Raw genomic sequence first — 70,588 nt, 5'->3', positions numbered from 1 at the left:
AAGTCATGAGGTAATTATAATATTTAATTCAACTTTCTTAATTAGCAGATGATGTAATTGTATATTAATGTCAACAAGATTCAATTTTTAATGACTAATTAATAGCAGTGAAATTCATGTGGCTGGCTGCATATGTTTTCTGACAATATTATAATATAAAAAATTAAGTTGATTTACAATCTTATGTGGATTTGTATATCTTGCTGATTATACAAACATATTTTATGAAAGAAGATTGAAGATTATGGGTAATTTGAACGTAATTTTATTATAATTAGTCTTGATCAATGACACAACCTATAAGTTATAGCAATATGCAACCTGAGCTTTCACATAGAGTTATTAAAATGGCTGCTAATTTTCAGTAAATCAATATAAGAAATTAAAATCAAATATTATCTGCTTATAATCAACATTTCTTTTAAATGGGAATTTACAAGTTCAAATCAAAGTATGAGTTGTTAATGAGATAAATTAATTAGTATTAACAAAATATTAACATTGATTAATCCAAAATAGACAAGCACAACTACCTTTAATTGGTCGAGTAGTTCGATAGGGATTCTTGAGTATATTACTCAAGAGGTTTGAGTTCAAGTCCCTCTTCAATCTCTTTTTAGGATCATTAAAAATTAGTTAAGATATACGTAAATTAGCTCAGATACCCGATAAAAAAAAAAAAGTAGATAAGCACGTGTAACCGGGACTTTAAATAAAGGAAAATCAAAATTTTGGTAAACAGATACATTCAAAAACAAGACAAACTAGCGTGGATGAATTGTTTCCTTGTCAAACTCCAAAAAATATTTTTCCTTTCAAGTTCTGTGCACCTTCTATTAGTATTTATAAAATTCAAAGGTTATTGTCAGCCGGATTTCGTCACATCTGATTGTATAAGGAGTGTTTATGATATGAATGCTTACGTATATTTTTATGGACTGAAAATTTTAATATTTAATCAATAACTGTGACGCAATAGCTTTAATTTTGACCGTTGAAGTGAGATTTCCTAAGAAGGTGGAATGATTAATTAATTAATTGATATTTCAATGTCAAGTTGCCTATCAAAATATTAATTAATTTATTAAATTGTTAAGCATTAACCACAAACACGCTATTCACACATTATCGTACTTTTCCTTTAGCTTTTTTTCCCGCATGAGGTTTAGTTTCATAATAGACCAGTTACACCGATAGAAACGTAATATTATGTATACAATATCATATGATAAAAGATGATTGATTAATTGATTTTAAATCAAAAATAAACTTTTATCTAATCATTTTTTGTCATATTATATTATATGAAAAATATTATATGAAAATATTGTATGTATAATATTATAGAAACTTTATAAAAAGTTAATTCAGACACAAAATTTTGATACAACGATTAATATATCCTTATTTTGTCTTTTCACGTACAATAAAAAAAGATAATATTTAATATTTGTCACATGATTAAAATGTTAAATATATTAAATGATTTTAAAATATTAAATATTGATAATTTGATAAGACATTTGAGAAATAAACAATTTGTTTTTTTTATTATGCCGTCTATTTTGTCCTTCATAAGTAGGGTGAACATGGATAAAGGGTAAAACCCGAACTGTTATCGGGTCCATTAGGGTTCGGTTTCGGTTCTAGAAAATTAGAACCAAAATTTTTTGAGTTCGGTTTCGATTCCTATAATACTGGATCGAGAACCAAAATCGGAATCAGAACCGAGATCCGGGTATCCTTGTAGAAATTGAGATTGAATTATAATTTTTATAAACTATTGGGGTGTATTATAATTTTTGGGGGTGTATTTGTCATTTTTAAAAAATAGGGGGTAATTAAAATAATTCTAATACTCAAACTGAAACCGAAACCTATGTTATAGGTTTCGATTCCAAGTTTCTAGGAACTGACCGGTTTCAAATCTTAGGAACCGACCGATTATGATTCCTTAAAAAAATACAGGGTACTTGGAACGATCACCTTTAATTCATAAGCATCATTTAATTATAAGAGTGAAGTATTTCATCTAGAAGGTACCAGTGTTTATTTATGAAATCTATGGGTCTATTTTTCTTTCACTAAACTTGGGGTATGCCTTGGGTTTACCTTCTCTTCTTAACGTGCTCCAATTTTTTTTTTATTTTTTCCGATTTTCACATTGACATGCGATGCGAGCGTTTGTTTTTTTCAGGACACTGAAAGATAAATTTTGAATATTTTGAAAATGATAGAAATTATGTGAATTTTAGAGAATTTTTTTTTTTTTTTTTTTTTGGTAGAATGAATGTTACAAAAGAGAATCAATCATATATGTATTTCCAAAAAATTGAATCTTCTTGTATGGTTATTGGCAATGTTTTAATAATTCTTTCCGGGAAACATTGAGTAACGAAACGAGTATCCTTTCTTATTATTTTTACTATTTCTGTACGCTGGACTTTGTCGTGTTGTCATGCTATTAAGGTAATAGTAATACACGTGTACCGCGTAAAGAGGATTCTATGACTTTAAAAGTCAAAAGTCTACCCTATACACCCTGCTTCCTCATCAAGCAACGGCGGCGTGCTTCCACCCTTTCGTCTATAAATATCCCTTCAAAGTCCAACACTTCCATAGATTGGCGACTGCAGAGAAGAAACGTACCTCTGTTCTCTTTTTCATCATCATCCACCAACAATAATTTCCTATTTTTTCCTCGCAAACTACCAGAAAATTCTATTGATAATATTTCTGATAAAAAAATGCCGAGAAAGGGAATGAGAAGCATTTGCTTTAACCCCAGAACGACGTCGGTGATTTCTCTCCCTCGCCATTCAAGAGCTTCTCCCGCTCGAATAACACATCTTCCCAGCTTTTCTGAATCTACGACAATGGAGCAAATCATTGAATTCGCAACGGCAATGATCACGAAATGGGATCCGGACTCATCAACGTTTGCTAGAGTCACTTCTCTCTTTTACGAGGATAAGGGAGAAGCCATGCAGTTCTTGAAGTGCGTTAACGATCTGCAGAAAGCCATGCAGTTGTTAGTTTCAGAGAATTCAGCTTCTGAAAAACTCATCCAAGCCCAAAACTTGATGCAAATTGCCATGAAGAGACTACAAAAGGAATTTTATCAAATTCTCTCCATGAACCGGGCACACTTAGACCCGGAATCAGTATCCACAAGATCATCAAGATCAGCCAGATCCAGCATTTCAGATTTCGAGGACGATGGCTCACCGGAAGACGATGATGTTCGAGTAGCAGGCGATTCCATCTCCGAAGTAGAAGAGGTATCTTCAATCGCCATGTCGGATTTGAAATCTATTGCAGATTGCATGATTTCTGCAGGCTATGCTAAAGAATGTATAAGAATATACAAAATCATACGCAAATCCATTATCGATGAAGGCATTTACCGTCTCGGAGTGGAACGATTCAGCAATTCTCAAATCAACAAAATGGCCTGGGAAACTCTTGAAGTGAAAATCAAGAACTGGTTAGACGCCGTGAAGATCGCCATGAGAACACTCTTCAACGGAGAAAGAATCCTCTGCGACCACGTCTTCGCTTCCTCGGACTCCATTAAAGAGTCGTGCTTTAGCGATATCTCCAAAGAAGGAGCCTTAATTCTCTTTAGTTTCCCTGAACTCGTCGCCAAAACGAAGAAATCACCTCCAGAGAAAATGTTTCGTGTACTTGGTATGTACACCGCCATAGCCGAAAACTGGCCGGAGATTGAATCAATCTTCTCCCACGAATCAAACTCCACCGTCCGATTACAGGCTCTCAATTCACTCGTCAAACTCAGCGAGACAGTGCGTGCAATGGTTTCCGATTTCGAGTCTTCAATACAGAAAGACTCATCGAAATTCCACGTCCCCGGCGGTGGAATTCATCCCTTAACTGACCAAGCAATGAAATATCTCTCTCTCCTTGCCGATTACAGTAACGTTCTAACCGATATTCTCGCCGACTTGCCTCCGCCGGCGAAATCATCCTTGCCGGAATCCTACTTCGACAGTCCAGACTCCACCGACGCTCCGGCGCCGGCCATCACCTTACACGTGGCGTGGCTCATTCTCGTTCTTCTCTGCAAACTTGATAGCAAAGCGAAGCTTTACAAGGACGTTTCTTTGTCTTACCTATTCTTGGCAAACAATCTTCAACACGTCGTATCAAAAGTCCGTACATCAAATCTCCAATACCTCCTCGGTGACGAATGGATTAACCAGAACGAAGCAAAAGTGAGACAGTTCGCCGCCAACTACGAGCGGGTAGCATGGGAACAAGTCTTCAAATCATTACCGGAGAATCCGACGGCCGCGATTACACCGGGTCAAGCCAAAGACTACTTTAGAAATTTTCAGTCGAGTTTTGAGCAAGTGTATAACCAACAGAGTTCGTGTATCGTGCCGGACCCGAAATTGCGGGACGAGATTAAAGTGTCGATTGGGAGAAAGCTGGTGACGAAATATCGGGAGTTGTATGATAAGCATAGATTAACATTGGGAGGAGAAAGAAATGCCCGGATGGTGGTGAGATTTTCCACTGAAGATGTGGGAAATTACTTGTCGGACCTGTTCTTTGGAACGATTGAAGGTTCCGGAAGTACGGGTTCGTCTTCTACTTCGTCTTCTCTCCATCGGCGGCATTCGCGGTTGAAAGCTTAGAGTTTCAAATTGATGCATTATTATTTTAAGGATTAGTATACCATTTTTCTGGGATATGTATATATTTTATGTATTATTGATTAGATAGATTATTAGAGAATAATACAAGTGAATTTATGAATCTTCTCTATTTCTTCCTCCGAATATCTCTCGTTTGTGTCTGTAAAATGCATGCAGTGCATGGACATTTCCACACTGTTCGGATCCAAATTATTTTGGACTCTGCACAATCCTTTCACCTCAATAATTGATTTCTACTTTCACACTTGATATTTCCAGCCGTTTAAAAAAAAAAAAAAAAAAAAACAAGAGTATTAAACTATCTCTAGGTGGCCGAGTAGTTCGATAGAAACTCTTGAATGTATTACTCAAGAAGTCTTGAGTTCGGTCCCTCCTCGTTCGCTAATAGAGATAACCACTAGAGCTTTTACCCGATCGATAGTTCTAAGGTCTCAGAGGATTAGTTAAGGTATGTGAAAACTGACTTGAACACCTGGTTATAAAAAAAAAAGTATTAAATACAATTAATAATATTATTTATACTGTTGCGAAATGGTATTCTTTTATGTCACCATAGACTTTTAACAAAGGCGGATGTGGCATTTCTGAAGGCCTTTTCAATTGTGTATTGCACCTGAAATATCAGTGGAAATTTTCAAGAGAATATCTAGAAAATTCACAGTATGAACTAAAACAAAAGAAAATTCTAGGAGATTATCATGGTGGAACTATTAGACATATGAATGATAAAGACATTTCAAGTTTCCGAAGGAGACGTGAAAAGACTGTCATTTCTCAATCTCATACGCCAAACTTGAAACCTATAAGTCAAATGATACAGCTGTTTTCATGGTAAAACGGAAGAATCTTAAATAGTTTTTTTAGAAGATAATTTATTTACAATTAAAAAAAAAAAATTGATTGATTTCAAATTTGTCATTCATAAATATTAAATACAGTATACATTATACAATATTTCAGTTTGTAATTGAATTTCAATTTAATTCTCAACTTGCACGCTTTTGAATGCTGGGCCGCAAGCAACATTAATTTGGTGCTAAGTTTTGAGCCATTTCGTGGGGAATTACAAATTTCAACGCCAATTGTTTGTGCCCTTTGTAACATCATGTTCAACTTGGCGGTGGCCCTTTCAAGAACTATTGGCTGATTCTGGCACCGAAATTCAATGAAAACGATGGAAAATAAGTGCAACTTTGGCCATGTGAAAAGTCGAAACAATTAATAATCTGTGTAATGGATACGGAATTACGGACCCAGATCAATCAATTTACAGTATTATGATATTGACTATTAAGTAAAACGTCCCTCGTATAGTTCAAGTCCACCATATGGATTAAGACAAAAATGGCTAAAATAAAAATAAAAGCCCAACCCCACATGACCAAATTACCATTAACTAATCTAATGTAGCGTTTAAAATACAATATGGATCAATTCCTGAACCTGCCATTTTCAACGATCAATAGTGTAGAGGCTCACCAAGGGACACATATCATGATTTTGGGTCCATTTGTCTTGTTATTTTGGATAAGATTTTAGAAATAGTATTGAATAATTAAGTACGGTGATTATTATGAGGCAAAATTTAAAAATTAACAAAAAAAAAAACCTTCGGTTTGCTAATTTAACTAAACACCCCAATATATAAAATTTTTATAAAATAACAAAAACACCCCCACCTGAAATCTAGTTGGCATCTGACGTTACGACATAGACCAATCAGATCTGACTGTTCGTACATCGATCTAGCCTTTTTCAGTCATATCCACCACGGATCCGGTGGAAAAGACCAGATCTACGACCAGATATGGCTGTAGGCGGCCGCAAAAGGCCAAATCTGGCCGTCAACAACGACCAAAGATATGGCTATTGTTGTCGGTCAACGACGGCTAAATCTAGCCTTTTCTGGCCAGATTGGCGAATCACCAGCCAGTTCTGGTCGTTTGTACGCCGTTGTGATAGATTTCGACTACTTTCGATGATAGTTGCCAGAATTTGGCAACTATGGATGGGTGGATAAAGGTGTTTTTGTTAATTTTAAACTTTTTTTTCCTAAGGGTGTTTAATTAAATTAATAAACTTAAGGGATCAAAAAGTAATTAAATAAAATATAATAATATTTCATAAATAATAGAACAAACAGTTATTTTGATAATATGATTGAGAATAGGGTATGGAATAATAAACTAAACGGACCTTATTATTTCATTTTTGTTATCCTTAAGAACTTCAAAGATAGGCTGCAATATACAAGCAGCAAATACATTTACATTGCACATAGAAAGGCAATAAGATCATAGAAGAAATCCAAGCAAAAAACAAAACGAAGGAACAGAAATTGAAGCATAGATGTTTATAGATATTTATAGTAAGGCTACTCAGCAGCTAACACTTGATCGGCTGGCCGGTGGACATTCTGCCATCCCGTACAGTGATGGAGCACCTGTTTGAGAGCATCGGTAGGAGGCTCAACTGTCCATACTGGGTAGAATTCACTTGGGTGAAAGATGCTATGTTCACTAATCCCGGTCATCAACCCTGCTTGAGTTCCAGCAATGAACAAATCCCCATCTGACTTTATGCAGCCAGTCCTTCCCTCTTCACTGTCAGCTGCCTGGAACCAAAAGAACAGTTAACAAATTCATTTCTCATCAATCAAGTAACATGTTAAGCCACAAGCGAGATTATATCTCATTGATGAGCAATATTCAAGCATTTCAGTAAGATAAAGAATTACCATAATACAAGTTAAATGTTAAGTAATAAGCAAAACGATCATATTCTATGGTTCCAAACTAAAATTGTCACATTGGCACCTTTTTGGTAGAAACAGAAGCACAATTATGAGGCATATTTTGGTTGCGTATATGTGGGTTAACAGCCCAGAAAAATAAAAAATGCACAAACGCAATTGGAATTTTCTATCATTTTTAGAGCCAGATTCAACGAAAATAGTCTTGTGTTTGAATACACTGTTACATTTGTTAAATTATAATTTAGGTTTGTGTTCAAGGTTGTCATTGCATCCAATTCACATAAGGTAGTGTGTTAGAGTTAACATGCTATTATTGGATTTTTACCCAGCTCTAGCTTTTGGGTTTGTGTTTACTTAACATTATAAATGAAGTTTCCAAATATATAATGATTCTTTTTTTTTTTATCTAGTGTGAGACAAAGCAGATAGCATGAGAAGGTAAAATTTGGCAGAGGTTCATGGGCTTCAACTTGGTTTCTGCACAAACTATCAACAATTAGGATGAATCTATTTTTGAGTTTCAATCTATTTCCAGTCCTTGCTAAGTCAGGATGATGGCCTTTACACCCATCACATGATATAAACAATTCTCCTAACATCATATTACACACCTGACCATGCCAAGATCTAACACAGTTAAGATCGATGATATCCAAAGATCCTGAAGTGTTTCAAATGCAGTCTAATCTAGTTACCATTATAAATTGTATTAACATTCAGAACTTTTAAAAAAAAAAAAAAAAATTCTTTAGAGGTTGACATCATAAGAAATAAAATTTGTGGAGAGGAATATTGTTTTCAACATCCTAAAACTTGGGGCAGTTTTGATGGTGTTGAGCTCCTGAAGTCTCTTTCACCATAATTTTAGAAAGATACTTCAGGCCACAAGCTTATGGAAAAGAAAGCACAAAGTTTACTGCCCTCGGGGAATTATGTGCAAAAAAGCCATTTGCCAACTATTTGTATCCCCCCACTGAGAGATGGGATCATTCATTTTTCTCTCCAAAGTTGACGAGCATTGGCGGCAGTCACTAGGGTGGACCGATTGCTTTTGATACTTTATTAACCAACTAGTTAAAAGTTCTGGAATAATACTATACCAACAATCCTCTTTCACAAATTTTCTCTCACAACCCTGACGTAACAGCTCGCAATTGGTCAGTTCACAATGATCCCACATGGGTTTCGCATGGGTCCCACTAATTAATTGCGAGCTGACCAATTACGAGCTGTCACGTCAGGATTGTGAAAGAAAGTTTGTGAGTAAGGATTGTTGGTGTAATATTACTCAAAGTTCTGGGACTTCTACTCGACACAACTTAGATATTTATCTATAAATGAATAAAAGGTCCTCCAGAGCACACACTTGAACTGAATTCTGACTACGTTCTACTCCAGAAAATTTTCACCATTTTTCAATGGCATCAGTCTTTTAAGCCCATACATGGTTGAAGCCTAAAAATCAATATGGTAATGCAGATAAACAATTGAAGGGGAAAAAAAACTCACCTTCTCAGTAAGATACTTAAATGCTACCTTCTTTTGTCCCCTTCATATATATTACATTGGGAGTATATCTGATGTCAAAAGCAAATATCAAGATATTAGGGAACAAAACCATAATTCAGTTATGCCCTCAAAAGTTCAAAAAGAGTCTGAACCAAAAGCTCATTTCAAATTGTTGGAAGTATTATCACCTGTGTTCCACACTGGCAAAAACAGCAAATCCCCAGTTTCTGGTGTAATTATTGTAAGATGTACTTTTGCAAATCTAACAGAGGATGTCGCTGTCGAGTCCCATCAAAAACAGTGGTGAATGGTCACTCTAATACATCTATCACCAATGTGAGAGGGGTCTCCTCCGATGAGCATTGTCTTGTCATGGGAGAAAGTACACCTGCATAAAATGCTTAAAGATATCAAGAAGTACAATCTTATTACTACACAAAATCTTAAAGAGTGAGACAAACCCACCTAGATATTGTAATACTGTGCTTCCACGGGTCATATCTATCAGCCCATCCTCGTAATCACGGAGGCTACAACGGTCTATCCATATATGTTTTGAGTTGGGTTTTATTTGAATGCCTCCACATCATGTCCTCTGCCACCTTCAAACTCTAGATTACATATTATAACATGTTCACATTCACTCAGCCTCAAGCCCTTCCCTGTAAGTTTTATCCTTTGGCCGCGGCCATCTTGTTTTATAAGACGAGACACTCAAGTAAGAGTAAGCTGGATGGTGCCTGACACTTCAAACACACCAAAGTGGTTCTTTTCTTCGACATCCTTCGCGAAGTGATCCTGGCCCATCTACAACCCCACACACACAAATGCAGAAAAAAGGAATGATTAATATCAAAAGCCACTACAAAACAGATGGTTCTAACTAATTTACTATCACCAAAAGTTCGTCTAAACCCAACAGTATAATCTCCAATTAGAGTAAAGATAATGCTTCTTTCCCAAATACTAGTGTGAGAGACAATTATAAAACACTTGCTAAAATTAAATAATTTTAATAACTAGAGCACATACACAAAATAAAAAACACAAGATAAAACTTAATTAAATGGAACCATTCGTTTTCATCAATTCCTAAACAAGAATTTTCCCATAATCGTAACAATTGCAAAGCAAAGTATTACCTAGTAAAGAGGTGACATGATAGAGGGCACCGTGGAGCCCACCACGGCGAGCGGCCGAACCCTTCGGCTTGGCCGGCGAGCGCTCGTACGCAGGAGTCAACTTGAGCATAGCAAGGACATTGAGGTTGGGTGGGGTTCTGTGATGGGAATGATGATGGTGATCAGAGGAGCATGTTTGAAGGGAGGAACAGGAGTGGCCATTTTATCTCCGAGAGAAGGCTTCGATCCGTTACCGTTACGTTCTTGCGATGATGGTGATGACCATGGGGAGTGGGAGTTGCCCATTCTAATGGTAGAAACGTTTCTTTCAAACATTAATGCTGTTAACTCAACTGAAAACGATCCCTTCAATAAATGGATTTTAAAGAAGATATGTCACAGTTTCTTAACGAGTAGCTTCTCTGTTGCAAGTAACTCTGCGAAGACGACTGCGTTTCATTGCTCAAAGCGTAAGCGACTGCCGACATTCCCTCGCTATAGTATTTTGATTTTCTGCTCATGCTTGATTTCTTTGCTTTAGTCTCGAGGATTTCTTTCTACGAAAATATTTAACTTAATTTCTTCTATAATTATAATAAAATGAATATTTTAAACCATATCCTATCCATATTCCAAATACAAATGCAAATCTGTTTCCTTATTTTCAAAATCATATCCTAAATTAGAAAACTTTTTAAACTCTTAAGTTTGTTAATTGATAAAAACACTCTCAACAATTTTTTTTTTTTTTTAATAATTAACAAAAGCACTCCCATCTATCCATAGTTGCCAGATTCCGGTAACCATCATCGGTAGTGGTCGGAATCTATCAAAACGAACGACTAACTAGATCTGGCCGGTCATACACCGTAATGCCATATCTAGTAGTGGTGCCAAAATCTGGCCACTGTGGGTGGGAGGAGGTGTTTTTGTCATTTTACAAAATTTTTATATATTGAGTATTTAGTTAAATTAGCAAACTTAAGTTTTTTTTGTTAATTTTTAAATTCTATCTCGTAATAATCACCCAACTCTATTTATCAATAATATTTAAAAATACTACTCAAATAATAAACAAACACATTTAGTTAAAGATTTAAATAACAAACAGAACCCCTTTAAAAATCGTTGAAATACTATTAATTATTTTGTCATTATTATGTATAAATTAAAATATTTAGATAAATATAATAAAATATAACTTTAAATTTAAATTTAAATTTTATAATAGAAATTCTGAGCTATTGATCCGAAGTAATTTAATAGACTTAAAAGGGAAGTTAGATGAAGTTCATTTTATTGCAAAATTAATAACTTTTAAACCCTTAAATTGTAATTGATTAAAGATCATGAATTTGACCAAAAGAATTTCGGGTTACACTAATATAACTCTTTATATGAATCACATTTGCGCACCATAATTATATTTCAATTCGACATTAATACTATAAAAACATAATAAATGACAAAAAAATCAAGTGAATAATATGAAAACAATTAATGGTTGATAGTTGTGTTACCGAAAATTATGTCCTATTGGCTATTCGTAATTCATCAGTACTTGTCACGTTCAGCAAAAGGATTCCTTTGAAACCTCTACATTGTTAAGATTTAAATGTTTTATTTCATATTTATTAATATTTATTAGTAGCTCTAGGCATTGGTAGATTTGTCCAAGTCTTTAGCAATTTGTTTATTTGATTTCGTGAGTGAGAAAGTGTCTCATATGTGATCCTATTTTATAGGAGTTATGGTTAGTGCTAGGATGAGGTGTTATGATGTAAAGCCTATTTATAGGCCTTTTTCTTTATCATAAAATAGACAGAGCTTTACCATTCCAACAAGTCTCTTTTGTTTTTTCTTCACTTTGTATCAGTGGTATCTAGGAGTGGGATAAATAATCTAAAAACCGGACTGAACCGATAACTGATCTAAAACCAAACAAAAAATTAGGTTTTTTTACAAACCAGTTCGGTTTGAAAAATATTCCAAACCGGTTTTTAAACCGGTTTTACCCTAACTATACAAGCGAATTTTTTTTTTCACTCTTCTCTATTTCTCTTCAGACTCTTCTCTGCCTCCAAATCTCCACACTTCCAGTCTTCCACAGTGCACAGTGCACACTCCATCCATCCACACCGTGAGCTAACTCCAGTACTCCACTCTTCAATCTTCATCAATCACTCCATTATCCAGTCATCACTCCATCTTCATTCTTCATTTCTTCACAGTTCACACCTTCGCCAGCACCCAGCTGGTCCCAGCAGACTCCACTCTCCAGTCAGGCAGTCACGCCATTGTCCCACCGTGAGCAGACTCCACTCTCCAAGCTTTGATCTTCACAGTCCACACTTCACAGTCTCCGATCATCGCACATTCGCCAGCACCCAGCAGACTCCACTCTCCAGTCACGCCACTGTCCCACTGTGAGCAGACTCCACTCTCGAAGCTCCGATCTTCACAGACTCTACCATTCGTTCGCGTTGTGCTTTTTTTGGCGAGATTAGAGTTTTGTTTGCTGAGATTTTGAAAGGAGATCGTTTGTGTGTTGTTTGGAGGTTGTTTGGGATCGGTTAAGAAGTGTTTTGAGTTTGTTTTCTGGGATTGATGGAATTCGTGGGAGGATGATCGAAGCTTTATAAATTTTTGCACTCCACCTGTTTGTAAAAATTCCCAAGCAACTCCCATATGAACGGTGGATTTCTCTTTTTTTCCTTTCCTCCCCATTTTTCTTTTCTCTCTTTTTTCTTTAATGATTGATTGATAGTATGTATTTTGTATTATGTGATTAAATTGTTTAATAGATTATTGATTTGGATTGGAAGTGTTCGTAATTAGTGGTGGTTTGTGGCGGTGATGATGGCTGCATGGGGTGGTTCTGGTGGCTGGTCATTTTCAGTTTGAATATTTAATTTGGAAGGACCATTCTACATTTTACTGTTATATTAATCAATTGTCTGTTAATTTAAGGGTGGAAATTAGAATTTATTAAACAAGGTGGGAACTTGCCATTTCAGAGTTGAAGCAGTGGAAGAGAAAGTTTTCAATGATCAAGGTAGTGCTCAATGATGCCGAGGAGAAGCAACTAAAGAACGAGGCTGTGAAAATGTGGTTGAATTTATGTTTGTATTTGAGTTTATTAATGAGTATTGATAATTGAGTAATGTGTAATTGAAAATGTGGTTAAATTTATGTTATGTATTTGAGTTTATTAATGAGTATTGACTATTGAGTGATGTGTATTTGAGTTTATTAATAAGTAATTTAATGTATTTTTCATACAAAGAATACAACAATAATACCAAAATAAAAGGGAAAAATAGTATGAAATTATATATAAAACAATAAATATTTGAATTTAGGGACTTAAATAAAACATTGAAGATTTTTAGGGATTAATTTAAAAACCGGTTAACCAGTAACTGAACCGAATATTCAGTTTGGTTTACAACCGGTTTATAACCGAAACCGGTCCGGTTTTCGGTTTGCATTTTCTATAAACCGAATAACCGATTTGGTTTTGCTAATCCGGTTCGGTTAACCGGATTATCCCACACCTAGTGGTATCAGAGTAGAAAATGTGTGAGAGAAAGCAAGATAGAAAGAGTTCCTAAACAGAAACGATGGCTTCAGATTCAAATTTTGTGTAGGCAATGATCCCACATTTTGATGGTCACTATGACCATTGGAGTATGCTAATGGAGAATTTTCTACAGTCAAAAGAGTATTGGCCGATTGTTGAATATGGAATTGAAGAACCAGCAACAAATGCAGTCCTGACGGATGCCCAAAAAACAGAGTTGGAAGGGAGAAAGCTAAAAGATTTGAAAGCAAAAAATTACCTTTTTCAGGCAATTGATCATCCCATTTTGGAAACAATTCTTAGCAAAGAAACTTCCAAGGATATTTTGGATTTCATGAAGAAAAAATATCAAGGCTCTACTAGAGTGAAGTGTGCATAGCTTCAAGCCTTGAGAAGAGATTTTGAGACTCTACAAATGAAGAATGGGGAATCTGTCATCAGCTACTGTGCCAGGACTATGGAGATAAGCAACAAAATGTGATTTCATGGTGAGAAGATGGTAGATGTCACCATTGTGGAGAAGATATTGCGTTCCCTGACACCAAAGTTTGATTATGTCGTGTGTTCAATTAAAGAATCGAATGACATAGATGCACTATCTCTTGATGAACTACAGAGCTCCTTGCTGGTCCATGAATAGAAGATGAACTGAAGTATAACTATAGAGGAGCAAGCTTTGAAGGCTTCTACCGTTACTCATTTCTCAAACACTAGAGGAAGAGGTAGAGGTAGAGATAGAGGTAGAGGAAGGGGAGATCAAGACACTAAAGATGGCAGCAGGCATTTCAGAGCAAATGATGATCAATTTCAGGGCAAAGGTAGAGGACGAGATCAACATTTTGACAAATCCAAGGTAGAGTGCTTCAGATGTCATAAATTTGGACATTATCGTTCTGAATGTTATACTAGGCTGCCTAATGACAAAGAAAAGGGAGAGCAATCGAATTTTGTCGAAAAGAAGGAAGTGGAAACTTTGTTGATGGCTGTTCAAGCTAATCAGGAACCTGAGTCTAATGTTTGGTATGTGGATATGGGATGCAATAACCACATGTGTGGAAGTAAGTCTTCTTTTTCTTATTTAAATGAAGGCTTTCATTTTACAGTAAGTTTTGGTGATTGTTCCACTGTGAAGGTGATTAGAAATGGTGATATTGAGATAAGAACCAAGAATGGTTTTGTAGAAACAATTTCTAATGTTCTTTATGTTCCTGACTTGAAAAACAATTTGTTAAGTGCTGGTCAATTGCAAGAAAAGGGTTATATAATCACTATTTAGAAGGGTGTTTGTGAGATTTATGATCCTACTAGAGGAGCTATTGTTGTTGTGCAAATGAGTTCAAACAGATTGTTTCCATTGAAGATTGAAAGTGTGCAATCTTGTTTGGTAGCTGAAGTAAAAGATCCTTCTTGGTTGTGGCATTTTCATTATGGCAACTTGAGTTTTGGTGGATTGAAGACCCTCCAACAGAAAAATATGGTGACAGGTCTTCCTCAGATTAGTATTCCTTCCCAAGTTTGTGAAGAATGTATTGTTGGCAAACAACATCATTCTCAATTCCCCCATGGGAAGTCATGGAGAGCAAAAAATGTCTTGGAGCTGGTTTATTCAGACATTTGTGGGCCAATAAATCCATCTTCAAATGGGGGTAAAAGATATTTAATTACTTTCATTGATGATTATACTTGAAAAACTTGGGTTTATTTTTTGCAGGAGAAATCATAAGCTTTTAGTGCATTTAAAAGCTTCAAGGCACGTGTGGAGAATGAAGTAGAAAGAGTCATTAAAACTCTTCGCACTAATCGTGGAGGAGAATATTGCTCAAAGGAATTTGATGCTTTTTGTGATGAGCAGGGTATTCAAAGGAAACTTACAGCCGCCTACACACCATAACAAAATGGTGTATCGAAGAGGAAAAATAGAACCATCCTCAATATGGTGAGAAGCTTGCTAACAAGAGGAAAAATTTCAAAAAGTTTCTGGCCTGAAGCAGTAAATTGGAGTATTCACATCTTGAACAGAAGTCCTATATTTGTTGTTCAAAATATGACACCAGAGGAAGCTTGGAGTGGAAGGAGACCAGCTGTAAATCATTTTAAAATTTTTGGCTGCATCGCTTATGCACATATCCCGGATGAGAAAAGGAAGAAACTTGATGATAAGGGGGAAAAGTGTGTTTTTCTTAGTGTTAGTAAAGCATCCAAAGCGTATAAATTGTTTAATCCACTAACCAAGAAGATTGTGACCAGCCGAGACGTTATCTTTGATGAGGAAAACATTTGGGATTGGAATAGGCAGTAGCCTACCCAAGTTCTTTTTGACAATAATTCTGAAAGGGAGTCAACCCAAGCAGTCTCTATGCCCGAAAATTCATCTAAAGCAACTCCAACAGTTGTTAAAATTTTGCCAACAGCAGCAGAAGCTACTGATGCAGCAGCTCAATCTCTTCGTCGTATTCGAAAAAGGCCTGCATGGATGGAAGACTATGAGGTAACTAAAATTGAAGATCCAATCACTCATTTTGCTTTATTTTCAGATTGTGATCCTTCAACTTTTGAAAGTGCCGTCAAAGAAGCAAAATGGCGGAAGTCGATGGATGATGAAATTGACGCCATTGAAAGAAATGAACTTAGGAGCTGACTGATCTTCCGAAAGGGCACAAAACCATTGGTGTAAAGTGGGTCTTCAAAACAAAACTAAAGGAAAATGGTGACGTTGATAAGTATAAGGCGCGTTTGGTGGCTAAGGGATATAAGCAGGAATATGGGATTGATTATACAAAAGTTTTTGCTCCCGTTGCAAGACATGATACAATCAGATTGGTGATCGCATTGGCAGCACATAACTCGTGACCTATTTTTCAGCTAAATGTCAAATTGGCGTTCTTACATGGAAACTTGGAGGAATAGGTATTTGTAGAACAACCCATTGGTTATATTAAGATCGGAAATGAGCATAGAGTGTATAGTTTAAAGAAAGCTCTTTATGGATTAAAACAAGCTCCATGAGCTTGGTATAGTTGCATTGAGGCTTATTTTTTGAAAGAAGGCTTTCACAAATGTCCATATAAGCACACACTTTTTGTTAAAATTGGAGATAAGGGGAAATTGCTCATTGTTTGCTTATATGTAGATGATCTTATATTTAATGGAAATGATGATGTCATGTTTAAAGAATTCAAGAAATCTATGATGGTTGAATTTGAAATGTCTGTCCTTGGTATGATGCATTACTTCCTTGGCACATAAGTAGTGCAATCAGCTAATGGGATCTTTATTTTTCAAAAGAAGTATGTGCGAGATATTTTGGACAGGTTTTTGCAATCCTGTAAGCACTCCAACTGAGTTTGGCTTAAAACTAAACAAAGATCATGAAGGGAAGAAGGTGGACAACACACTTTACAAGCAAATTGTTGGCAGTTTGATGTACTTTATTGCAACAAGACCAGACATAATGTATTCTGTGAGTTTAATAAGTAGATATATGGAGAATCCAATAGAAATGCATTTGTTAGTTGCCAAGAGAATCCTTCGTTAATTGCAAGGAACTAGAGATTTTGGGTTGTTCTACAAGAAGGGTGAAAAGTTAGAGTTGTTCGGGTTTACTGACAGTGATTATGCAAGAGATCAAGATGATAGAATGAGCACTTTGGGTTATGTTTTTATGTTGGGCACAGGGGCCATTTTGTGGTCTTCTAAGAAGCAACCAATTGTCACCTTTTCAACTACAGAAGCTGAATTTATTGCTGCAATAGTTGTGCTTGTCAAGCTATTTGGTTGAGGAGAATTCTTGAAGAGCTACAGTTCAAGCAAGTTGGAGCTACTATGGTTTTTTGTGACAACAACTCAACAATCAAACTCTCCAAAAATCCTATGCTACACGGAAGAAGCAAACATATCGATGTGAGGTATTATTTTTTAAGAGATCTTAGCAATGATAGAACAATCAACTTGGTTTGTTGTCGAAGTGAAGACCAAGTTGCAGATATATAGACCAAGCCTCTCAAGTTGGCTACACTTGTGAAGTTGCGTGGTCTACTTGGAGTTTGTTCACGTGCTGCTGTAAAGGAGGACTTTGTAGATGGTTGATTTTCTTTTAAACTGATTTCTGCAGATTTCAATTTAAGGGAGGGTATTAAGATTTAAATGTTTTATTTCATATTTATTAATATATATTAGAAGCTCTAGTCATTGGTAGGTTTGTCCAAGTCCTTAGCAATTTGTTTATTTGATTTCGTGGGTGAGAAAGTGTCTCATGTGTGATCCTATTTTATAAAAGTTATGGTTAGTGTTAGGATGAAGTGTTATGATGTAAAGCCTATTTATAGGCCTTTTTCTTTATCAATAAAGTATACAGAGCTTTACTAGAGGTGGAAAAGCAACCCGCCCAGCCCGACCCTACCCGGCCCGCGACGGGTTGCTGTTACTGGCGGGTCGGTCCTGACTCACCCGGTACATTGGCTGGCCCAACCCAGACCGCCAACCCTAACCCACCAGGTTAGGCCGCGGGTTGGGCCGGGTTAACCTGCTTTTTATTTTATTTTTTAATTTTGTTTAAGTTTAAATGTTTAATTAACTTTCAAATGAATAATTAACAATTTATAAATGAATAAATGTAATTGTTTTTAGTTAATTGTTAATTTCTTTTCAAATATCCATAATTAAATTAAATTAATTTTTTTTTTGTTAACATTCCAAATATTAATTCAATTTTAATACATTAAAATTGTAATATAAGAATAATTAAATTTATTCATTTATTAAAAAATAAAATAAGAAATTACAATAATTATTGCCTCGTTAAAAACCTCACCAAGAAAAACCCAATGGGACAAAAACTTGGTAAGGAAAAAAGAGTGCAATAATTGACAATTAATTTACAAGTTACAATTTACAAAACAACTAATTTTGGGGTTCACTAGGACCTCCCTCATCCGTATCATCTATATTACAAAATTGAAATGATTCTATTAAAGTATCGTCGACAACCTCGTATTGATCTTGATGGCGCGACCGTTCCCAATCTCGAAGACATGTGAGGACTTCAATCATTTTTTGTGAAAGTTTAGTCCTCCTTTCATTTAAAATTCTTCCACTTGCACTAAATGTTTGTTCGGATGAGACGGTTGAGACAGGAATAGCGAAAACATCCAAGGCAAGTCTTGATAATACCGGAAAAATACATTTTCTGGCTCTCCAATAGTCTAAGAGATCAATGTTGGCTCTCTGTTGTGGATCTACTGGTAACATTTCAGGGGTTGCCAAATATTGTTGAAGCTCATTACTCTGCGACTACATGGAAGACAGTACATTAGTTGTTGTTGTTGGTGGAGCTTCTGAAGAGGAGGCTGTGCTTCGGATTCGGGTCCTCTTCGGCCTATTCAGTGCACCCCAAGAGTAGAAGTCTTCATTTGTTTCTTCTGATGCAGCTTCCCTGGATGTTTCGCCTCTTTGCGGGTTCCCATACCTGTTTTCATACTGGAAATATACTTCGAAAAGTGTATTTTTTACCTCTCCTATTTGATTGGCATATACTTCGGTTTGTAAATTTTCACATAAATTGTCAAAACCATTTTCTAAACCTGCTAATTTAATTCTATGATCAAATATAGCACCTAAACAATAAATAAAAGGAATGGGTTCCTAATATTTTTTTTAAAAAAAAAAAATTCCATTGCCTTTATTGGTGCATTTAAAATTACATTGTCTTTATTTTTTATAAATAACTCGAAAATTTTTATAATTGTATGTATTACCAATGGACTAGTAGGATAATACACACCAGAAAGTTGTAAAGTGGATTGGTAAAAAGTTTTAAGAAAAGAATGAAATACTTTAGCTATTTGCCAATCATTTTCTACCAAATAATGAGGACCTCTATTATTTGCTACAAAATAACTAATTATATTAGCATAAGGTAAACATGAATCAAGCATTAAATAAGTACTATTCCATCTAACAGGCATGTCTAATGCAAAAGTTCTAGGAGACATATTTGATTTTATACAAGCGTCTTGAAATTCAACATTTCTTTTATTACTACTAGTAATCCAAGCTAAACAATCTCTAATTCTATTAATATTTTCTTTAATTGTTTTCATACCACTTTTCACAATTAAATTAATAACATGGCATGCACAACGTTGGTGAAAAAACTTCAAATTGTTATATAAAGGATAATTACTTTGAAAATAATCTATAGCTTTACTATTAGAACTTGCATTATCTAAAGTTAAACTTATCACTTTACTAACAACATCATAATCTTCTAAAACTTCAACAATTTTATTATAAATTTGTTCACCACTATGATCAACATCCATTAATCTAAATCCTAATAAAGATTTATTTAATTTACATTCATTATCAAAATAATGACTAGTCACACAAATATAATCTTGTTTAGCTCTACCACTCCAAATATCGGCAGTTAGAGCCACACTAACATGACAAGTATGTATTTTATTTTTTAATTCTAATTTCATTTTTTAAAACAATTTTATTAAATCATTTCTAGTTGCAGTTTTAGAATAACTTTTAAATCCTGGAAAAAATGAATTTTGAATAAATCTTGCAAAATATTTATCTTCAGCCATATTAATAGGTTGATCAGTTGCAGCAATATATAAAGCTAACTGTTCCCTATATACATCAGAATTATAACGCCAATTAGTACCCATATTAGTTATTTGAGTTTGATTACTTTCTCTATTTCTATGTTGATTAATATGTTTATTAGCATGCCTTTTTAAATTACTAGTACCATTACCTGAATCAACTTTATAAATATTTCCATAGTATTTGCATCTCGCTTTCTTGACTTGAATGCCATTTTCTGTCTAGTAAAACTTGTCGAAATGGGCCGAAACGTCTGATGTGTGTCTGTCTTCGCTTTCGACGGTAGTTGATGATCCTGCCTCAGCTTGAGATGAAGTTGGACAAGCACGACGATTATGAGAACGACTTCTAGAACCACCAGGAGCTGTTGGAATCAGGGACATATTTTAAGGTGTATCGGATTCTGAGAATGGGAAAGTGGAACTATTTGAATCTCTTCCTGCATTTATGTTAGTAAAATCAGCGGGATTAGGACTAGGATAGTAGTTTCCTTCATCATTGTAATTGATGGGAGAGAAATATCTATCTATTGTAGTTGAAAAAAAAATTGATGTAGAAGAAATAAAAATTAAAGAAACAGAATTAGAATTTGGAAATTGGAATTTGGAAAATTGGAAATATGAATTAAAATTGCAAAAACTAATAAAAATTAAAATACGAGCAAATTGATAACAAAGAGATTAAGAGAATAAATGAATTATTGAGAGATTAGAGATTAGAGAATATGAGAGAATGAGAGAATTTGAGTTGTGAGAAAAATGTGAGAGTTTAGGGCAAATTTATAGGAAAAATGGGAAAGAAAAATGACGAAAAAGACTATTCCAATGGTTATAAAGCGACTATATTTCAAGGGTAAAAGGGTAATTTGAAAAATAAAATAATTTTTTTATTTATTTTTATTTTTTTACAGCGAACCCGACGGGTTGGCCGTTATTCCATAACAGTCAACCTGCCGGGTTGACAACAGCCAACCCGGCGGGTCTTTCAAAAGAGACAAAACAGCAACCCACCGGGTTGCGGGTTGCCATCTTGCAACCCGGCCCGCCCGGGGGTTGCTGCCGGGTTAGGGTCAACCCGGACCGCCAAGAGTTCAGCCCGCTTCGTTACGGGCCGGGTTAGGGTTGACCCGCCTAACCCAGCCCAAATGTTCCACCTCTAAGCTTTACCATTCCAACAAGTCTCTTTTGTTTTTTCTTTACTTTGTATCATACATTGTTACTAATTAATTACTAAGTCAACAATTTATTATAAGTAAATGATCGAAAATTGAAGAATTTTAACCAAGGGGTTAGTCTAGCGGTAAAAAATGTTTGTTACTTTCATTGACTTTCTGAGTTCGAATTACCTTTGGGCCACCTATAATATTTGTGACTTACTTGAAACTAGAACTGGCCATAAGTCGTGCTGTGTCTAAAAATTCAAGGCTCGTCATGCCGTGCCGTGCCAAGGCCCGTAGAAATTCATACATTGTCGTGTCGTATCGACCCACCAAATCTGAAGGCCCATAGCACGGCTAGATATAAATCAAGATGTGCTGTGGGTCAGCCCACATGCTTTGTGGGCCGACCTACAATTTTTTTTAATATTTGTAAATTATGGTAATTTTGATTTATTATTAGTAATTATTATAAAAATGTTTATATGTTATATTTAGTGACATTTTGTAGTGTATTATTAATTAAAAAAATATATAATCACTATAAAATATAATAAAATAACGAGACATTGAAATATTAATTGAATTTCAACACTTTTTATTACTTATAATTATAAATTACAAATACAAACTCATAAATTAAAAATCATCATACATCTTCATTTTCATAAAAAAATATATAATCACTATAAAATATAATAAAATAACGAGACATTGAAATATTAATTGAATTTCAACACTTTTTATTACTTATAATTATAAATTACAAATACAAACTCATAAATTAAAAATCATCATACATCTTCATTTTCATTAATTTCTAAACTCATTATCAAAATAATCAAAATGATTAAATTCATTTGAATTTGGATTCATTTTGAAATTTGACTAAAAATTAAATTAAATTTGACAAAAAAAATAATGGAGAATTTGAGAGAGATTATGAGAGCTTGAGAGTTGAGAGAGAAAGGAGAATGAAGAATGGAGATTTGGAACTAGAGTGTGAAAAAATAAGACAAATAATGGGGCATTTATAGGAAAAAATTAAAAAATAATTTGAATGGAAATAGTCGTTACCCCCTTGTGTAGGGGGGTAACAACTATTTCATTTTTTTATTTTTTTATTTTATTTTGTATCTTGTCATGTCATGCTGGCCCACGTGCCTTTTTTAAGACCCACGACACAACCTGCATGATTGTGGACTGGGCTGGGTCGTGCTTTTGTCGTGTCGTGCCTTATAGTGCCATGGGCCGACATGGCCCACTGTCGACTTTTCTTAGAACATTATGTTTATAGGGTGTTTAATGAGCATCGGTTCAAACTACCTTGGAGCCACCTTCCACATTTGTGGCTTACCTCGAATATTGGGTTTGTAGGGTGTTCGATCTGAAACATTGGACTTGTAAGATGTTCAATGGGTTTTAAGGATTAGTTGAAGGGTACGTAAGCTGACCCGAACACCCAGATCGGAAAAAGAAAAATTGAAGAGCGCAAGCTGACGTAACACTCCAATCATAAAAAAAAAAGACCCAATCATAAAAAAAAAGAAAAAGAAAAAAAAAAGTGAAGAAATATATATATTAAAAACTTATGCTGATAATGACGTGGCAAATAACGAACCATAATATACCAAATTTAACGAGGAACGGTCTTTCCAATTCAAATAAAGAACCTGGAGAAGTACACATCGGCTGCCCCAGTGGCAAATTGCTAAACCCACCCGGCGGTATTCCCTTTTCATTTCTCTGTTTCTCATCATCTTCAACACAACAAAACCATCAACATGAAAACGCAGAAATATAACCCGTTTTGAACATCTTCAAATGGGGTTCGAGGACAAAGAAAAAGGTATCCTCCTTTGTAATATATTGAATGTTCATGTAAAAATTTCAGGATTTTAGATTCCAGAACGTAAAATTTGTAATAAAACTCTACATGATTTGTTACGTGAGATGTGAAAATTGTAATGAATAGTAATATAGAATATATAAGATTTGTTGCGTAATATAAAAACGTAACACTTATAGAAGAATTTTGTCATGTAATTATAGTTGTAATAGATATGAATGATGAAGGCAAGGAGAGGGATTTGGAGAGAGGGCCAAGTCTTCCGGCTCTTAGCCGTGTTCATTCAGAATTACCAGCTTCTCCATATTCTCCAAGAGCATCGACAACGCCAAGAGGGGCCCTTGTGATGTCCAATTCTGGCAAGGCATTGTTGGTGTCCAATTCAAGTAAACGTTTGTTGGCATCCCAATCAAGTAAGTCCTTGGTTGTGTCGAACTCCGGTAAGCGATTTGATCAGAAAACCAAGTATGTGAGACAGGTCACAGGCCGCCACAACGACACCGAGCTGCATTTGGCTGCACAGCGTGGAGATTTGGAGGGTGTTAAGAAAATTTTGGATGAAATTGATGCACAAATGATGGGGACGTTTGGTGAGGCTGATTTTGATGCTGAGGTAAGCTTTTCATTAATCTTTTAATTACTGTTTCAATTTGTTGAGAAATTTTAATCCTAATTTTGATTAGGTGATGTTGGTTAGGTGGGGGAGATAAAGGCAGCTATTGTGAATGAGGTGAATGACTTGGGAGAGACGGCATTGTTTATTGCAGCTGAAAAGGGGCATTTGGATGTTGTAAAGGAGTTGTTGCAGTATACAACTGAGGAGGCTATTTTGTTGAAGAACCACTCTGGCTTTGATCCGTTGCATATTGCTGCCAGTCAAGGGCATGAAGGTAATGGTTTGATTTATATTTTTAACTTCACCCTTATGGTGTTTCTTAGCAAGGTCATATGTTGATATCAACGATATGAAGCATATATTCTGAGTTTATACATTTCTGTTGTTGATTTATCATGTTAGAGGGAGGTAATTAAAGTTGTAATTGTGGTGGAACACTTTGAATGTGCTGTTTGCAGAGGATGTTCAATTATTAACAGTCAATATAGCCGTGAATTTTGATAGTTTAGTTGCAAAGATGAAATTTTGAAGATTTATTTTACACCATCAACACATAGTTGAAAACAAAAAATATTAATCCTAAGTACTACTCCGTAGATGAGAAGTATGATGGCAAACAATACTATAAATAACATGTGAGGCTGTACCCATTGATCTTAAAAGCTACACAGGCTCTTCTGAAGCATTTTCCTTCTATATCTTTCAAAAAGGTCTATTGTCAGTTATTGCCATTCCATCGCTGTTGTTAGAATGAATGCGTCTTAATTCTTGTATGCTTTCTGGTTGCTAGGACAAAATATATATTTAAACTGGGCAACCTCAATTCAGTAACAATCTTTATGCAGCCATTGTCCAGGTGCTGTTGGACTATGATCCTAGCCTTATCAAAACAGTTGGCCAATCAAATGCGACTCCACTTATATCTGCAGCTACTAAAGGACATGCAGCAGTAGTAAATGTATTGCTCTCCAGAGATCTTAGCTTGTTAGAAATACCTAAATCCAACGGAAAGAATGCATTACATTTAGCTGCCAGGCAGGGGCATATAGGTATTGTAAAAACATTGCTCGACAAGGATCTACTACTGGCAAGAAGGACTGATAAGAAAAGTCAGACTGCATTGCATATGGCTGTAAAAGGTGTTAACCGTGAAGTCGTGAGGTTGATTCTTGCAGCAGATGCAACCATTGTCATGCTTCCAGATAAGTTTGGTAATACAGCGTTACATATAGCTGCCAGGAAAAAGCGGGTAGAGGTATTAATCACTGCTGAGCCTTTGTAATTGGTTATATTCCTTTATTAAGAATGAGGTCAGTTTTTACAATTATGTGTGCTTGGTAGTTGGTTAATGTTTCTGAGAAATTGATGTTTATGCTTGCTCAGCCTCGAGCTTTAGTGGCACAAGTTCTGTGTGCATGTGATTTTAGATTTACCAAGTTGTAGTATGTCAAAAGAATTGGATGCGGTAATTATAATCTTAAGACTTGAAATTTTATTATCATTAACCATTTCTGGATTAGCATGTATATTTTATATTGTAATTCCTAAACTAGGGATCTGTTGTTTATTATGGCTCTATCTTAGTCCTTAGCAGTTTACCTCCACTGGTCTCATACTCACCAGATTGAACCCAGTTATGGGACAGTGATTTCTGAAGTTCTGATTAGATGCTTCAGAATTGAGTTGGATGCTCACATCTCTTCCAAGGTTTCAAAAATATAATTGTTCCTTGAATCATAATTTTGAAGTTGTATGGTTAGAAAATCATCTCTTTTTCTATAGCTTCATGTAAAATTTGATGAAATACCGGAATACAATTTAGGGAAATTATTAGATGTAGTTGCTGTTATTTGCATGAACTTTAAGTTATTTTGCTCTGTCAATAGTGTATAATGCCATGTTAAATTCTTTGATAGGATTATTTCTTTATAGTATAATTTCTCTTCCTACTACTTTAAGAATGTGATTTCAATTTAAGCTTCATGATCTTATATGTAAGTGAAATTTTTATCATACTAGCAGTGTACAACATATAATGGAATGTTCTGAAGAGCCAAAATCATGTAGAGCGTTGTTATCTTTTGCAGATAGTGAATGAGTTGATACAACTTCCTGAGACTGACGTGAATGTACTAACAAGGGACAAAAGAACAGCCATTGACATAGTTGAAGGGCTTCCACTCTCTGAAGAAACTGCTGAGATAAAGGACTGTTTAGCTCGTTATGGTGGCGTGAGAGCAAAAGAATTAAACCAGCTCCCACGAGATGAGCTTCGTAAAACTGTAACAGCAATCAAGAAAGATGTGCATTCACAGCTCGAACAAGCCCGCAAAACCAACAGGAATGTAACTGGAATTGCCCAAGATCTCCGCAGGCTCCATAGATTAGGATTGTATAGCACTACTAACTCGGTCACAGTGGTTGCTGTGCTTTTTGCATCAGTTGCATTTGCTGCTATTTTCACACTTCCTGGTGGAGATAGGGATGATGGGTCAGCTGTGGGCGTAGGCTCTGCGTCATTTAAGATCTTCTTCATCTTTAATGCCATTGCACTTTTCACTTCATTGTCTGTTGTGGTGGTACAAATCACAATTGTGAGGGGAGAATTAAAGTCAGAGAAGCAGGTTGTGAAGGTGATCAATAAGTTGATGTGGTTGGCTTCTGTATGCACTACTGTGTCATTTTTAGCTGCTTCATTTATAGTGCTTGGTCAGCGTAACATGTGGGCTGCAATTCTTGTTACTTGCATAGGAGGAGTTATAATAGCAGGAGTTCTAATTGCATTGATCTATCACATATTGAAGAGAAAGCGGAAGCGAAAAGTGAGGAAGAGAGAAAAGAAAAGATCGAATGCATGGCGTCACTTAGATACTGATTCAGAAGTCCCAATTTATGCCATTTAATGAACCTGTATACCAAATTGGCCTTTACTGGTGAGGAGTTTCTTTTTTCTTAGTATGAAGGCAAGAATCAAAATCAAAAAGTGGCCTTTACAAATCTCAAGCTTTCTTTGAGTGAATGGATTCTTTTCCTTTCTGGTCTTCTGAGGATGAATCATGAATTTTCACAGGCACCATATGAAAATATCTCATGGTTATGATACAACCCTTAATAGCCTAGGATTCCTATTTTCCCTTATTTGCTAGAATCCCTATTTTTTCTTATATTTTCATATTTTAATTTGCTTTCTATATTCTGTTAAGAGGGTAGTAATGCCCTGTGGGTTAGGCATTTCCTTTGACAAATTGGAGGAAGATCCTCTCGAAGAGATCAATTTATTTTCATTAAATTTCTTGGTTTTTATTGTTAGAACCCTAGGTTCCTAACAGGTTATTGTAAGTTATGCACACATTAGGTTTAATTAGAATTGATACGCTATCACAACATTTTTAAGTATAGGTTATGGTCCTCTTACAGGTGACCAAAAATTTTTCAATGTCAATTTGTGATTTACATACTGGTTGAACATAGAGTAAACGACATGTACCCACCCAAGGTTTGGCAAATCTGCCAGGTCCCACCCTTAAATTGACACTGTCCATTTTATCTCAAAATAACCCTCACATCTCAAATTTCTCTCAAATAACCCCCACAAGAGATCCCGACAAGCCAAAAATCGGGTCTGATTCTGATACCACCATCAGCATCCCCTTATCCTCCTCACCCAAAACCTTTACTTTTCCACCTGAGTGCACCTCGGCGAGGTGCTGAAATTTGGCTGGAAAGGCACGACAACAACCGAAAACCTAAGGGAGAGGCAACGGCGATCGGCGAGCAATTGCGATCGGCGATATTGGGGGTTTTGGTGAGGGGAAGCCAATGATGCTATTGGTGGTGTCAAAGGGTGGTTTTCGGTGTCGGGACCTGTCGAAATTTGGATGAAACACGCGACTGAAACTAAGAGCGATGACTAGCGATTGGGGAGTTCAATTAGGCAGAGAGGTTAGGGGTTTTGGTGTGGGGGTTGAAGGGATTGTAATGGTGGTGTCGGGAGGGGTTGACTACGTTGGGAACAAGCCATAATGACTTAAAATCACTGGTGGGATGAATTTGAGAAGTAAAGGGTTATTTTAAAAATTTTATCTTTTGAAATGACAATTTTACTCTTTTAATCATTAGATTAAATAATTTTTTGTTAATTTAATGGTGAGGATCTTAAATTTATCAAAACAAGGGTGGAAACTCATAGATTCGCCAAACCTTGGGTGGGAAAATGTCGTTTACTCGTTGAACATATTCGGTTTTATTGGCTTCCCAAAAGGTTTACAAAGAGCTGATGGCAATGGAATCCAGACTTCTTAAAGCTGTAGTGCCTTTTAGGCTAATAAAATCTCATTAAAATTGAGGCTTTACAAACAATATGTGAATGTGAACAGGATGTCAGGCCAATGGTTAAACAAGAAAGTCTCTATAAAAATGCAAAAATGTATTAGTTTAGCAGTCCACATCATGAAACAGAGAGAGAGATTGTGCAATTGTATTTGTTGGGCCTTTCCGTGTTTAGCGCAGAAATAAAAAGTTCCCACTTTGATTTCAGGCATCAGCCACCACTTCTTAATTGCTTACGTCTTTGTAATTGTGATGATGATCACTAATCAAAGAGTGAAGCACAAGCAAGTACATACGTACACGCGGCCAGCATTTATTCCACATGCAGCAGCAGCAATATCAAAACAAAACGCAAAGAGTCAAACCGAAGACACCTGTGCTAAAGTTAAAGGCAGACATGTGAGGGTGAGGTCCGTGAGGATGAAAAGGGAGAAGCCAATGTGGGCGACCTTGACCCAAATTTTGGCTTTCAGTCAACGGCCCTACTCTCTGTGTCACATCAACCTTTGATTGCTTCTTCCAATAACACCCATTGCCTTAATTTCATCGTCTACTAACAACCCCAAACTAAATATTTTTTAACCAAATATTGGATACAAAATAATGGCTTTGCCTTTGGCAAAAACACTACATAAAAAACAATTAAAACCTCTTTAATACGGTTGCTGCCGCTATCCACTATACAGTTCTGGAACATTAGACTTGCCAATGACCTGAGACAGAGTTGCAGGATTTCTGGGTCACAGCCAATATTTTTGTGGTGAAATGGTGAGAACCGAGTGAAAATAGTGGATTGGCTCATCTTCTAATAAACGTGTGGGGTTTTAAGAAGAGTGAAATGATAAACTGCACGTTTTCTTACAAGTGTAGTTCACTGGTCACTCCCTTCTCGCTACAGACAAAACCCACTAGCAATAACTTAAACGCCTCTGGTTCTGCTCCACTTTAAGTCTCAACAAGCGTGCTTTAACTACAGACTTACGCGTTTCATGCCACATCATCCTCTCTTGCTTCTTCTTCGGTTACTTGAACGCGCAGAGACTCATAAAGCTCTGGTTTTCAAAGCCAAAGTCAGATAAGAAGGTAACTAGTATTTATTTTAATAGTTTTTTACCTTAAAGAAGTGGAATTTGACTACAAGGATTTCAAATTTTTGTTCAGTATGTTTCAAACTTAACTGTTCCTATCGTTAGTTTACTTTTCTTTTTCTTTTTTCTTTTTTTTCTTTTTTTGAGTTTTTGGCTATGTTGGTGATTGTTGATAATGATGATTGAAATAGAAAATAGAAATATGCTAGTAATAATGGTTGATTGAAAGACAAGTGGGTATTAATTTAATGCTAAAATTTGGTTGCAGAACATGTCAGAGATATGATTTTTGTATCAAGGAATCAAACTCTCCAGTTTCCCACGTGCATCCTCTTATCTTATTCCAATTTACAAATTCCTAATTTGGTCTGATCTTGGCTGATCATCGATAATTGAAATTCTGATACAAAATAAATAAGATTCTTTATTTGTTTTGCCTGGGAATGATATTAATGGAACCTCCTTCGGGGCAACAACAAAGCTTTAGCCGGAAAAAGATGACCAAACAGTTGACGGCAAAAAGGGATGACACACCGTTGCAGGCTTTGGTGAGAGCAGGGAGCTTGGAATTGGTGTTGGAAATGATTTCTAGTAGTGGGGATCTAGAGTTGAAGGAGTTGTTGTCTAAACAGAATCAATCCGGTGAAACAACACTCTATGTTGCTGCTGAGTATGGTTGTGCTGATCTGGTTAAGGAAATGATGAAGTATCATGATATTGGTTTGGCTGGCAGCAAAGCAAAGAATGGCTATGATGCATTCCACATTGCTGCAAAGCAAGGGAACTTGGGTAAGTTTTCAATGGGAATTATGTTTTCTCCTAAACAGTTTGTTATAATAGTAAGTAATACATCATATCCAGTTTGTACAAATTTATAGCCAGTTAGCTTCAAGTTATTGCATAAAATTCATCTGATGTTATCAATTAATTGTAACTTCTGTAGGAAAATTTTACTTTACAGTCACAGACCATCATTATTGCAAAATTTCCCCATATTTCATGACTGCTATTGGTAGTCTCCCAGTTTCCCCCTTTTTTTATGTTCCTTGCTCGATAACATTATCATTTTTTAATGACAGATCATTCTTGGAATCAGACTATTCTAATATCTGTTCATACTATGTTACAGAGGTGCTGAAGGTCCTCATGGAGACAATTCCTGAACTTTCAATGACTTCGGATTCCTCAAACACAACAGCGTTACACACTGCTGCCTCACAGGGCCACAAAGACGTAGTTATTTTCCTCCTGGAGAGAGGTAGTAGCATAGCTACCATAGCTAAAAGCAATGGGAAAACTGCCTTGCATTCTGCAGCAAGGAAAGGGCATCTGGAGATTGTGAAGGCACTTTTGAGTAAAGAACCTGGAATTGCAATGAGGAATGATAAGAAGGGCCAGACAGCTCTCCACATGGCAGTTAAAGGACAGAGTGTTGAACTAGTGGATGGGTTGGTGGAGATAGGTCCTTCTTTAATAAACATGGTTGATAACAAGGGCAACACTGCCTTGCATATAGCAACTCGTAAGGGCCGGGTGCAGGTGACTAAAATCTATTATTTCTTGTTTTTAATCATCATTAAAATCATACTTATTTTCAACTTAACCTAGATGATGCACTTATGCTATCTTTAAAGAGAATGTGAGAATCATCATATGTCATACTATCTTATCCTGACTAGTGCCTTCTAGTGGCAGATAGGCATAAACCTAGAGAATTACAATCATTTTATTTTTAATTGTGAGTTTGTATCTAAGAAGTCACTTTCTGATCTTATTGTTTTTATTTAAAATGTTGTTTAGTCTTTGAGGGGTTGGTTGTTGCTTTTACCTCATAATTGATTTTCCTGAAAGGATGCAATATAAATTACATCATCGTTTCTCTTGCTTTCAAAACTTCTAATGGATTTTGATTACCACGTCACCCGAACAAGTTTGTGGCAAAGTGACCAACAATTAAAATTGCTAATAGATTTTAATGCCATTCTATAGAGGTAAAGGTTCTGATACAAGCAATGATGCTATTCTTGTAGATTGTAAGGAAGCTGCTGAATCACAGTGGACTAGACAAAGCTGTCATTAACAAATCTGGAGAAACTGCTCTAGACACTGCTGAGAAAACCGGTCACTCTGAAATTGGAGCCATATTACGGGACCATGGAGTCCTGTCTGCCAAATTCATCAAGCAACCAACACCAAACTCAGCTCGAGAATTCAAGCAAACTGTAAGTGAAATAAAACATGAGGTGTATGACCAGCTTGTGCACACCCACCAAACACAGAAACGTGTGCAGGGTATTGCTAAGAGACTCAACAAAATGCATACAGAAGGGTTGAACAATGCAATCAACTCCACCACAGTTGTTGCTGTCCTCATTGCTACAGTTGCATTTGCTGCCATCTTCAGTGTCCCGGGCCAGTATGCTGATGACCCAGCACATGTTCCTCCTGGGCTATCTCTTGGAGAAGCAAATATTGCTCCAAAGCCACCGTTTATGATTTTCGTCATCTTTGACTCTCTTGCCCTCTTCATATCTTTGGCTGTCGTGGTTGTTCAAACTTCTTTGGTGGTTATAGAGAGAAAGGCAAAAAAGCAAATGATGGCGATCATTAACAAACTGATGTGGTTGGCTTGTGTCATGATTTCAATTGCATTCCTTGCACTGTCATACATTGTTGTAGGAGTTAATGATCGGTGGTGGGCTATCGCTATAACATGTATAGGGACCATAATTATGCTATCAACAATTGGGACGATGTGTTATTGGGTAATTGTCAATTGTATTCAAGCCTCCAGATCACAAAGCCTGCGGAGGTCATCAATGAACAGTAGGTCATCACCATTGTCAATAATGTCAGATTCAGAGTTTCTGAACAATGAGCATAAGAAACTCTATGCGGTTTAAGAATTGATATACTACATATCAGTTCTCCCTTGTTTAGCTCTTTGTATAAGAAAGTTCCTCCTTCTTTCATGTATATAAGAATGTGACATAGTATCAGCATTTTACTTCTCAATGAAGTAACTAACTGGCAGTTTGTTCTGGGAGGAGCTTATGAAGAATGAATTGTAATCTACTAATCTGCTCATGAAGTTTTATCTAATAGAATCAGATTAGTCTGTGTAAATGATGTATGAATTCATATTTAAGCTCACGTAAATTATTCACTGTTGATATGCTTGTGCAGTAAAGATTTCGCATAGGTATCATTATCACAGTCCATTTGTAGACTGATAAGTTATGTTCACACACATGGCATAGGGATCTTTATTTCAGCCCAATCCCTGATTTCTAATAGAAGGATTGATAATTATACTGGACAGAACCATAATATTTTGATTGAACTTTTGCTTCAGTAACATCTTTAATGTGAATCCTAAACTAGTTATTGTCAAAGGATTTTCAATTTAGAGGCAAAACTTTTCTTCTGAAATAGAGATTCAAGGTATTATTCAGCTCTGATATTAAGTGTAGGACAGGAAACTCAAGCTAATGGAAAATCCTCAACTTGAGTCTTTTTCAGAGGAACTGTACCAACATTAGTGGTTTTTGAAAGTGAGTTACATTGAACATTACTAATTAATGCAATTCATTGATCAGTGTAGGTCAGCATAATGCAGCATGCATGCAACATGCCGACATCAAAATTCACTACTGGGGTTCTCTGTGTGACTCTTCAATGAAGTGTTTTTTCTGATTCATAAAAGGCTGTCTGATTTTTTTCAATCTATGCTGAAGGCCCCTCATCCTATCTGTCCAAATAGACTGTTTCTTATGATTGTTCTGTCTTTTCAAGAATCAGGACAGTAGCATAGAGAGCATTGCATGGATCAACTAATTGGGAAAAAGGCCACCAAATGACCAAATGAATCAGACACATATTGCCAATATGGCAATGGGCCCTGAAATTCAGGGGCCCCATCCCGTCCCAACCCGCCCCGTGTGGGGCGGGGATTCCTCGGTTTTTTTGGGGATAGAGGCAAGGAGGGAAGGACTTTTAATCCCTGTCCTCAGGGGATGGGGCAGGGGTGAGGGTTGCCCTTCCCCCGCCCCATATATAATATATAAAATTATATAATATGCACTTTCCACTAATACCCCTATATATTTAACCTAATTACACAATTATCCTATCTATATAAACCCATATATTCCCAATTTCCCTAAACCTAAACAATTGAACAAGAACAAACCCTAACCCTTAAGTCTTAAACTTGTCGCCATTGCCATTCGCCCTTAGCTGACTTCATATTGCCGTTCACCGATGCCGATTTGATCTCTCCAATCCAGCCAAACTTCAACTCTCTGCAAAGATAAAAATTAACGAGACAGGGATAGACCTCCAAAATTTCCCATGGGTTCTGTCATCCCCGTAACGGGGACGAGGCGGGGTGGAGAGTGATTTTGACAGTGAGTATCGGGACGGTGAATGAGATCCCTCCCCGCCCCACCCCACATGCCTACATATTGGCACATGAGCCTACACAAGGTGACAGAATGCTCAGCAATACTTGTGCCTTACTCTTTCATTAGTAACTCAATGGTTTTTATCATTCAAATATTCTTTGACCGCGAATTCTTAAGCTAAGATTTTTGATATAGAAATGGGAGATTCAGAATTCGGATACAGAGATACTTGCAAGATTTAGAAGGTATATTAAACCCTGGTCAAAGAAGAAAAGGTTACTGAAAGAGATAGCTAGAGATAACTGAAAAGTTCAAAGTTTGATTGCATTTAATTTAATACAAGGTAAAATATGAAAAAGTAAGGCAAAAGAGAGGGATATTATCTCCCTTCCCTTTCATTTTGCTGATTAGTGTTCACGTTACTGAAGACATCCATGAGAATAAAGTATGAGAGAATGACAAATTAAATATGGAAATATATTTTAGTCCAAAAATATCTTGAAGAAAATAATGTTGATACTTTGAATCTCACCTGACATTATTCACATGCTCCACTTGCTCTCTGGTCCCAGCAATGCCACATAGATCTCTTCAAGGTCCATCAGGAGATGCTACAAAACTGTCTTGAACCTTAAATCGGTAAAGTGTAAGAAATTTAATTATACTAAATCTTTATCCCACTTAAATTTCATTGAACAATAATGATCCATTTCTGAGCCATTAGTTGAAACAGTTATTCAGTATTTAGTAAATTTTGTTACTGAAAGCAACATAGTTCTTTGGGAATATAAACTGTAATATTTTGCTGTCTGGGTGGTCAGCAACCATATCAAAATGAAAACTTGTCAAAATCTCTACGGAAGTGGACATGAAGACAAGAAAGAGTTTGAAAATCTTCTGTCACATTAAGTTTTAAGCAGACTGTTACAAATCACAACACTTGTGTATTTTATATCACAAAATGTATTGCTTATGCTTTAGATGCAAGAAAAAGTATTGGGAAAAAGTAACTTAGAATATAAAAGAATATGACAATTCAGAAGATGGGAATTCTGGAACTCCTGCAAGATTCCAAGTTTTGGTTTATTTTTCATAACTTCTTTGCAATCATATGTAGGAAGAGCAGTGTTTTTAAATCCACTGTCGGCGTTAATGGAGTTAATCTAATCACTCAAAATCTCAAAGACCACAGGCACTGAATGCAGTGTCCTGTTAAGGGCCAGTATATTGTTTGTGAAATGGCTATTTTACAGCAATGAAATTTTGGAAGGGTTAAATTTGAAACCAACCTTTCGTTCAAAGAGATCAAATCAGTTTTCTGATGGACCCCTGATAATCAAATGGTATAACCACAAGGGACAGAAAGGGAAAAGACACGCATGACAGGTGGAGAAGCGGTACAACAAGCATGAAGAGTTTGTTAACGAAGAAATCAAGGAAATAAAAGGAAAGGAGAGAGAATAGGTGTGATATCAGAGAGAATATTGTGGAATTTGTTGGGAGGAGCTGACCCTTGAGATCAGCCTGTGCTCATTTCTTTATTGTTGTTCTTAATACTATTTGCATTTACATTTACTTTCATTGTAGTTTTGTCACAGATTATTAATACAAGTATCATTACAATTGAGTCGATCCTTGTTTGTATTCTGATCCTTGATTGATTTTGGAATGTCGTGATTGATTGAATGTGGGAGTGACTGAATATTCTCAGCTGGTTCCATCAAAATGGTATCAGAGCCAAGAAGGATTCAGGGTATGGTTGGTACAAGGATGGAGAATAGAATAGACAATGTTGAGAAGGATGTTGCCAAAGTGACCGAGATGGTGAACGCAATGAGGGAGATTTTAATGGATATGCAGAATTGGATGCGTAAAAAGGATGAAGAAGAAGAGGAACGAAGAAGAAATTTAGGTGGAAATTCGAGTCGTGGAAGGGTAGAACACACTGAACACGAACCCCACGAGAATCTCGGAAATCAGGGAAGAGCTAATGGAGGGGGACACACTGAAGACAGAATGCATGAGAACCAGCGAGGTAACCCATCAGGAGAGGAATGGAACCAAGGTGGTGAAGGATGGTTTAGACGTGACTGGAAGGGCCGGAAACTGGAGTTGCCTATTTTTTTCTGGTGAAGACCCGTACGAGTGGATATTTAAGGTAGAACGCTACTTCACTTTCAATCAGATCGCTGAAGAGCACTGGGTGGTGGCAACCGCGCTTTACATGGAGGGAGAAGCCCTCCATTGGTACCAATGGCTGGAAACCAGATTGATGGTAAATAACTGGCAGGAGTTCAAAATAGCCCTTTCCCAAAGATTCAATGGAACACAAGAGGTGAGTCCCTTAAAGCTACTGATGGCCACTAAGTAAACAGGAATAGTATTGAAATATCATCGCAAGTTTGAAGAAGTGGCGGCGTTAATGGCCGGTGAAAAGGAGGAAGTGCTCACTGCTACCTTCTTGAATGGGCTCAAGCTTAAGGTGAAAGCTAAAATAAAGCTTCAGCAACCCAACCTTATAACACGGCCCAACTCACTTGTTAGTGTGACATAATTGGCCCAAAGAGTGGAGAAGCGAAATCGGACTGTGGAAAAGGCCAAACTTAGGCCTGCTTGCTCAAATAAGTGGACCTAAGTTGCTTTTGGGCCACAGACTTATGCCTAGTCAGCCCGACCTGAAGAACCCAACACCCAATTGACCCAACCCAATATTCCACTTCCCACTCAGCTCCAAAACCATTTACACGACGTAACCAAAACAAGACTTACTCCAACCCCAACTCATCCTCGTCAATCAACTTCCGACCAAGCCCATTCCGATGAGATTTTCCTTTCCGGCAAATGATTGAAGCTGAGATCCAAAGAAAGAGAGAGAAGGGCTTGTGCTACCGTTGTGATGCGAAGTACTCACCGGGTCATCGATGTGGGGATAAGCAAGTGCAAGTATTGTTGATGGAGGATAAGGACTCAGAAATAAATGAGTTTGTCTGCAGAGGAACCCAATGGAGAGGAAGAAATATCAAGAACCTTGGAGTTTTCCATCAGTTCGGTGGAGGGCATAAGTGGACCCAAAACTTTGAAGCTAAAAGGAGAGATCACAAGGAAGAGTGTAGTGGTTTTAATTGACAACGATGCATCTCACAATTTTATCAATCGATAGGTAGTTGAAGAGCTAGGACTTCCGATAGCTTCAACCAAACCTTATGGAGTCAGGGTAGGGGATGGTTACAGAGTAAGTTGTCAGGGGGAGTATCGCAAGGTGAAGCTGCAATTGCAAAATATTTCAGTGTTCCAGAATTTCTACCTCTTCGATATGACCAATGCTGATGTTATTCTAAGTGTTGCATGGCTGGAAACTTTGGGAGAGATTACCACGAATTGGAAAAAAATCCGTGATGAAATTCAACCAGTTCGGAAGCGTAGTAGTTCTGGTTGGGGATCCCTTTCTGAGTAGAACAAAGTTGTCACTAAAGAAGATACTGAAAATGTTGCAGTACAAAGGACAAGGCTACTTATTGGAATTTAACAATTTGCATTATCAGGAGGGCGAAGACACAACAGGTGATGGTAATCTTTTGGCCTTGTTAAAGGAGTACCAGACCTTATTCGCACCTTTACCGGGGTTACCACAGGTAAGAGAATACGATCATGCTATCAGACTAGAACATGCAACCCCCGTCCCTAATGTCAGACCCTACCGGTACCCATAGTACCAAAAGCACGAGATAGAAAAGATTATACATGAAATGTTGGTTTCAGGAATTATTAAATCGAGCATCAATCCCTTTTCTAGCCCGATACTTTTGGTAAAAAAGAAAGACGGAGGATGACGTTTCTGCATCGATTATCGGGCGCTTAATAAGGTCACCATACCCAATAAATTACTTATTCCAATAGTGGATGAACTATTTGATGAGTTAGGCGGTGCCACTATGTTTTCAAAACTCGACCTCAAGTCCGGGTATCATCAAATGCGGGTCAGGGAGGAAGATACCCATAAGACAGCCTTCTGCACACATGAGGGGCATTACGAATTTCTAGTAATGCCCTTTAGGTTATCAAATGCCCCGTCAACCTTCCAAGCTCTCATGAATAGCATCTTTAAACCATACTTACGTAAGCTTATCCTGGTTTTTTTTTTTTTTATGACATATTGGTTTACAACACTAACCCGGAGACACATTTGCACCATTTGAGGATCACATTTCAGATATTACTGGACCATCAGCTGGTGGTTAACAGAAAAAAATGCACATATGGGCAGTATCAATTGGAATACTTAGGCCACATCATTTCCGACCAAGGTATTGTCGTCGACCCTTCCAAGGTGGAATGCATATTGAAGTGGCCTGTCGCAAAGGATGTCAAAGCCCTTTGCAGGTTTCTAGGACTGACTTGATACTATCAAAAATTCATCAATGGATATGGGACAATCGCCCTACCTTTAACCAATCTTCTCCGCAAGGATTCCTTTGTTTGGACTGAATTAGCACAGAAAGCATTTGAAGAGTTTCAACGTGTTATGACTACCGTCCCGGTCCTCGTAATGCCAGGATTCTCAAAGACTTTCATCATTGAGACAGATGCTTCAGGATACGGTATCGGGGCTGTCCTAATGCAGGAAGGCATGCCCTTGGCATTCTTGACTCAAGGACTTTCCACTTGCTTACGACTTCAATCGGTATATGAGGGAAAGTTGATGGTGGTGGTTCTCACCATCCAGAAATGACGCCATTACCTATTCGGCCGACATTTCATCATTAGGACCGATCAACGAAACCTCCACTAACTGAATGAGCAAAGGTTATAGGGTGAAGAACAACACAAATGGATAATCAAGTTGCTCGGGTTGGACTATGAAATCCAATACAAGCCAGGGTTAGAGAATAAAGTTGCTGATGCCTTATCTAGACATGATGGTACTGTTAAGTGTACTGCCATTTTGGTCTGTTACTTTGCAAAAAAAGAAGAGTGGGCAAATGCCATTCAATGGGACAGCAAACTGCAGAAAATTTGTCAAGACCCGATTACTGATCCTTCCAGTCATCCACATTTCAGGTTAGTGGGTTCTTTACTCTACTATGACGACCGCCTTGTGTTGCCCAAATCCAGTTCCCAAGTGCAGTAGATTCTGCGGGAATTTCACTCCTCCCCCGCAGGAGGTCATTCTGGTTATTTTCGCACTTACAAAAGATTGGCGCAAGTGGTCTTTTGGGAAGGTATGAGGCAAGATGTCCAGGCTTATGTTAAGGCTTGTTCTGTTTGCCAACAAAATAAATATGATGCATTGCAGCAGCTTCTGCGGGAATTTCACTCCTCCCCCGCAGGAGGTATTCTGGTTATTTTCGCACTTACAAGAGATTGGCGAAAGTGGTCTTTTGGGAAGGTATGAGGCAGGATGTCCAGGCTTATGTTAAGGCTTGTTCTATTTGCCAACAAAATAAATATGTTGCATTGCAACCTTTGGGCCTTTTACAACCTTTGCCTATCCCGTCTTAGGTTTGGGAGGACTTATTCATGGATTTTATTGGAGGACTTCCTAAGGCTCATCGGGTGGATACTATTTTGCTCGTGGTGGATCGCCTTACGAAGTACAGCCATTTCCTCCCCTTACGCCACCCATATACAGCTCAAGAGGTCGCCAACCTGTTCCTTACAGAAATTGTCAGATTGCATGGTTTTCCTTGCACCATCATCTCTGACCGAGATAGAGTTTTCATGAGCCTTTTCTAGGGAGAAATGTTTAAACAGTACGGGACACACAACTCCACATGATAACAGCCTACCACCCTCAAAGAGATGGTCAATCGGAAGTTGTCAATCGTTGTATCGAAACTTATCTCCATTGTTTTGCAGGTCATCAACCTCACCATTGGCCCAAATGGGTGGATTAGGTGGAGCATTGGTTTAATACCACTTATAACCGCTCTTCGGGAATGACTCATTTTAAGGCTCTTTAGGGCCGAGACCCTCCCATCCTTTTGAAATATAGTGAAAAATCTTCAGTTGTGGATGTTGTAGATCAGCAACTAGCGGACCGCAATACCATTTTGGATGATTTAAAACTGAATTTCACTAGAGCCCAATAAAACATGAAACAATATGCCAATGGTAAATAGCGAGAAGTTCACTTTGCCGTAGGAGACTCCGTCTACTTGAAACCCCAACCTTATTGCCTTAAGTCTCTAGCCTGTCGAGTCAACGAGAAGTTCAGTCCCCACTTCTACGGACCCTTTCCCATCGCTACAAAAGTTGGTCAGGTTGCTTATTGCCTCACCCTACCCTCCATAGCTCGAATACATGATATTTTTCACGTCTCTCAGCTGAAAAAAAAAAGCCACTTCTGCACCCCTGGCAACCCAGCCCCTTCCCGACATCCTTACAGGTGACCTGGTTTTGCAAGTTAAACCTAAACAGGCCTTGCGTAATCAACGCCTACTGAATGGTAGCTATGAAGTCTTGATCAAGTGGAAATCGCTTCCCCATTGTGACAACACTTGGGAGGATTATGCCTTCATATGTAGCCAATTCCCTTCTTTCCACCTTGAGGACAAGGTGGCACTCCTTGGGGAAGGTAATGATGGACCCCCGATAATCAAATGTTATAACCGCAAGGGGCAGAAAGGGAAAAGCCACGCATGACAGGTGGAGCAGCGGTACAACAAGCATGAAGAGTTTGTTAACAAAGGAATCAAGGGAATAAAAGGAAAGGAGAGAGAATAGGTGTGATATCAGAGAAAATATTGTGGAATTTGTTGGAAGGAGTTGACCCTCGAAGATCAGCCTGTGCTCATTTGTTTATTGCTGTTCTTAATACTATTTGCATTTACATTTACTTTTATTGTAGTTTTGTCACAGATTATTAATACAAGTATCATTACAATTGAGTCGATGATCCTTGTTTGTATTCTGATCCTTGATTGATTTCGGACTGAATAATCTCAGCTGGTTCCATCATTTTCCCTTTCAAGGCAGACAGTTTTTCCAACATTTTTGCATCTTTGTTTAAACCCTGAGTTTGTAAAGGCCTATATCTATCTGCCTTTATCACTTGTCAGCTATGAATCCTTACAAAACTTTAATTCTAGTGTCAGAGTTTGAGATTGAAGTTGGCAAAAGGGACAGAAGACTGCCGAAGAATGCCTACAAGAAAGCTTGATAAGAGGGCAGAAATGAGGGCCAAAGAATATCAAGCAAAAGAGAGAAAATTGTATTTTGTATATCATATTCTGTAATGTACATTGGCCAATTTATACAGTGGCTTTGAATACAATAAGGAAAGGAAATAATACTGTAAAGGAAAAAACAATAAACTCTTAATTACAAAATATTACAATCAATCGAATCAATCACTGCTTGATTCCAACATGGATATCCTCAGCATTCCATATTTCATCACTCCCCCTCAAGTTGGTGGTTTGTAGATATCGAAAACCCCAAGCTTGCGTAATAAATAAGAATGCTGACGACTACACAAAGGCTTCGTGAATATGTCTGCTGGTTGTTCCGATGTTCGTATGTGCCTAGTCCTGATAATCCCTTCCTGAATTTTCTCCCTGACAAAATGACAGTCAATTTCTATGTGTTTAATTCTTTCATGGAAAACTAGATTTGCCACGATATCAATAGCAGCTTTGTTATCGCAGTACAAAGTGACTGGTTTTCCTGTTTTTACTCCCAAGTCTTTGACTAATCCAAGAATCCAGACAATCTCACAAGTTGTTTTTACCATTGCTCTATATTTTTCTTCAGCTGAAGAAAGTGATATTGTTGATTGCCTTTTTGTTTTCCATGATATAAGAGATCCTCCAATTTTAATGCAAAATCCTATAAGAAACTTTCTGGTCATGGGACAAGTACCCCAATCTAAATCGCAGTAAGCTGTGATGTCGAAATTCTCATCTCGAGGTAAGAGAAGTCTTAATCCAGGACATCCTTTTAAATATTTAAGCACCTTGATTGTTACGTCCATATGGGATTGTTTGGGTTGATGCATGAACTGACTTAGTATGTGGACTGCATAACTTATGTCAGGCCTTGTCATGGTGAGATAGATAAGTCTTCCTACGAGTCTCTGGTAGGAAGTTAGATCTTGTAACAGAGTGTCATTTTCTGAAGAGGCTGTCTTACGGTCATATTGCTGTGATGTGAGCTTGATGTTTTGTTCCACAGGGATGATGCTGGGTTTGCATGCTGCTAAACCAGAGTCGAATACAAGTTCTAAAACATATTTCTGTTGACTTAGAGAAATACCTTCCGGGGATCGTGCAATCTCAATGCTCAAGAAATATTTTGGTTCCTCCAGATCTTTTATACGGAAATGTTTGTTGAGATGTTCTTTTAGGGTGCAAATGCTACTCTCATCGTTCCCAGTGATTAAGATATCATCAACATAAATAATAAGAGCAATGACAGTGGTACCTTTGTGCCATGTGAAGAGAGAGTAGTCATGCTTAGATTAAGTGAATCCCATATTAGTTAGAGCCTCTGTGAATTTTGCGTTCCATTGCCGTGATGCTTGTTTCAAACCATATAAAGACTTGTGTAGACGACATACCATATTCTCCCCCTGTCTACGAAGGCCGGGAGGAAGGTCCATATAAATTTCTTCATGAAGATCTCCGTGGAGAAAGGCATTATGAACATCCATTTGGTGAAGGGACCAATCACGAAGGGCAACAATGGACAAGAAAGTCCGAACAGTGACATGCTTGGTTACGGGAGAAAATGTGTCTTGGTAATCAAAACCTTCTCGCTGGGTGAAACCTTTGGCAACGAGATGAGCCTTGTAACGCTCAATGGAGCCATCATCACGATGCTTGACCTTGTAAACCCATTTGCAACCAATGGGTTTCCTATGAGAGGGACGAGGAACAAGATCCCAGGTGTGATTCTGAGATAGGGCACTGAGCTCATCGGCCATGGCCTGACGCCAATGTGAATGGGAAACAGCTTCAGAGTAACATGATGGTTCCTGGTGTGCAGAAATCTGACTAATGCAAATCCTGTGGGCAGGGGATAGTCGATCATAAGTAACATAGTTGGAAGTAGGGTAAGTAGTACCTGTGGTAGGCTGGAGGGCAGGACAAACATAGTCATCTGTCCAAACAGGTGGGCGAGTAACCCTTGTGGAACGTCTCTGAGGAGAGGCAGGAACAATGGGTGTATTGTCCAGGGGAGGTGGATCAGAAAATTGGTTCTCTGGAGATGAAGTAGGAGAAGAACCAGGAAGTTGTGTCTCTGTAGAAACTGATTTAGAGGTGGACTGGGAGGGTCCCATGTTTGGAATGGGATGCATGGTATAATAGGGGTTGAACAAGTCTGCTGTGGAAGTATCTTCGAAAAAATTGGAAGACTATTGGGTGTCGTCAGATGGATACCTGTCTAAAAGAGGAAAAGAATCTTCATGAAAAACCACATCCCTAGAAACCAGGAAGTTCTCTGCGGTGAGATCATATAGGCGATAACCTTTCTGATGCATTAGGTAACCCATAAAAACACAGGGAATAGCCCGAGGAGAAAATTTATCATTCCTCTTTAAATTTGTAGAGTAGCATAAACACCCAAACACTCGGAGATGATCAACTGTAGGTGGTTTACCAAAAAGTACCTCATAAGGTGTCTTACAATCTAGAGTCCGACTCGGCATTCTATTGATCAGGTATGTGGGCGTGACCATACATTCGCCCCAAAGGGTAGTAGGGATGTGGGCTTGGTGTTTAAGGGCACGGGCGACCTCTAAAAGATGTCGATGTTTTTGTTCAACAATGTCATTCTGTTGAGGGGTATAGACACAAGAGCTTTCATGGATAATACCAAAAGAAGAAAAAAGTTCCGAACATTGGGTGTTGAAGAAATCCCTAGCATTATCTGTCCGGACTCGTTGAACTGAAACATCAAATTGGGTTTTGACCATAGACAAGAAATGTCTGATATGAGTGAGTGTCTGGGTTTTAGAGTGCATGAGGTAGACCTAGGTTCCCCGAGAGTAATCATCTACAATGGTAAGAAAATATCTAGAGCCATCGTGATTGGCTGTGTGATATGGACCCCATATGTCCATATGAATTAAGGAAAAATACGGTTTGTGGAAGGTGTGTGTTTGGGAAATTTTGTGCAGGACTGTTTTGCGAGAGGGCAAATGGGACAATTGGGTTGTGGAATAGATGCACTATGACCCAGGCGTTGATGCAAAATAAAAGAAGTTTTATTAATGTTAAAAAGACTGTTACAAGACTTTGAAGTTTTAGCATCAGGAGCACCTATCCAATAATAAAGGCCTTGGTGAACTTTACCCGAGCCCATCAGTTTCCCAGTCAAACGGTCCTGAAATTCACATTTGTTAGGAAAAAAATTTTAAGAGACAGACATTATCTTGACAAAGTTTCGAAACAGAGATGAGATTGAACCGAAAAGCAGGAACAAACAAGACATTATGCAGAATGAGATGTTTATTTAGACGAATAGTGCCTAATTGGGTAGCTGGTGCATGTGTCCCATTTGGCATGCGGACCAATGTGTATGGTATGGGAAATGTTTTTGAAAAATGCTTGGGATCGCAAACAATGTGGTCACTGGCCCCTGAATCAATTATCCAAAAATTCTCTTTTGTAATATTGGAACAAAAGGATATACCTGCATAGGATGTGGAATTGGGTTGTGGACTTTGATTGAGCAGTTGCAGGATCTGACGATATTGTTCTTGGCTAAACATAGGGACCGCAGCGGTACTCTCAGAATTGACAGGGTGACTTACTTGATTGGCGGTGGCAGATCTAGACCATTGATTTTGGTTGTGGCCATGGAGTTTCCAACAAGTTTCTCTTGTGTGGTTCCTCCGTTTGCAAAAATCGCAATAACGATTTTTGTTGGACTTGAATGACCATTGGGAAGAATTAAAATTTGTGACGTGGGCCGGATTACTGCCTGAGTTTGGGCCAGCTGCAAAAATATGGCTATTTCTGGAGTTTGGGTTGGGAACCAAATTTGGGCTCAAACGATTATTAAGCCTAGTTGGACTTGAGCCGTTGGATGAGGGGATCACATCTGGACCGTTGATTCCCCCATATAAATTATTATGTTCACCAGTATTGTGCCCTAGCCTCCCTTTGTCATGTCCAGTGTTCGTTTCAGGTGGTCCATTCTGTCGCCGTTGGGAATGGACAGAGAAGGCAGCCGCTTCAGTTCTGGATTAGGAGTCAGACGAAGCCGATCTCTGGCTTTCGTCTTGGACGGCCAGTTGATAGGTGCGCCGAAGAGATGGCACAGGAGACGTAGCCAATATCTGCATGCGAAAAGCCAGAAAACTGTCATTTAAACCAAGTAAAAATTGTATTAACCTGTTTTGGTCTTTCAGGTGTCTGATCTGGTGAAGAATCGTGGATGGCCCTTCAATCGGTTCTTCAACAGCATCGAGCTCATTCCAAATCGCTGAAAGGCTATTGAAATAAACCGTGACTGGAAGATTGTGTTGTTTGATTTCCAGGAGGTTTTTACGCAAAGTGAAAAGCTTTGCTAGATCGAGTTGGCCATACATCTCGCAGATGTTCGTCCACATCTCATGAGCGTTTTCTGTCTGAGGCAAGCCGACAACAATCTCCTGGGTTAGGGAGTTGCTGATCCAGGCACGAACAAGGGTGTTGCATCGAATCCAGTGATGGATTAGATGCTGTTCAGCGGGTTGGAGAAGGGTTCCATCGATGAACCCTTCTTTGTTTTTTGTTACCAGAGCACGCCGGAAATCTCTGGCCCAAGTGGCATAGTTTTGAGATCCAGCCAACAGCTGTTTGACGAGTACCAGTTTCGATCCATCGAAAACCGACGAGAAAAGGGCATCCCCTGGTTCCGGTCGGCCGGTGGCGGCTGGAAGAATTTGAAAAATCGGGTTAGGGCTTTGACCCATAAACCCAAATGGGAATGGGCCGGGTTGAAAACTGGATCCGGGTTGTTGGTTGGGCTCTGGTGGAGGATTTGGATCAGTGTGGGTGTTTGGGCCTGGTAGAGGATTTGGACCAATGTGGGTGTTTGGGCCTGGTGGAATTTGGTTGTGTGGGCCTTCATTTGTGGCTATGGATGCTGAGTCTGGTATTGTGGTTGGGTCCATTTGTGATGAAAAAAAAAAAAACTAATTCTATTGCTTGTTATGCAGGTTTAGGAAAACAATGGTTTGGAGAGGATTGTAGCGGAAGCAAAGGTTTGCTCTGATACCATGTCAGAGTTTGAGATTGAAGTTGGCAAAAGGGACAAAAGACTGCCGAAGAATGCCTACAAGAAAGCTTGATAAGAGGGCAGAAATGAGGGCCAAAGAATATCAAGCAAAAGAGAGAAAATTGTATTTTGTATATCATATTCTGTAATGTACATTGGCCAATTTATACAGTGACTTTGAATACAATATGGAAAGGAAATAATACTGTAAAGGAAAAAACAATAAACTCTTAATTACAAATTATTACAATCAATCGAATCAATCACTGCTTGATTCCAGCATGGATATCCTCAGCATTCCATATTTCATCATCTAGTTATTGCTAGTCATAAATTGAGATGTGAATATTTTATCTAAGGGCAATTCTCAAGCTGTTGATGGTAGCTTATACAATTCCTTCAGTACATTTCTGATGTTCTTCCTGAGTCATATGCTATTTTTTCAAGTAATCTGGACAATTGGGCTATCATGTCATCAATCTGTTCAATAATTTATTAAATCTAGGATTTACCAAGGACGTTGGAAACTTGCTCGTCCAAGGGGAGAAGAATGTGCCGTCGGTGGGGAAAAGCGTTGCTTATCTTGTTCTTTTCGTTAATTCTGCCTCGCTTAGGCAAATTTCTCAAGTGATATTAGAATTAGATAATGTGGGTCACATGTCAGCAGTCTGTTTCATAATCTATTGAAATTAGAGTTTTCAATAAGGACATAGCAGCCTGTTCTTCCCCTGTTCTCGGCGGAGACAAGCATGTCATCAGTGGGGAAGAGCATAAGTTGTCGTGTGCTTTCATTACTTTGCCTCTCAAAATCTTCTATTTGAATTTTAGTTACTTCAATTTTGCTTAGTGTAATATTTTGTCAAAATCAGGAGAAGGAGCAGTAAACTGGAGGAACAAGTTGTCTGCTTTTGATAGATCTACATTAGATTTCATTAAACATCAATCAATCTTGGTATAATATTATTTCCTGTCACGAAATTTTTACAAAGACATACTATTATATGCAATATGCCTGTGGATTCTCTTCATATGCAGCCAGGTGACATGTTGTGATAACAATCATTACGTTATAAATATTGTAATACTTCAGAAAGGAATTAAAAATGATGCAATTTCTGGATAAATTAGTACTAGCTTCTGATCTGGTATAAAAAAAAAATTACATTTGATTGAGATAATGCAGCACTGTACTTTGTGTAACTTCATCTGATTTGACTCTGAACTTCCCCTTTACTAAAGGGAAAAAAGGGAAAAAAAAAAAAAAAAAAAAAGGATGGATTCTCCTCACTTTTATACAGATATGCTTTATTTCCCACAGTTTTTTTGGTTGAAAAAGAGACGGTAGGTAAAGCCTAAAATAGCCATTGAAATTTAGTTCAACGAGCCTAAAAGAATTGTTGTTGAAAAAAGAACACCTTGATTATACAGAATCCATAGCACTAGAAAAGTTTTGGTGACTTTATATAAAGTTTTCATCACTTAGGAGAATGGTTGATACTTGTGTTTTTTTACTGTTCTATTTCAGTCTTGTCAATAGAAATGTAGTCATCAACAGAGTAAAACTTATAAAAGTGAACTTATAACATTAATCAAATGTGAAAATGATAGCCTCAAATACTCTTTTCAAAGTTATAAACAGAGTAAAACTTATAACATTAATCAAATGTGAAAATGATAGCCTCAAATACTCTTTTCAAAGTTAGTAGCAGGGGTGGGAGACTTTCTTGACAACTCATGAGAGGAGAATTAAATTATATTTGGAAAATCTTGAGTTTACTTAAGCTCAAAGCCTCTATAATTAAGTAAGAGTAAACGACATTTTCCCACCCAAGGTTTGGCGAATCTCTGTGCCCACCCCTGGTTTCATAAATTACAGATTCCCACCCTTAAATTAATACCGATACTTTTCTCTCAAAATAACCCCTACATCTCAAATTTCTCTCAAATAACCCCCAGAGGATCCCAACCAAGCCAAGAATCTAGCCTAATTCCGGCACCATTGGACCTCCCTAACACCACCATCAGCATCCTCTTATCCTCCTCACCCGATTGCAACTCGGCGAGGTGCCAGAATTTGGCTGAAAAGGTGCGACAAAACGCGAAAACCTAAGGGAGAGGCGGCGATGATCGGTAGGCAATTGCGGTTGGCAATGTTGGGGTTTTTGATGGGGGAAGCCAATGATGCTATTGGTGGTGTTAGGGGTGGTTTCCAGTGCCGAGACCCATTGGAATTTGGATGAAACGCCGATTGAAACTAAGAGTAGCGGCTGGCGATTGGGGGGTTCAATAAAGAGAGGAGGTTAGGGGTTTTGATGTGGGGGTTGAGGGGATTGTAATGATAGTGTCAAGAGAGGTCAGCTGCGTCGAGAACAAGTCGGAATGGCTTGAAATCGCCGGTGGGATGAATTTGAGAAGTCAAGGGTTATTCTGAAATTTTTCGATGGGGTTAATTTGAGAAGTGAAAGGTTATTTTGAAATTTTTATCTTTGAAATGACCATTTTATCCTTTTAACTATTAGATTAAACAGTTATCTGCTAATTTAAAGGTGGAAATATGTAATTTATGAAACCAGAGGTGAGAACTTGTAGATTTGCCAAACCTTAAGTGGGCAAATGTCGTTTACTAAATTAAGTATGAGTAATGCTACAGTTACCGACGGGTGTGCACCGAATGACGTGAAAAATCCTAACCGTTGATTTATTATCAGTTAATATTAATCAACGGTCAGAATTTTCCACATCAGTCGGTGCACAAATTCGGTGTAAACTTTTCGATAACTCTATCATTTTCCATTAAGTAATAACTTGTACAGGTACAAAAGGAGGATAGCAGAGTGGCGCTTACACTTTTTATAGACAATAAAACCTCCGATAACTAAACATGTAGGATTTAACTTTTATTGAACAAATAAAAGACTTCAGTGGTTTTTTCCACATAATATTACAGTATTATGATCAACAACTCTGGTTCAGTAAATGATACCTCTTTCTCCTTCATGGTGGTTTTTTTCACTTTTTATTAGTAACATATTCATATGCTGCAAAGTTTAGGTCTTTCTTGGTCTCCACAGACTGAAATCCTTGAAGCAGATAGTGAACAAACCCCTGCTTCATTTGCTGTTTTTTCTTGAAGTAAACAACTGCTGAGACTGTTTACAGTGAGCAATTGCTCCCTCGATTGAATTTTCGATCTCCGAATTCGCACTGCTACTCCTCTTGAGCAACTGTAAATCATAAAACCTGAGTGAACTGAATGAAAAAGATGAAGATGAAGAAGAACCAGATGAAGATGTAGATGTTGATGAAGATAAACACTTCATTGCAGAATGCCTTTGAATTGCTCCTGAGAAGGACCTTCTGTGGACATTATTAGCACCATCCTCAACCATCTCCTTTTTAATGTTCTTGGAGAAAGTAGTAGGTATCTTGTATCTATCATTACCAATTTTTCCAAACGGGGACTTGCTTAAACAAGTGTTGCCTTTTGAAATATTTTCTGGCTCAACATCACAAGCTGCTTTGGCGCAGAACTCATCCGAACAGCCGGACTTACCAAACAAAGACATGAGATATGCCCGCGATGCTTTGAGCTTTTGACCCATTGAAGATTTCTTAATCAGCTTGAGCTTTCTGTTCCAAGACTTCTTTGACTGATCACCATCAATGAAACCACTCATTTCAGTCGACCAGTCAAAGAAGTATTCATCTGAGTTAATTTCACTACTAACTCTGGAAGACTCTGACGGCGAAACATTACAAGATTCTAATGGGGTACTCGTATTAGTTGTAGTAGTACCAGAGCTAGTAACAAAAGGAATGACACAGCTTTCTTCAGACGAATCTTGTGTTTTTTTCTCAGAGGTAGTGAGTTTTTGAACCATTAGTAAACGAGGAGGAAGGTGAAGAGGAAGGAGTTTACCCTTATAAAAAAGATCATCGGCAGGAGTAGTTGTGGACTCTCTGTCATGAGAAACAGAACACATTTGGAACTCAAACTCCCTGCTGTGTGGTGGAGAGTTGATGGAGTAACACAAGAACTTTGAGGAAGAACTAACCTCTAAATCAATATAATCATCTTCTACATGATTACATAAAGCTTGGTTTTTGGCCATCTCATGTGAACTATTTTCTCTTTCTCTCTCTGCTTGTGTGTGAAGATGCTTATGGAGAGCTGAGCTTGGTGAATGAGGAGGAGGGCAGACAGTGCATCACTTAAAAGTAAAGATGTAGACAACTTAGAAAGTGAAAAAAATTATATTGAAAACCATTGTCAGATTTTTCTTTTCTTTTTTCAATATCTTGAATGGTTCCAAATAGTAAAATGCAGATACAAATGTGGATTCAGCAGCTAGACACTCAGTGACCTATATGTCTTTGCTTATATCTTTTTCATCAGTATATATGTGGCTCCTATACAGTTACTTTTGTTTGAATTATGTTTTTTTATCTTTTCGTTTCACTTCTATCTTTTCCAAAACTTAAATTTCTGCATTCTAATGGTAAACTATTCAAATTCTTTTCTTTTTTTTTTTCCTTTACCCTTTTCAGATTGAGACTTCTTGTCACCAAAAATCAAAGTTTCAGTACTTTTAACATGTAGCAGGATTATGTGAGATCAAATCATGAATCAGAATCATTATAATTTGGTAAGGACTAAAAACCAGTGGATAAACTAGCTGGAGTACTCTTGTTTGTCTTGTTTAGTTTTCCAAGCTCTCATGCGTTGATGATTTGATGTTATGGTATTCATACTTTGAATTTGAAACGTTTTATGCAGAAGTGTGAGTATCTTCCACTACAATGGAGAAGGGGACAGTGGGTTCTTTTGTTTTTATTGATAGTTTCAATGTAATTGACTCTTCAAAGCCTATTCAACAGTGTTGAGAAAATGAAAGTAGAGTGGAAATGTATTAATCAGCATTCATCTTATTTGAAATCATGATATTGACATGCATAAAAGTGTATCCACTTAGGAGTAATTAATTGGGTTGAGTTTGAGCCCTCCTTGGGTGTTAATAAAAGTAGCCACTAGAATTCTTACTCGACGGTAGTCTCAAAGTCTCGAAAGATTAGTTAAGGTATGCGTAAACTGGCCTAAACACTCCGATCATAGAAAACAAAAATAGGTTGAGGCTTTTTAATTTCCTTAGTTTAACTGTTTGCTTTTTTTTACCCCTTTACAAATCTACATGTGCTCATGCTCTTTAGTCGTTAACTCTCATAACTTTGAAGACTTTAATTAGGAAAAAATCTGACATGTCTATTTTTGACGCCAGAAAAACAATACATATTAACTTACATTGTCTCAATTTTGTATATTTAATATTATTGGACGGCTTTCACAAAAACCATTAATTGATATTAAGAAAAAAAAAAAAAATCCAAACACACAATAGTTTCACCCAAGGTTGATAATTTTATTATTATTATTATTATAGAAAGTATCTTAGTCAGTTTGTAACCGCATCTCAAGTAATCCTCTAAATTTTGAAACTGTTGATCAGGTAAGAACCAAAGAATCCTAATAGCCACCTCTATTAATGCCCCGGAGACTGGAATTGTTTAATTTATTAGTAACTAGAGCTGTATATCATGATATTATAGTTGAAGTAGAAGTGGAAAGGTTGTGTTATTATTCCTAAACATCCACACACTTCTCTGCAACAAAAACTTATAATCATTATCATAAAAAAGTAACCCATCTCTCGAAACCTAGTTTTTTGAACTCTCAATTCATAAATTCAATAATAGAGTGTGTGAGTGTATGTTTTACACAGGAAAGAGGGAGAGATTTGGTTTCAGTTTCAGCATTTTAATATTCTAAGTTTTGCATTATTTAATCTATAGGCTAAGAAGAATCATGTGTATAAGTATAATATCTTCATTTGACTAGGTCAAAATGACAGATTTCAACCTGCTTAGCTTTGATTATTTTTATGTCTATTGAATGTTTAACTAGAGGTTGGCTGTTGACCTGACTAAGAACAAACATAAAGGCCAACATTTGAAAGTGGGGGTAACAAAAACAAAACATTGAAGAATGGAAAATGACTTATCCAAGGCTAGAGGGCATTTATTTGTCCCCTCTTTCACCACTTTATTATTGAACTAACTATGGCCTAGGTTATATGTTTCTTCAATTTAACAAACGTTTATATAATCGATTAATTTAGAAGTTTTTACTGTTTAAAACCTAGAATACCCCTCATTTTGGTGTTGTCCTAGTTTTCAAAACCTAAATTCTGCCCCCAAACTCTCTGTTTCTTTTTAACGACTGTTACAATCAAGAGATATATCCCATTACTTTAAACTGATACAATTATAGCAATAACCCAATTCTGTTGGTTCAATTCATTCATCTTAGACATAAATCTCATCCATTTTTTATTTTGGGATTTCATCTAAACATAAAGTTTTACATGTCATCTTCATTTTGAAAGTCTATTAGAAATATAGTCATAGTTGTTTGTGGATCTGACAAGCACATGAAGCAGATGGGCACGTGATGCTGATCTGACCATGCTAAAAAGTGGTGTTCATGTTACAGTGACTGAGTTACGCAGGCTCAGGCTCAGGCTCAGGCTCAGGCTCACCCTTTTAAGTTTTAACCTTGTCATGATGGGTTTTATTCTGTGTGAGACTTGTAGAATACTTCCACACATGATGCGTAATTGGCTACTAAGGAAGCACCCCTGTTAAAAGTCACACTCAAAAGAGATTAAAGCATTTTGGGAAAGTGCCGATAGATGCTTCACTTTAAACCTGCTTTTCTTTTTAGGTCATACCATTGCTTTTGGATTCCGAACTCAGTACTCCTTTCCAATCATTGTTGAATCACATTTCAACTTAAGCTATCTCAATACGCAATTACATCATCAAACTATCTCTGGGTGATCGAGTAGTTCAATATGAACTCTTAAATGTATTACTTAAGAGTAATGAGTTCAAATCCCTTCTCGATTGTTAATAGAGATAACCACTAAAGCTTTTACCCGGCTAGTGATTCCAGGGTCCTGAAGTCAGACACTCCCGATCATCCAAAAAAATAATTATCAATGAATTACCTACGAAATATAGCATAATATAAGTCTATATTTTTATAATATCTCTCTGTTTAATACAAATGAAAATAACACAGGCATAGGGTTAATAATCACACTCATTTCAATCATGTTCCTTCAAACTCTAAATGGATGATGAAAAGAATCAAGACCATTAAATTAAAAACATGTTTAACCAAATGAAAGAGAGGGGCTAACAAATGCTCCCTGCTCAATTGAACCTTTCTGATATCTTGTAATGACTAATCCAGGAATTCATTTATAAGTGAGAGTTACTTCCACCAGGCAAAAGCCGGCTGGATAAATAATATATGAATACACATAACATAGAGTTATCTACATTTGGTCATCAGATTTTAGATCATACACATCATATAAATCTATGAAAATCCAGTTCCATCGTAAATTTCCTTTGAATTTGGATTTGGTATGGAGAAATCAGCGCTTCTCAATGTGTATCACCGTGCTATAAAGTTAGATAACAAAGAGATATCTATACTAAGTATCTCTCCTGGTTGGTCAACCACTGATGTGTAGATCCTTGTCAAATGCATCAAACTCCCAATCAATAATCTCCTCCGAGGAGTTGTCTCTGCTACTCCTCCCAAAACCTGAATCTAGTTTCTCCAGTTCTGCAGTCACATCCGACACTTTATCTCTCTTAATTGAGTAAAACTCAATTTTCTCTCGTTTGTTCTTCTGTGTTTTAGAATTTTGGCCAGAGGTAGGAGATGAATTTTTAATGGGCAATGGCAATTGTGGTCTTCGTGTTGGAGTCTCAACTTCCAAAGTTGGTCTCTCAATGGATTCAAATTCCTCTTTTATTTTTGCGAGAGCATCAAATAGCTCTTTGACCCTCTCAAATTCTTTCCTGGATCAAGAGTATAGAATGTTCCATTTCGACCAGATTAGGTCAATGTGTTACATGGCAGTGAATGTAAAAGAAGGAAAAAGAAAAAAAGCACAAAGTGAAGATTAAGTGAACCTGTAAATGCCTTCACTCTGCATGTAAAACTGCTTTTGCATTGCATCCACTATGCTTAGCGTGGTTAAAAACTAGTAGAAAGGGAGGGGGGAAATAATAAGGAATACATCTCATAATAATAGGAAATAAGCAATAACCATGACAGCGTCAGACCCAATTGCTGCCACTACAAAATAATATAACTCTTTAGGATGATACATTGGGGGAAAACGGGCATAATACAAATTCATAAATAAAAAAGGAATAGGAAAAGTAAGCATTTTGTTTTTAAAACAGTAGCTGAACTCCCCGTACATTAACAAAGGATAGGAAAAATAAACATTTTGATTTTAATCAGTAGCTAAATTATGTAAGAGTTTATGCAAATGCATATGAAGATGCATCATTACCTTTGCTTCAAGATTCAAATATTCCTCTTCAAGACCTTTTCTTATAATTATTGTTTTTGGACTTTCCTTGTCTATCCTCCGTGCTATTTCTGACCTGATTTTTAAAAGCAATGAGGATTCTTCATTTAATGGAGCAATAAACAAGTAAAAGAACAGAGCATGATACCCTTCATTTAATCGCAACTTATCCACAAGTTTATGGATACTTGTGATTGAGAGTCCAAGTTGTTCCTAATTAAACACACACGCCCACCAGAAAAAACAAAGATGCCTTTTAGAAAAAAAGGAGAATATACACAAAAGTTATAAACAGCAACCAGCGATACATAATTACAGAGCAATCTTAGCAAGTCTACCTTGTAGGCAGAGAGAAGATGAATAACCAGAATCACAAAATGATCTCCATATTTCCCCAAGTCGCCACTTGAACATGTGCATATGTTAAAATCATCAGAAACAAAAAATAAAAATCATGATAGGTTAAGAGGTGAACATGTGAATGCAAGTGAAAAGCACAAAGCAAACAATGAGATATTAATCCAATCCCTGATTTTTGAGAGATAAGAACAGCATGAGATTCATTACTGAGCAGGACAAAACAGAGACATACTTGACCTGCTTCTCCTTGCTATCATTTTGTGCTGTCTGGAGATTCCAGGTGTCTTCCAGAAAATTAATCCATGTATTGACCACATTTGCTTCTGTTTTACATGAAGCACTTGATCTTGAAAGCTCATCTTCCTATTATAAAACATTTTGAAAACAGACTAGGGATTACTAATAAAATGGATCCACATTAGTTTCTAAATTTTCTGTGCCAAATATGGATTACAAATTCTTAAAACACTTAATATCAATAGTTCCTAAAGCAAAAACGAAAGTAAGGATACCTTTGATTTCAAGTGCATTAATATCTCATTGCTGGCATCATCAAACTGCTCTCGTTCTTCCCTGGCATTACGAAGGCGAGCACGAGAAACAGCCAATGAGGTGCTGACCTATACCAAACACCATGCTGTGAATTTAGCCAGTAGACGATAGGAAAGAAACTAATCAGACTAACAAAACTTGTTGGACTGATGTTGCAAAATATGAAACGGTGGTATTCACACTAGTGATTCACTTTCACGGGTCACAAAACACACAGCTTTAGGTAAATAGCAACAAAAATGACAGAAATGAAAGGATATGGATAACTAAGACTCAATTGAGTAAATATCAAACATCACTAAATCTTGCAAAAGTGTTTATGCTTTTGACAATAACACAAATAAAATCACATGGAGATAAAACTTAAGAACCTTTTTCAATTCAGTTTCAAGTTCATCCTTTTGCTTCTCAAACTCTCGAATCTCGGTGGCCAACTCCTGGAAAATGCTATGACATGTGTGTTTAATATTTCTTGGAAAAAACTAGATCAGAAACAAATAACCTTCCTAGTGAGCATGGTGTTAAACATAAATAAATAAACAAGCATTCTCAATTATCCAAATAAATTAGCCCCAAGAAGGCTTAACTTTCAATTTTCATTTACTCAAAAATATATTCTTGAAATGAAGACAGATTTTCCTTTTATATTTGGGACAGATGAGAGAGATTATTTTAGCACAGGTGTGAAACTTCCTACAAGTACCACTTGATTGGAGCTTTGCAAAATTTGACTAACAAGTAACAAGAGATGCAGAACTAGCATATAAAGATGCAAAGATTCAAGAAACGATTGGAAAACAGAGATCTGCCAGTAGAATCTAGTAGTATTTAAATTAATGTCCCCAGGTAAGTTGAAGGAGGTGCACCAGTTAGGCAGCTCACCTTCTCAAGTTGGCCAATTTCTTTGGCTTTTGCCAAACGGAAGTTAAGTGCTTCTTCTTTCTGAGATCTGATTAAAAAGATGGGAGTCAAAAGTATAAGAATATCCTATACTTAAATAAAATGCTGTAGAGGTCAAGAAGCAACAAAAAGGAAAATCAATGGAAAGAAAGAAATGGATATTAAGAAAAATCCATATAATGTTTGACATTTTCACTGTTGTTATTAACTTCATCTGAGATAATGTTTATTGTAGTAACTACACATTTTAACATTGTTCAACTATGAGTTAAAAATGGTTAGGAATTCCACTTTACATGTCATGATCTAAAAGAACCTGATTTATATTATCAATAAATTAATTAATTTCTCAAGCTCGATATGCAAATAGAATAACATTCATATTTAAGAAAAATAAACATTTCTTATCCGGATAACAAAAGGACCACTCTAACTACATATGAATTTTCAAAATATAAGCCTGCAAGCAGCCACACAAGCAAGCATACAAGCTTGCTCATGAGAACTCTCATGCCCCACACAAGTTTTGCTGACATAGTAACTCAAAACTGGATTCCCATATTCTTTCTCATTTCTTCTAAGTACGGTCCAGATACTCTCTCTCTCATACACACAGGCAAAGTCAATTACAAGTACAAGAACAAGGGCATACACACAAAAGCAGTTCTGAGATAGTTTAATAGAAACCTGTGGTCTAAAATGCGCTTTTCAGCTTGTGAAGTTGAGTTAGCAAGTGATTCTGCGAATATTTTTAATTTATGAACCTACAAGATAAACAGATCATGGATCATTATCGACAACAGTAGGAGCAGATTAGCGATATTAGGCATGAAGTAAACAAATGTAAGACCAAGAGAAACCATTTCCGGCTGCCATAACCATAAACTTTTAATGGATAGATAGCTTGTAGAAGAACTTATTGGCAAAATATAGAAAATGGGATCATAATTATTTATTTTATTAGTTTGTGTAGACATGGCCCAATATTATGTTTGAATGAACTTGTTTACCCCAAAACATATTTGAAAAATGCTTTGTTTGAAAGTAAAACGTGTGCATGTGCATTTTCCAACACACCCTTTTTAAACCTAATAAAATCATTTATACTTGGATAGTTAGTTTACGTTTGGTAGGATGGATCTTTAACCAAATTTGACAATCATATATTTCAACCAGATGTGTGATGTATAAAAGGCTCCATTGTAAAACTTTGAAGCAGAACAGATATTCACTCATCAAAATGGTTTAATCAACAGCGTTGTGCAACCTGAATCATTATGACTGTAAGGAAGATAACAGGGAAAATTGCATGGCTCAAAGAAAATGGATCCTCAACACAAAACATGTTTCTGTTGAAAGCATGGGTCTGTTGAAAGCATGGAGATACATTGGGTCTGTTGAAAGCATGGAGATACATTGTCCTCGCCTTACACAAATACTAAACTAGAGTTTAGAGGTTGTGTTGAAAAGAGAAGAAGCCTGATGTTTTATTTCTGGACTATTCCTCCTAAACAAAAATAAAAAAGCTACTTGGCTCAGAACCATTCAAACTAATCCTAACATCAGATTTGGTCACTCACTTTAGAAACACCTTCGTTCTTTGTCAACCTAAAATGAGAACAGTTAACTGATCAATTGTCATGGTCTCTCAAATTTTGGTTGATGCTTCGCTGGGAACCAACTTTCCTCTTATAAACAAACGATGAACATCTTTTCAGGAGGAAAATTTTGAAATAAAAAAGTTAAATTAAATTAAATTACAGATATCAAAAGAAACTCAAACCTTTTCAGCATGAAGTTCTGGAGAATCCCCATTGCTTAAAAACTTTTTCTTTAACAAGAGTTCTTCCAACTTGGAACACAGTTGAATTTGCCCAAGAGCTTCTTTTAGATCCTGCAGGAAATGCCAAGCAACATGTTCAGTTAATATGCATTTTAGATTCTGACTTGGAAGCTGCCTGATCCCCCCTAGAAGCATAAAACTGAATAGAAGAGGTAAGACCCAGCAGTATAGTGACAGATATATACAATCAAAATATTTGAAATGAGCTACAGAACTAGATAAGTTGCTTTGTTTTCATGGTATTAAATAAACCTTGGATGTCACCGCAATAGGACTCTAGATAAAGTCCGACTAACAGACGTAGCTACAAGATATATTTATATCTATATAACTAAGCATTCATGATTAATTGAATCAACCTTACCTCTTCAGATAATTTATCACTTTCATTCGAGAGCTGCTGAATTGGCTTTATTTTATCAAGTTTTTCCATTAGACTGCAGGCTTCAGCATCTATTCTGAGAGCAGAGAGCAAAAACAAGTGGAGGTAAGGAATTAAATTTCCATTCTTAATCATCGTGTGTCAGTAAAAAAATTTCATCAGTTCAATTGAGCAAGGTCAAAAACCAATAGCTCGAGTACAGAAAAGACCCCTTATCTGCATTACGTGTCGCAGACTAACTGAAATGCAAATGAAATTGAAATTTAGTGAAGATCTTAAGCTAGAAGAAATGTGTATTCATGTATATTATCCTCAACCACCTTAATAGATCTGCATTGATCTTCAGGCCTGCAATTGCACCTTGAGCATATTGGAGTAACTCTTCTCGCTTTACCTGAAGTGTGAAAAGGGGGGTTATAAGTTCCCAATATTAACACTTGTTATATTCTGGATCACCCAGGATCATGTTGTTACGACCCATTCTAAGAACATAAGATTGAGAGCATCTTTAACAAAATGCATGCATGCTCCTCTCCAGTTCAATATCTTTAAGAGTAGAATTAGTAGTAAATTTTCACTGATATTTGCACATGTTTGCCAAAGGCACATGGTAGATGACCTTACCAGTACTTCGTCCTGGTAATTTGAGAATGCTGTTGCTAAATCATGTATGCTACTAATTAATGCATTGTGAACTTCCTTTCCTCCTGCAAGACAAAGCCTGTATATAACCAAACCAAAACAAGTTTAAGTAGAATTCAAAATATATGAAGCTGGTAGCACTAAATCCTTAAAAATATGTTCATGTTTTCTTCGAAGAAACCAAAAAGACAACTTCAAGCCACAACGTCACCAGCAAAACCGTAATTAGACACTAAAAATAAAGTAGAAGAGTGAGAAAGATCACCCAAATATCTCCAGTAATAGTGAAACTTCCTCCTCGGTTGGTTCTTCAAGAATCTGAATCATACAAAAGTATAAACCTGCGGTTAAACTCAATGGATCAGCAAATACAAAGCCCAGGTAAATACTTGAAATTAAGACATTATACTTAAAGGTGATTAGTGAGTATAGAAATGCTATGGCTTTCTGGGAGCAATCCCAAATTTCACCAAACATGTAATTAGAGCTCAAGCTGGCAGAGTAGAACCCATTCAGTTTATGAAAAAAAAAAAAAAAAACTATAAACAGAACAGTATTATAAATACACAATGCATTATTCTTACTACTATTAAATGAAAAAAATGAAGTGAGAGACGCAATCAAATGGAAAATTGAATCAACCATGAATATATAAACACCTTTCTTGAGTTTGAAGTTAGCTATGAAAAATTCCCAAATATAAATTGATATTAAACAAAAGTGAAATTCTGTATAAATACAGATTGTTCTACAAGGTCATAACTTGCATTTTATAAGAGTTATGAAGTTCAAACAGTAGCTAATAGTATCATCCAAGAACACCAAGTAAATCATTAGTCAACCTTTGCTCTCCTTACCAAAATGACCACAATTTGCTTCCTTATTGATCTCAATCAATTCCTAAACACTTAATCATCGAGATAGAATAAATGTGTTACAGTCACCTTAATTTTGAAAACAAAGTTTGTACTTGGCTTTCAATATGCTTTATAGGCCTCTCATATTAACAGATTTCCATTCAGCTTGAGAGCCCTATATTACTTTATACGAGTATTCAAAGAAGAATTAATATATGCATACACTATAACTTAGTCTAGAGTGGATTAAAATTCAGTTGTCTATCCAAGCTAATTGATACTTATTGAACTTACCATCGACATTGTTACACCTTCAAGAGCTTGACTGTAAAGGAAAACATCACCAAAATTCCTCGGCTCACAATCCATATCAGGGTCCGCATAATAAACCTGATCACATTGACACACAAAATTATCAATCATCAAAAAACCAGAGCGACTTTACAAAAAGATAAAGAAAAAAAAAACAGAAAAAGAAAATAACTCACCAACGTAGGTTTCCGAGGAGAATCTTTGGACTCATCAGAATTGAGCTGGTCTTGAGAATCTTTTGCAAGATAAAATGCAGCTACTCTCTCGATTTCTTTTAAAGCAACCAACCATCTTCTTAGCATCTGAACTCTCTCTATCCCTCTACACGACACCGAAACTTCTTCCAATGTTTTCACCGTCTGTCTAAAGCTTTTCAAACTCCTAGCGCCCTAAGTCGCGAAAACAACAAACACAAACACTTCAAAAGCAGGCTAAAAAATTTCTTAAGGTTTGATGAGATAGGATAAGAGGATATCAGTCAAGAGTAAAATTACAATGCGGTCCTGGATGAGTTTAGCGCCTTCAGTGACGGCATTTCCGGCTTGTTGAACCACGGAATCGGCAACGCTCCAAACGGTGCGTGTGAGGTTGTTGTTTCCGCCAACTTCGACGGCCTTATTCACCGCGGTTTTTAGCCAAGACATGTCAGATAATCCGGGTATTAAATGTTGATCTTGTAGACTTCTTCTGTTCTATTTCGTGTTGCTTTGTTTATTATCGTAATGAAAAATGGAAATGGAAACCTATTCATGAGCCGTTGTGGTCATTTCAAATGTTTATGAGAAAAATTAGAAAAGTCGAGCGTAAGCGCGTTTTCTGGTTTTAGCACGAGTCATATGCCTTTAGTTTCGCGTCCTCGTGATCATGTTTTGCATCTTGTCTAGCTACTGTTTAACCACGTCACCTGTTGACCTTTTTTTGTTGTATTCTGGGTTGACTTTAGTTGGGCCGGACTGTAAAAAGCACACGAAAGGCCTGGCCCATATTACCTCTTCAGCGGTGTAGAAGGATTCCTGCTAATGGGCTTGGCCCATTCTCTCTTACATACCATGTTACCGTCAAAATTCATTGCAAGTCGCTTTATTAGTTATTTTTAAAAACAAAAAATTATATTATTTAAAAAATGTTTAAAAGGTGATTTGTGAAATTCCGATAACACCCCTCTTTAATAAATTTCAGAAAATGAAAAATCAACGGATGAAGGAGGTTTTTGAAATGAAATTTTGGGCTTTATATATCATCACTCAGCACAAGAGTTGTTAACACCAATCACCAGTTGAAAACTTGTTGCTTTCATTTTACATTGCAAATGCCATACGCTTTGAGAAGCAACAAAAACTATGCTAAATAAGTTACATGTTACAACAGTTGGGAAAACTTTTTTAAGTTTCAGATCCAATGGCGCATACTATGATACTCATACATTATGTATCAACGAGCTGGGAGGGTATTTTTATTTTGAATTGAGAGCTTTAGATTTATCAACTATCTTTAAAAGACCCAGCTGAATGTATACAAATCACAACACCATCAAAATGTCGCATAAATGAGCCAATACTAGCATCAAATCCAGTTGCAGATAGCGTCGAACAGGAAGGATGTCAGTTTCTATCTACATTTCGCTCGTGTTTTCAGGCAACTGATCATCATCTTCGTTCGTTCATTGGTACAAAGGAATCGTTTGTATAACCAATCAACTAAATCTCAACATCTGGCAATGGAACTTTCCAAAAATTCCATGCATTATAATCTTCCTGCAGAGTAATAAAAACCACTGTTATAATCAAATCATAAACAAACATTCCATTGCAATAGCCTTCTTTTTCGACCTTCATGAATTGTACCTGCTCAATCAATGAGGTTGGGGGGAACATGTCGTTGACGAGTGTGTGTAAAGATGTGTATGACTTAACATCTATGCGATGACTAATGGCCACTTCACCCTGTAATTTCAAGTGAATTATTAGAATGATGAAATTCAGGAAATAATTTGTAGATCCCGTTTTCAGATAAAATACACTATCAGGAAAATTTGTACCTTAGGGTTGATGATAAAAATTTTCCCCTTTGGGATGCCAATTTTCCTGTAACTGAGTTCATCAGTATCTCTATTTCCAAAGCCCGCATAAAATGGGTTGTAGTCAGATGGGAAGAGTTTTTTAATATCCTGCAAAGAATAAATTTGAGAGATTATATAATGTGAGAAGTTGGAAACAAGGATTTGGATAGCTGCTATCAGCTTCAACATAATAGGATTTGATCTGATGATATTTACCTCTAGACAAGCAATCTTAAATTCATGAGGGGCTCTTCTTATAACTGCCATCAGCATACAGAGGGGAAAAAAAAAAATCAGCCATGGGAGTGGAAAAAAATGTAACAAAAAAAGGATAGCCAGCATACTAGCAATGCACAAAAAGGATGCAAATCTAACGAAATTTAGAAATGACTTTGTTTGCAAATTACTTAGAAAACAACATTCCTCAAAAAAGGGTCAATGATACAGTGATGACTAATGTATTTCCTCTACGTGGCCATGACAAACCAAGACAACATGCACAAAAATTGTATATCAAAGCTGTGAAAAATGTTAACATTGAAATTAACACACCAAAGTTATTTATTCATGTGACCAAGAATATGAAAGATGCTTCAGAGTGATCAGAATGTTCTAATAGAATCATGATGTCACAGGAAAGAAAAGACCGGCATCTGAAAAGATAAAGCTAAAGCAATTAGTTCAATGCATCAAATAACTTTCCAAAAGCAAAAGACCTCACCTTCACGGTACAATGACGGAAATAGTCCATCTGGTGAAATAACAACAGGTCCATTGGGTAAAGCCTTTCCATCCTGCAAGAATAGACTAGATCAATTCAGCTTTTGCTATCCTCTCAACATACTAGGCATAACCTAACAGTGCAAGCCCAGCACAAAGCAAGAAAGAAGACAAACTAAGCCAGTAGGGAAACCACCACCCACAATAGCAGCCCAAGATACGATTCAGGGAGTAGAGATGCCAAATATACTTATATACCACTGATACTTTCTCAGGCATGAATTAAACACAACTATTTAATCGGACTCGATTGTCGGACCACAGTTGATCCAACCACATTAAAAATTTCTAATTCCAGTGCCAACCATCTCACAAAAGAAACTAGTGCATCTTACTTCCTCTTAACTTTGACTCTTTACAATTATAGTCACTATTGCGAACAAATAAACACTATTATTAATAGTAGTAGATGAGTATATCAAAAACCAGGTCATTTGAGCACCTGCTTCAGGTTCAGTAAAAAGCTTCTGGTTAGGTATGCCTGAACAATAGCACGTGCACTCAGAAATAGTAGCTGATATCCATTTTCCTGTAATGTCCATAAAATTTATCATACAATGTCAATCAACCAACATCAATCCATTTTGTTCCAGATGCATGAAATGCATCTCACCTATCTTTTTATTTCATGGAATAAGACAGGAGATCAAAGAAGTGGCAAACCTTAATAGCTGAAAAAAGTCTTGCCACACCAGATTGAGTCCAATCCTTTCCAACCAAAGGCATAAACTGGCCTAAAACATCAGACCTGAAAGAAAATGCATCAACATAATGCATAATTCACGATAAATAATACTTAATTGGAAGACAAAACATCGAAGATCAGAAGGTCTGCATGAGAATGCTTATGCAGTTTAAAAAATGACTGCAGCAATGATCAAACAACCTGGAGATAAATGAAAACTAACAAATCATTCATTTTAAAAACTCAGCAATAAGAAAAAATCAGAAAAAGACAATCATATCCAAGAGAAAACACCTATGCACCAGGATTATAACTCAATCAGTCAATCACTTGTCAAAGTTTCAGCATGAACCTGGAGGCTCTACCTTACGAGGAAAATATTATTGAAAAGGAGATCAACATCGAGGAAGTTTCTCCAGCTTCAATACTTTTCATTACAGCTGAAGGCATTAAGGCTACACTAATGAACATTCGTATTATGATGATTTCAAATGCATTGCCAATTACCCATACTGCCAGCAGATTGTACAAGTATTTGCATATAGACAACCTTTCTGTCAAATGCTTTGACCAATGACTATGAAAATAGTAAGGTAAAATAAAATACAGGAGAAAAAGTAATTGGAGAACACAACAGACATAGGCTGTTAAAATAAAGCCCGGTTTAACTCACAAATGGAGACATAGCTTGTTTTGGCCAAGGGATGACAATAACCTAGATGATCAAACATCAAACAAGAGTCATAGACTTCTCTCATTTCGTTTTGGTTCCCTTGAAAAATTTAATGATATGTGCATACACTTGATAACTCCAATAATTTGTTCTACTTGGTAACTTTAATAATATGTGCAAATAGTTTCTAGTTTATTAATTTGTATACACACAAAGTCCACCAAAATCATTAGGATAGTAGTTACAATTTATTAATTTGTAAAAGGAAATTTTTCATTTTCCCAAGGGAGAAAGAGCATTTATGGATGAAAATTTATTAAGTAACGGCTGTCTCCTCCTAATTGACTAAGAAAGTTGTGGCAAGTAAGAAACAAGAATTCAGAAGATTATTCAAAGAAGAAATTAGGTGGCTTACTTGGTAATTGTTCCATCAACATCTGAAATTACAATTCGAGCATTCCACTTCCACAAGTAAATATGAGCATCAACCTGTTTATTATTAATGTGAATCAGCAGCAACTAAAAATAAATAAAAACAACTCAGCAATCATAATCTTCATCTGAAAAAGTTTTAATAACAGATAGTGACCAGACCTGTTGTGTTCCCAGAACCCTGGTAGAAAAGCTGAAAGTAATCATATTTTGACCATCTTTCAAGTTCAGAGATGCTATCTGCTCATTTGTGGGAACATTGGTTCTAATAAATTGCTTGTGAGGAGACTCAACGTTGCCATCAGATGTTGAAGTTTCTTGTAGGCTCAGTGAACCAGATTCAGTATCAACAAATACCTCCTCACTTGATGCGCTACTGCTAGTGTGCTCTAGTGTTTTGACTCTTCTAAATGGAATAGGCCAGAGCCTCCATCTGCGTCCAGAAGGAGTGGAGGTAACTCCAGATTCATCATCCTTAGACTTCTGTGTATCCTCCTGTTCCACAGGAACTGCATCCTTTGGGTCAACAGGTAATTCTAGGCCAAATACAGCCATCCCAAGAACAAAAGGAGCAGCTTTTTCCCACAACAAGTACCTCTCTCTAAATCTGACAACTAAGTTTTCGTTCTTAGTAATTGAAGCTGCATTGCTTCTGAATTCATCTTCTGATATGCGATGTGAATCAAAGGCTTCAGCTGCAGCATCCAAGCCCATCCCCGCGCGAAGTTCATTCCCACAGAGTGATATCTCAAACCCTGCTAATATAAGATGAATGAATAAAAATAAGTAATCAACAAGAATCAATAAATGATACAAGTTTCCATCATTACAACTAAAGCCGATAGGAGGTCCTTACTTGTGCCTGAGAAATTTCCTTCACCAGAAGTTGTTCTTAGGGGTTCCACAATCTCGCTTTTACAATATTCATCTTTGGGCACAGGTCTTTCAGAACTATTGTCTGTTCCTTCGACTGCTGCTAATGTACCAAATTGTTCATCCTTCCACTCTGGGTTGGTAATAACAGAATCAATAGCTTCCCTTGCATGATCAATTCTCCCTGAATCCACTGCCATGTTCTCAGTCAAATTTCCTTCAACCTGTAGATTCAGAGACCCGTTGTTGGCAGGAGAACCAGAAACAGATGAGGGAGATAACCCATCATCAATTGTACATGCAACAGTCGCATCTTCAGTTTCATTAACAATTAAATGACTTTCAAGAAATTGATCCTGAGAATTCTGAACCTCCAATGATGTATCCCTCTCTTCTGTATCAGCATTTCCGACCTGTTTGGAAAATTCTGTTAGCTCCAAACAACTCTTAAAAACATCTTCCTTCTTATTATAAGTAGACTCAATATGTAAGTTAGGATCTCCTTCCTTCATTGTGATGTTCTCAGTTTCACGGGTTTGACATGTGTGTTCCCCCACTTCTTCACAAACTTCTAGCTGGTGGCCAGAAGCAATATCATCATCATTCATGCTGCGAATACTATCATAAGCCATATCAGCTGTAGATGAATTCAACTTACTAATATAATCATCAGCCCATATATTATCACTTGAACTAAACTCCCCATTGCCCTCACAAAAATCAGCCTCGTCACCAGGGCCCAAATGAAATTGAGGTGTACTTAGTTGCAAATTCTCGGTAGACTGTTCTGATGCTGAGACAGGAGCTGTCAGTACATGACCATCAACACTCACCAAGATAACTGCTGAATCTGAACCCTGTGATTCCCGAGAATTCTCAGTATCTAAACTCTCGTACCGATTAGACCCATAATCAGATAACTCAACGGAACCCTCCAAAGAGGATTGCTCCTCTTGAAATTCATAAAACCTCCGGTCACCATCAGATTCTGCCCTCTGAAGTCTGTCTGTAGCGGAGGAATCACACTCATCCCGCAATAGAGTCACCCTAGAATCAGAGACACTATGTTCAAGTCTACAAACCTCAATTCTATTACCAATGTTAGCATCAAGAAAACTACTGTCATCAGGATTAGCTTCAATGTTCCCATTTGCCTCACAACTTTTACCAGAATCAACCTCCTTAATAAAATATGCTTCCCCAGAATTATCAAGATACATATGAAAATTAGCTTCAACGCCATTGACACTTATGCGGACAAACTTCTCAGCTCCTTTCAGAACACCCTGAAATTTACCAAACCGCACATACCAAGGCGTGCTTCGAAAAGTCCCATCTTGCTGCTGAACCACAATCACATCAACAGCACCACCAAAGGGATGAAACGGGGTGGCAACAGAGTATACACCTTGAGAAATTAGGCTCCCAACTTTGCCCACCACATTCATTTCATTGACCTACTAATAACCTCACAAAGTTTTACAAAAATGAACTAAACCCTATTAAAATTCACCGACTAATCTTTGTTTTCAATCAAATAATCCCCAAAAAGAATTCTTTCCCAATACTCAAGAGGTTATTATTATGTTGAACCTGCATTAAATTTAGAAATCAAGAATAAATAGACATAAAACAAAAGACAAATGCCACTAAAAAAGAAACTTTGGAATAATCCAGCCGCCATTTCACACCCAATCAACCAAATTTAGAAACTTAGAATATTGATTAGAAAGCAATCAAATAATTCCATTCAAGATTTTCCCCAGATTTCCTGAGCAACCAAACAAGAATAAGAAAAGATGTTGCAATCAATCTCCCAAACTTGACATAACAAAGAAAAGAAAAACTGAAGGCGGTTAAACTTACAGATTCAAAAAAAAATCGATACAACCGACGACGGAACTAATCTCGCAGCTCAAAAGAATCGAAAAAATGATTGTATCTATCTCTATCTCTTCGTCAACGTAAAGGTAGTTGTGTTGAATTTTCAATTATGCTTTCTGTTTCGTGTATTATAAATTCTGGGTAGTTAAAGATTCTTGGAGGCTTCGAAGTTTGTACTTTTTTAAAGGGTTGTGTGGTTTATTAAAAAAACCAGAGTCAAGAAACAGAAACCTTTCTTGTCTAACTCAATAAATAGGTAATCCTCAGAAGGAAATAATCAATTGGTCCCGTAGGTTGTATAATATTACAGAAATACCTTGGCGGTGCTGATACAAATGGTGATGTTTTTGTTGGGTCTTCATAGGATTTCGTGTAAACTAGTTTGAATGGACGGAACCGGGGCATCACCAAGTTGTGGACCTGTCTAGAGAAACAAAATTTAATTAATGAAGGTTCTATGAAATTCAGGAAATGCCCCTGTTCTTTTTCACATTACTATCCCTAATTGAAACCAATTACTTTCTTGAGTACGACTGATATTACCAATTAAATTAGCCAATACTTCTCTTTCTCCAGTTTGCAAAATTAAATTTTATATTTCGAAATTATAATAAAATAATGAGTAAACGACATGTTCCCACCAAAAAATTAGTGAAATTTCATGTTCCCACCCCTTCTTTCATTTATTCTAGATTTCTATCCTTAGATTAACAAAAAATCATTTAGTATAACAGTCAAAGGGCAAAATAGTAATTTGAACTGCATTAAATCTTAAATAAAAATAAAAATTTCAAAACAACCATTTACATATCAAATTCTCTCACAAGCATCCTTCATCACCCCCTCCCTTGCGACAACCGCAAAAACTTAGATCTAGCCAGATTCTTACGTCCTTGGACATCACCACCACCACCACTAGCTTCCCCCACTCATCCTCGACAAAACCCATCCATCCCTCAACCTCTTCCACCTCCATTTTGGTCGAATTTGAGCCTTTTATCCGAGATTTACCCCTTCCTCGCAGCTGTCGAAAAAATCCGAATATGGCCATATTCCGGTGCCGTTTGAGATCACTATCACCACCACTAGCTTCCCCCACTCATCCCTGACAAAACCCATCTATCCCCCAGCCCCGTCCACCTCCATTTTGGCTAGATTTGAGTCTTTATCCATGATTTTCCCCTCTCTCATGGCTGTCAAAAAAATCCAGATCTAGCCAGATTCCGATGCCATTGGACATCACTGTCACCACCACTAGCTTTCCCCACTCATCTCAAACAAAACCTATCCATCTCCCAACCTTGTCCGCCTCCACTTTGGTCGAATCTGGACCTTTTATCCGCAATTTTCCCTTCCCTCATGACAATTGCAAAAAATTAGATATGGTCAGATTCTGGCGCCGTTTGACATCACCATCACCACCACTAGCTTCCCCCACTCATCCCGAACAAAACCCATCCATCTCTCAGTCTCGTCCACTATCATTTTGGTTGGATCTGAGTCTTTTCTCCCGATTTTCCCCTCCCTTGGGGTTGCCAAAAAAATCCAAATCTATTTGGGGTTAAAAAATAATTTATTAATTTACTTGTAAGGGCAATTTGGTAATAACACTCTCTATATTGTGTCAGAATCCAAAAATTATTAACAATGTTTAATTTAAGGGTGGAAATTGAAAAAAATGAAACCAGGGGTGTGAACTAGGAGTTTAGCTAATCTTTGGGTGTGAACATGTCCTGTCCTCTAAAATAATTTGTGTTTTATAAATTATAATAATTGTCATCTCAAATATTATTCGTGAGGTAGCTACATGCCTACATCTACACAGTTTTTGAGAAAGAAACAACTGACGTGCACGTGTTGTTCATGTGCGTTACAAGTTTGGTTTCTTTCTGCCTTTCGACCGTATCTAACTATCTATGCGGCTAAACTTTAACTGACCACCTCGGTTCAAGTTATTGTTGGGCTCGGTCCACTTACGTAATACAAAAAGAGGTTCACTCCGTTTTATGCCAAAAATGATATTTTGGGTGCGTTTAGTTTATTATTTTGGATAAGATTTTAGAAATAATATTAGGTAATTGAATAAAGGAGTATTATGAGGTAAAATTTAAAAATTTATAAAAAAGCCCCTAGGTTTACTAATTTAATTAAACACCCCAACATATAAAATGACAAAAATATCCTCATCACCTGCAGTGCCAGATTCCGGCTACCACCAACAAAATTTGACCAGAAAATCACGTTACAACACAGATTGGTTGGATCTTTGTCGTTACGCATCTTTATGGCCTTTTCCGGCCAGATCTACAACCTACTGTGACCGTAGACGGCCGGAAAAGGCCAAAACGACGGTAATTTCTTTGCGACGGCCAGATCGGTGAATTACCGGCCAGTTCCAGTGGGTAATTCACCGTTGTGGCAGATTCTGGCTACCACCGACGATGGTTGCCGGAATCTGGCACAACGTATGGGTCACGGGGGTGTTTTTGTTAAATTTTAAACTTTTTTCAGGGGGTATTTAATGAAATTAATAACCTTATGGGGTCTAAAAGTAATTAAAAAATAGGGTAATATTTCTGGAATAATGTGCCAAACATTATTTGGAGAATAGGATTGGGAATATGGGCAGAAATAATAAGTCAAACGTGCCCTTTATTATTTTCGTATTTTAAATATATTTGAACATTATACTGTACTTGTAAACTTTTTTTCAAGTTATTTAGATATTGTATATATCGGGTGTGTTTGCTTTATTATTTTGAGTAGTATTTTTAAAAAAATTGAGTTGGATTATTATTACGATGATAGAATTTGAATTTGAAAATGTGTTTGATAAGATTATTTTTTAATCTCCTATATTTGTTAATTTAGTTAAACATCCTCTACAATAAAAGTTTTAAGATTAACAAAAACACCCCTATCCACCCATTAAATGCCAGCAACCGACGGGAATATGTGAGTGGGTAGGGGTGTTTTTATCAATTT

General features: G+C 36.9%; 6 protein-coding genes and 1 pseudogene across 12 annotated transcripts; 3 read left to right on the top strand and 4 right to left on the bottom strand.

Annotated features, from left to right (window-relative positions):
* The first annotated feature begins 2,747 nt into the window (after positions 1-2,747).
* LOC116115786 (exocyst complex component EXO70H1-like) lies at positions 2,748-4,895 on the top strand. Its single transcript, XM_031401917.1, has one exon. The coding sequence runs from the start codon at positions 2,748-2,750 to the stop codon at positions 4,659-4,661; it is 1,914 nt and encodes a 637-aa protein (XP_031257777.1). The 3' UTR covers positions 4,662-4,895.
* Positions 4,896-6,856: 1,961 nt separating this feature from the next.
* LOC116115823 lies at positions 6,857-10,373 on the bottom strand (annotated as a pseudogene).
* A 12,773-nt stretch (positions 10,374-23,146) lies between these two features.
* Positions 23,147-27,094, top strand: LOC116115857 (ankyrin repeat-containing protein ITN1-like). Its single transcript, XM_031401984.1, has 5 exons — positions 23,147-23,270; positions 23,474-23,883; positions 23,968-24,160; positions 24,732-25,141; positions 25,974-27,094. Exons 1-5 carry the CDS (start codon positions 23,246-23,248, stop codon positions 26,787-26,789), a joined length of 1,854 nt encoding a protein of 617 aa, XP_031257844.1. The 5' UTR covers positions 23,147-23,245; the 3' UTR covers positions 26,790-27,094.
* Positions 27,095-28,849: 1,755 nt separating this feature from the next.
* On the top strand, positions 28,850-32,330 carry LOC116115802 (ankyrin repeat-containing protein At5g02620-like). 2 transcript variants are annotated; one of them, XM_031401939.1, is made up of 4 exons: positions 28,850-29,298; positions 29,572-30,092; positions 30,433-30,842; positions 31,334-32,330. In XM_031401939.1, exons 2-4 carry the CDS (start codon positions 29,747-29,749, stop codon positions 32,204-32,206), a joined length of 1,629 nt encoding a protein of 542 aa, XP_031257799.1. In that variant the 5' UTR covers positions 28,850-29,298; positions 29,572-29,746; the 3' UTR covers positions 32,207-32,330. The 2 variants fall into 2 exon arrangements, with proteins under 2 accessions (XP_031257799.1, XP_031257800.1); XM_031401940.1 differs by lacking the exon at positions 28,850-29,298 and adding an exon at positions 29,302-29,375.
* Positions 32,331-48,957: 16,627 nt separating this feature from the next.
* LOC116115866 (probable membrane-associated kinase regulator 4) lies at positions 48,958-50,082 on the bottom strand. Its single transcript, XM_031401994.1, has one exon. It carries the CDS (start codon positions 50,026-50,028, stop codon positions 49,027-49,029), a length of 1,002 nt encoding a protein of 333 aa, XP_031257854.1. The 5' UTR covers positions 50,029-50,082; the 3' UTR covers positions 48,958-49,026.
* A 2,952-nt stretch (positions 50,083-53,034) lies between these two features.
* Positions 53,035-61,010, bottom strand: LOC116115848. 2 transcript variants are annotated; one of them, XM_031401977.1, is made up of 18 exons: positions 60,712-61,010; positions 60,394-60,606; positions 60,200-60,295; positions 59,314-59,366; positions 59,031-59,127; positions 58,727-58,800; positions 58,389-58,482; positions 57,965-58,075; positions 56,869-56,945; positions 56,164-56,230; positions 55,653-55,718; positions 55,242-55,349; positions 54,962-55,092; positions 54,708-54,774; positions 54,518-54,582; positions 54,352-54,445; positions 53,963-54,033; positions 53,035-53,848 (listed from the first exon to the last, which is right to left on the bottom strand). In XM_031401977.1, exons 1-18 carry the CDS (start codon positions 60,859-60,861, stop codon positions 53,497-53,499), a joined length of 1,986 nt encoding a protein of 661 aa, XP_031257837.1. In that variant the 5' UTR covers positions 60,862-61,010; the 3' UTR covers positions 53,035-53,496. The 2 variants fall into 2 exon arrangements, 1 of the variants encoding a protein (XP_031257837.1); XR_004125733.1 differs by lacking the exon at positions 54,518-54,582 and having other exon boundaries at positions 53,781-53,848.
* A 472-nt stretch (positions 61,011-61,482) lies between these two features.
* LOC116115798 (phosphatidate phosphatase PAH1) lies at positions 61,483-67,809 on the bottom strand. 5 transcript variants are annotated; one of them, XM_031401930.1, is made up of 12 exons: positions 67,586-67,809; positions 67,382-67,490; positions 65,703-67,312; positions 65,009-65,604; positions 64,830-64,903; positions 63,720-63,804; positions 63,499-63,585; positions 62,998-63,070; positions 62,493-62,536; positions 62,256-62,384; positions 62,062-62,160; positions 61,483-61,971 (listed from the first exon to the last, which is right to left on the bottom strand). In XM_031401930.1, exons 3-12 carry the CDS (start codon positions 67,165-67,167, stop codon positions 61,915-61,917), a joined length of 2,709 nt encoding a protein of 902 aa, XP_031257790.1. In that variant the 5' UTR covers positions 67,168-67,312; positions 67,382-67,490; positions 67,586-67,809; the 3' UTR covers positions 61,483-61,914. The 5 variants fall into 5 exon arrangements, 4 of the variants coding, with proteins under 4 accessions (XP_031257790.1, XP_031257789.1, XP_031257792.1 ...); XM_031401929.1 differs by having other exon boundaries at positions 65,703-67,490; XM_031401932.1 differs by having other exon boundaries at positions 65,009-65,601; positions 65,703-67,490.
* Positions 67,810-70,588: the final 2,779 nt, after the last annotated feature.

The sequence above is a fragment of the Pistacia vera genome, unplaced genomic scaffold (genome assembly GCF_008641045.1).
Source record: "Pistacia vera cultivar Batoury unplaced genomic scaffold, PisVer_v2 Contig754, whole genome shotgun sequence".
NCBI lineage: Eukaryota > Viridiplantae > Streptophyta > Magnoliopsida > Sapindales > Anacardiaceae > Pistacia > Pistacia vera.
Note: the sequence above shows the minus strand (reverse complement) of the source record. Positions and strands in the feature narration are given on the sequence as shown.

What these genes read in the sequence shown, in the direction of transcription:
- LOC116115786 (XM_031401917.1), top strand. Translation starts at nt 2,748, where the DNA reads ATGCCGAGAAAGGGAATGAGAAGCATTTGCTTTAACCCCAGAACGACG.
- LOC116115857 (XM_031401984.1), top strand. Translation starts at nt 23,246, where the DNA reads ATGGGGTTCGAGGACAAAGAAAAAG. An exon ending in GTTCGAGGACAAAGAAAAAG is followed by an intron (nt 23,271 to 23,473) that starts GTATCCTCCTTT and finishes ATGTAATTATAG; the next exon opens with TTGTAATAGATATGAATGAT. An exon ending in AGGCTGATTTTGATGCTGAG is followed by an intron (nt 23,884 to 23,967) that starts GTAAGCTTTTCA and finishes GATGTTGGTTAG; the next exon opens with GTGGGGGAGATAAAGGCAGC.
- LOC116115802 (XM_031401939.1), top strand. Translation starts at nt 29,747, where the DNA reads ATGATATTAATGGAACCTCCTTCGGGGCAACAACAAAGCTTTAGCCGG. An exon ending in TGCAAAGCAAGGGAACTTGG is followed by an intron (nt 30,093 to 30,432) that starts GTAAGTTTTCAA and finishes ACTATGTTACAG; the next exon opens with AGGTGCTGAAGGTCCTCATG. An exon ending in CTCGTAAGGGCCGGGTGCAG is followed by an intron (nt 30,843 to 31,333) that starts GTGACTAAAATC and finishes CTATTCTTGTAG; the next exon opens with ATTGTAAGGAAGCTGCTGAA.
- LOC116115866 (XM_031401994.1), bottom strand. Translation starts at nt 50,028, where the DNA reads ATGGCCAAAAACCAAGCTTTATGTAATCATGTAGAAGATGATTATATT.
- LOC116115848 (XM_031401977.1), bottom strand. Translation starts at nt 60,861, where the DNA reads ATGTCTTGGCTAAAAACCGCGGTGAATAAGGCCGTCGAAGTTGGCGGA. An exon ending in AACTCATCCAGGACCGCATT is followed by an intron (nt 60,607 to 60,711) that starts GTAATTTTACTC and finishes TTCGCGACTTAG; the next exon opens with GGCGCTAGGAGTTTGAAAAG. An exon ending in TTGAAACTGAATTGAAAAAG is followed by an intron (nt 55,350 to 55,652) that starts GTTCTTAAGTTT and finishes TGTTTGGTATAG; the next exon opens with GTCAGCACCTCATTGGCTGT.
- LOC116115798 (XM_031401929.1), bottom strand. Translation starts at nt 67,167, where the DNA reads ATGAATGTGGTGGGCAAAGTTGGGAGCCTAATTTCTCAAGGTGTATAC. An exon ending in AGGAAATTTCTCAGGCACAA is followed by an intron (nt 65,605 to 65,702) that starts GTAAGGACCTCC and finishes ATCTTATATTAG; the next exon opens with CAGGGTTTGAGATATCACTC. An exon ending in TTAAGATTGCTTGTCTAGAG is followed by an intron (nt 62,385 to 62,492) that starts GTAAATATCATC and finishes TATTCTTTGCAG; the next exon opens with GATATTAAAAAACTCTTCCC.